Source organism: Aegilops tauschii, chromosome 2 (assembly GCF_002575655.3).
Source record: "Aegilops tauschii subsp. strangulata cultivar AL8/78 chromosome 2, Aet v6.0, whole genome shotgun sequence".
Taxonomy (NCBI): Eukaryota; Viridiplantae; Streptophyta; class Magnoliopsida; order Poales; family Poaceae; genus Aegilops; species Aegilops tauschii.
Window position 1 is genome coordinate 81,782,352 of NC_053036.3, and position 72,089 is coordinate 81,854,440.

Consider the following 72,089-nt stretch of genomic DNA (forward strand, 5'->3'; position numbering starts at 1 on the left):
GCTCCGGCGGGGCTCGGGGGGTGCGGCGAGGGGCGGCGGGGCTCGGGGCGACGTCGGGGCGGCGGGACGGGGCTTCGGCGGCGGCGTACGGGCTCCGGGGCGGCGGCGTCTTCGGCGGCGGCGTCGGGCGCTCCTGGCGGCGGGGACGGGTGCGGGTCGGGGCGGCGGGGTGAGGTGAGAGGGCGGCAGGGCCGGGGTATATAAGGAGGGGGTGCTGCCTTGGGGGAGGGGGCGACGGCGGCGGCGTCGTGGCCGTGCGGGAGTCGGGCGGCGGCTCCGTCTCCAGGTGGGAGACGACAGCGGCTGGGCTGGGCCGCGCGGGGAGCTGGGCCGTCGGCTGGGCTTCGGCCCAGTCGGCGCGCTCGGGCGTTTTTTTATTTTCCACCGAACTAAATAAAATCGTAGAAAAATAAATAAAAATCCAAAAATGCCAAAACAAATTTTCACTGTCTAATTAAAATAATTAGAACGAGATGAACATTTTCTTGGCCCAAAAATGCAGTTTTGAAAACGTGCAATTTTTTTAATGCAATTAAAATTGCAAATAAAATCCGAATAAATTCAAATATTTGATTTTAATATTTTTCCTCCAATATTTCAATTATTTTGGAGAAGTCATATTTTCTCCTCTCATTTATTTTAATATGAAATATTTTTTGGAGAGAAAAATAATTAAAACCAAAAATCCTCGTTTTATTAATTGATAAAAATCAAATATGAAAACCGGGAAAAATCCCCAACTCTCTCCGAGGGTCCTTGAGTTGCTTAGGATTTTCGAGGATTTGCCAAAATGCAATAAAATATTCTATGCAATGATGATCTAATGTATAACATTCCAAATTGAAAATTTGGGATGTTACAAACCTACCCCATTAAGATGAATCTCGCCCTCGAGATTCGGGTTGGCTAGAAAATAGGTGAGAGTGGTTCTTCCGTAGATCTTCCTCTCGCTCCCAGGTGGCTTCATCTTCAGTGTGGTGACTCCACTGAACTTTGCAGAACTTGATAACCTTGCTGCGGGTGACTCGGCTGGCATACTCAAGAATCTTAACTGGTTTCTCCTCATAGGTCAAGTCACTTTCCAACTGAATCGCTTCCAGCGGCACTGTATCTCTCAGTGGTATCTCAGCCATCTCTGCGTGGCACTTCTTCAACTGGGAAACGTGAAATACATCATGAACTCCTGACAATCCTTCAGGCAATTCCAGCTTGTAAGCAACTTCTCCCATACGCTCCAAAACTCTGTATGGTCCGACAAAACGTGGCGCTAACTTTCCTTGAACTCCAAACCGCTTCACTCCTCGAAGTGGTGATACTCGAAGATAAACTCTGTCTCCGACTTCGTGAACTGTCTCCTTACGTTTAGAATTCGCATAACTCTTCTGCCTGGACTGGGCTACCTTTAGCCTATCGCGAATCAACTTCACTTTCTGTTCTGATTCCTTAATCAAGTCTGGTCCAAACAACTGGCGGTCTCCAACTTCGTCCCATAACAATGGTGTCCTACACCTCCTTCCGTACAAAGCTTCGAAAGGGGCCATCTTCAAACTGGTTTGATAACTGTTGTTGTAGGAAAACTCTGCATATGGCAAATTGTCATCCCAACTAGATCCATAATCTAGCGCACAAGCTCTCAGCATATCTTCCAAAATTCGATTGACTCTCTCGGTCTATGGGTGAAAAGCTGTACTGAATTCTAGCCTGGTTCCCAAAGTTTCATGTAACTGATTCCAAAACTTCGAGGTAAACTGGGTTCCTCTATCTGATACAATGGTCCTCGGAACTCCATGCAAATATATGATTCTGGTCATGTATATCTTTGCCAACTTAGCACTGGTGTAAGTGGTCTTCACTGGGATGAAATGAGCTACTTTCGTCAAACGATCGACTACAACCCATATTGAGTCATAGCCTGAACGAGTCCTGGGATATCCCGTGATAAAATCCATGCCTAGTTTATCCCACTTCCATTCGGGTATCGGCAATGGCTGTAGCAATCCTGCTGGCTTCTGATGCTTTGCCTTTACTCTCTGACATACATCACAAACTGCTACATACTCCGCAATATCCTTCTTCATTCCGGTCCACCAGAAAGTATCCTTCAAATCCAAATACATCTTGGTATTTCCTGGGTGAATCGAATACGGCGAATCATGGGCCTCTTGCAAGATCAACTTCCTGATCTCCGGATCATTAGGCACATGAACGCGGTCCTCAAACCATAAGGTATCGTGCTCATCCTCACGAAATCCCTTGGCTTTTCCTTTACTCATCGTTTTCTTTATTTCTGCAATCTCCTTGTCTATCTTTTGAGCTTCCCTGATCTTTTCCATCAAGGTAGACGGAATCTCCAACATTGCTACGTAACCTCTCGGTACTATCTCCAAACATAGCTCGTGAAGATCCTCGGTTAATACTTTCGGTAACTCTCCGGTCATGAGTGTGTTGACATGGCTCTTGCGGCTCAACGCGTCAGCTACTACGTTAGCCTTTCCGGGGTGATAATGAAATCTCATATCATAATCCTTGATGAGTTCCAACCATCTCCTTTGTCTGAGATTCAACTCCTTTTGCGTGAAAATGTACTTCAAACTCTTGTGATCCGTGTACACCTCACAGTGATTTCCGATGAGAAAATGTCTCCATGTCTTCAACGCATGCACTACGGCTGCTAACTCCAGATCATGCATGGCATAATTCTTCTCATGGGGTTGAAGTTGCCGTGAAGCATATGAAACAACTCTTCCTTCCTGCATAAGCACTGCTCCAAGTCCTCGACGAGAATCGTCGCAATAAACTTCATAATCCTTGCGTTGGTTTGGCAGAATCAACACTGGTGATGTAACCAAATGTTTCTTCAACTCCTGAAAACTAGTTTCACAATCCTCAGTCCAATTGAACTTGGTGTCCTTCTTTAACAGCTCTGTCATGGGCTTTGCAATCTTCGAGAAATTCTCAATGAACCTCCGGTAGTATCCTGCGAGTCCAAGAAAACTCCGGATCTCTCCAACTGACGTGGGTGATTCCCAGCTTGTTACTGTGTCAACTTTGGCGGGGTCTACTGCTATTCCTTCTCCAGATATAACATGTCCAAGGAATCCAACTTCCTTCAGCCAAAACTCACATTTTCTGAACTTGGCGTATAACTGATGTTCTCTGAGCTTCTCAAGTACCAAACGCAAATGCTCCTTATGCTCCTCTTAGTTCTTTGAGTAGACCAAAATATCATCAATGAACACCACGACGAACTTATCCAAAAACTCCATAAACACTTTGTTCATCAGGTTCATGAAATAGGCAGGTGCGTTAGTCAGACCAAACGACATAACAATATACGCATATAGCCCATACTTGGTGGTAAAAGCCGTCTTAGGTATATCCTGCTCTCGAATCTTTAACTGATGGTATCCTGATCGTAGATCGATCTTGGAAAATACCTTAGCTCCTTGTAAGCGGTCAAACAAATCATTGATCATCGGCAGTTGGTACTTGTTCTTGATGGTCACTTCATTCAATCCACGATAATCAACAACCATCCTCAACGATCCATCTTTCTTCTCCACTAGAAGTACTGGTGATCCCCAAGGTGACGAACTTGGGCGAATATAGCCTTTATCCAGTAACTCCTTAATCTGCTTCTTAATCTCCTCCAAATCTTTTGCGGGCATCCTGTACGGTCTCTTAGATACTGGTCCTGTGCCTGGCAAAAGTTCAATCAGAAACTCAATGTCTCTATCCGGTGGCATGCCTGGCAACTCTTCTGGAAATACGTCAGGGAAATCCTTCACCACTGGTACTTCCTCCTGTACAACTCCTGATAAGGAATTCACCTGAGTCCTTCGGCATATGCCGGGATACATACTTAATCCTTCTTCCTTCTGGGGTGGTAGGCAAAATCGTCTTACTGGCGCACTCAATGTTCCCTCCATACTTTGATAACCAATCCATGCCTAATATCACATCCAATCCTTGCGATTCCAGTACTATTAGGTCCGAGGGAAACACGTAGTTACCAATCCTTAATGGTAACCGATCACACCATAAACTAGCCATATACTCTGCTCCTGGCGAGGTTACTAACATGGGTGACCTAAGGGCTTGGGTTGGCAGTTTATACTTATCCACAAATCCCCTTGATATGTATGAATGCGATGCACCAGTATCAAAAGGAACGAGTGCAGTAAATGACTTAACCAAAAACTTACCTATTACTGCATCTGGCTGAGCTTCTACCTCCTCCACGCTAACGTGGTTCACATGTCCTTTGTTGAAAGGGTTCGGCTTCTTCCCAGAGCTTCCATTGCCATTTCCATTCTGGGCTTCAGGGCATTCAGTTGCATAATGTCCAGTCTTCTGGCACTTAAAGCAAGTGACTTGGCTCAGGTCTCTCTTAGCTGGGGTTGAAGGGTTATTACGGTTCTGCCCATTGCTTCCTCCATTCCCATTACCATTCTTGGGTCCACTATGGTTGTGTGAACTACCTCCTCCATGGGTATGCTGAAACTATCCTCCCGATTTCGGGGTAAAACGTGGCTTCTGCTGAGCTCCAGAATTGTACTTCCCTTGTCCATACTTCCTCTTACAGTTTTCAATCTGCTGCTGCTTCCCTTCAATCAGGAGAGCTTTGTCTACCAACTCCTGGTAGTTGTTGAAGGTTGCTACCATCAACTGGATGCTCAGCTCATTATTCAGTCCTTCCAGAAACTTCTCCTGCTTGGCTGCATCTGTAGCAACGTCATCTGGAGCATAACGTGCTAACTTACTAAAGTCCTCCACATACTGGCCTACGGTGCGTCCTCCTTGGCGTAGGTTGCGAAACTCACGCTTCTTCATAGCCATAGCTCCTGCTGAAACATGGGCAGTACGGAAAGCTTGCTGAAATTGGTCCCATGTGACAGTGTCAATAGGGTGTGTGGCTGTGTAATTCTCCCACCATGATGCTACGGGTCCATCAAGCTGATGTGCGGCAAATCGCACTCTCTCCGCATCTGTGCATCCTGCAGTGGTCAACTCCCTTCCAACTTTGCGGAGCCAATCATCTGCAACAATCGGCTCGGTGCTGCTGGAAAACACCGGCGGATTTAGCCTCAAGAAACGGGCTAAGTGATCAACAGGTAGTGGTGGTGGGTTGTTGTTGTTGTTGTTGCCTTGGTTCTGTACTAACGCTTGCATCAGGGCATTCTGCTGCTGAATCAACTGAGTGATCTCTGGTGGGAAAACAAATCCAGTGTCGCGTCTTGGAGGCATCTGATAGGTTTAGAAAAGATGAGAATTTAGAATAGAATGAGGTCTAGAGAGGAAACACTACCCATATGCTCATGAGACAAACACAATCAATATCACTCAATCAATTCAAACAAGGCATACAATTGATCTAACTATCGTTACAAAAGTGCTCGGATTATACTATATACATGGGGAAATACTAGTACTGATATGGTGGTCTACTAGAAATTTTGATCGGTCGAAGACTCCATGATATCTTCTCCAGCTTCATCAACAAAGTCATCTTCACTGGGGTCCGAGTCGGTGCCGTCGATGATGATGTAGTTATCCGGGCAAGTAGAATCGTCATCTTCTCCTCCAGGAGCTGGGTCTCCCATGAATACTCCGATCTTCTGTATCAGGTCGTCGTTCTTTTCCAACAACGTGGCGATCTCCTCCTCATATCCATCGCGCGTAGACTTGAGTTCTTCCTCCAACTCCGTGACCTTGGTCAATGCCTTTTTCAGTTCTATCATCTCTGCGCACATCTAGTTCTCCTGGCGACGAATGTGTTGGTTTTGCTCCTGGATGAAAGCTGCAATTGATCCATCCTTCTTGGTGCCGATCATCTCCCATTGCTCATCTCGGCGTCCACAAATCTGATAAATAGTATCCTTAAGCTCCTTGCGGTAGACTTCTCCAATGCGTCCATAGAGATGTGGGTTGCCATGCTCTTCCCTAAACTCCAGGTTGGTGCATCAAAGGAAAAACTCTATAGGCTCAGTGACTAGCGTAAACGTCCTTCCTGGAACTTGAACTTGAATCTTCCAGCGCTCCTCTTCTGGTAGTGTGGCGTTGTAGGTTCCGGTGAAGCTTGGTATTCCGATGTTCAGGTACTTAGTGACTTCCTTCAAGTGTCATCCAAAATGTGTCTCTTCATCCGGTTGCATGAACTTGTTTCTTGCATCCGCCATTCCTAAAAGAGTAGAAAGTGGAGAGGAGTCAGAAATGAGAAGAGAGTAGTGTTCTAGGGTTTAAGCTTAGTGGTCGTGTCCTATAGTCAGCGTGTGCTCTGATACCACCTTTGTAGCGACCAGACCTCAAACAGTCTGTGCTGCTGTGCACCAGTGTCATCCCTGGATCAGTAATGCTGACACGCACAGTACAAATGGAGGATTTATAACAGAGTAGCAATCACACACTTATTACAATGAGTATCTCAAAAGAGGATAAATATGATAAATATGGCTTAAGGCCATCTAAATACGATAACATCGGAAGACTTGGAAGATAAGTGAGTCCATCAACTCCAACGGCATCACTGAGTATAAGACCACGACCTAAGGCACCTTACTCGTCGTCTGAAAAGTCTGCAACATGAAACGTTGCAGCCCGAAACGGGCCAGCACATGGAATATGCTGGCAAAATAACACATAGAGAGTAATGAACAGAATGATGCTATCACTACATGCATATTTGGCTGGTAGAAGGCTCTATGGTTACAGTTTTGCAAAAAAGCCAAATTTTCCCTATTGTAAAGGAATAAATTTTCTTTAACTATCATGGTGGTTGTTAAACATTGAGAATGGTTGACAGCATTCTCAATCCCAATTAAGTATCATCATTAACCCAACAAAATTAATTAAAGTAACATGATGAGATTCACATGATAATCCAAGTACTAGATACTCAAGATGTCCATAACCGGGGACACGGCTAACCATGATTAGTTTGTACACTCTACAGAGGTTTGTGCACTTTTCCCCACAAGACTCGATCTCCTCCGTTGGGATTCTCGCACTTCATGGTGTTTGAGAAACGGATGACCGAGACACAGTCTTTCAGAAGCGTTAACTCTCTACTCCGGGTAGACAGTACCACCTACAACCCCTACATCTGCTAGTCTACCTCTTCAAGAGCTCACACAACTTAATCAACTATGCTAGAGCCATAATAGCTTGTGGCTGCACACGGAAGTTTCTAGCATGAATAATCTTATGATCCCTTTAAGCCTGGGTGGCGGTCCAAAAGAAACAGGCAATCCTGGAATACCCAGGTACCTCAATCCACCCAGATGTGAGTTTTAGTTTCCACCTTAAGTTTAACCATATATTAACAATCTCACATCTGTCATGGTAACACTCAAAACCAATCCACGTCCACTAGCATAGCATAGCAATATGAGCAAACGTAGAAGTAACTCCCAAGGGTTTGATAATAAAACAGGTAATAGGTACTACCTCAACTACTTCCCAATACCCACAATTTAATTAGATCCTAACCATGCAATGTTTGAGGATTGATCTAATGAATAAAACTGGGTAGTAAAGAGGTATGATCAAAGTGTTACTTGCCTTGCTGATGATCCGTGAAACTTAGAGATTCGAAGTAGCAAGCGGCGCACTCCGGGTACTCTATCGCAAACAAACAAGAAAACAATGAGCACTCATCAAATGCACAGGTAAAACTCAAATAAAAGATGTAACCAGAAAGTTCAACTTAAGAACTCCGGTTTGCAAAAAGAATCAAATCAAACGGAGCAACGAAAGTCAAACGACGGAAGAAACAAGTTTCGTGTACTAATCTGGATCTAGGTCAAATTTTACAGTAGCAAAAACTTGTTTGAGTAGGTTAAACAGAAAGAGAATTTCGAGACGAAACTCTAGGCGCTTGAATCGCCTGATTCCGATAAACGAGCGAAAAGTTAAACTAAAACGAAAATCTGATTAGAAATCGGGATCTGGAATAATCGCGGAAAAACCGACGAAAAAGAAAACTGACGAACAGTTAAACGAACGGACCTTCGTTAACTGCGACTAACCGACGAACACATTCGTTAAAACAAATGGATCGGTGAATGTTGACTAATTAATTAAACCAAAAAAATAAACCGATCTATAAAAAAATAAACCTAGGGTTTCGAAAAAAAACTAAGGCGGTTTTTGAAAAAAACCGGACGGTCGGCGGCGGCTGCGGCTACCTGGTCGGGGCAACTCCGGCGGGGCTCGGGACGGGCTCCGGCGGGGCTCGGGACGGGCTCCGGCGGGGCTCGGGACGGGCTCCGGCGGGGCTCGGGGGGGTGCGACGAGGGGCGGCGGGGCTCGGGGCGACGTCGGGGCGGCGAGACGGGGCTTCGGCGGCGGCGTACGGGCTCCGGGGCGGCGGAGTCTTCGGCGGCGGCGTACGGGCTCCGGGGCGGCGGAGTCTTCGGCGGCGGCATCGGGCGCTCCTGGCGGCGGGGACGGGTGCGGGTCGGGGCGGCGGGGTGAGGTGAGAGGGCGGCGGGGCCGGGGTATATAAGGAGGGGGGTGCTGCCTTGGGGGAGGGGGCGACGGCGGCGGCGTCGTGGCCATGCGGGAGTCGGGCGGCGGCTCCGTCTCCAGGTGGGAGACGACATCGGCTGGGCTGGGCCGCGCGGGGAGCTGGGCCGTCGGCCGGGCTTCGGCCTAGTCGGCGCGCTCGGGCGTTTTTTATATATATTCCACCAAACTAAAAAAAGTAGAAAAATAAATAAAAATCCAAAAATGCCAAAACAAATTTCACCGTCTAATTAAAATAATTAGAACGAGATGAACATTTTCTTGGCCCAAAAATGCAGTTTTGAAAACGTGCAATTTTTTAATGCACTTAAAATCAAATATTTGATTTTAATATTTTTCCTCCAATATTTCAATTATTTTGGAGAAGTCATATTTTCCCCTCTCATTTATTTTAATATGAAATATTTTTCGGAGAGAAAAATAATTAAAACCAAAAATCCTCGTTTTATTATTTGATAAAAATCAAATATGAAAACCGGGAAAAATCCCCAACTCTCTCCGAGGGTCCTTGAGTTGCTTAGGATTTTCGAGGATTTTCCAAAATGCAATAAAATATGCTATGCAATGATGATCTAATGTATAACATTCCAAATTGAAAATTTGGGATGTTACAGAGATACCGACGATCGAATCTCGAGCAAGTAACATACCGATGACAAAGGAAACAACGTATGTTGTTATGCGGTTTGACCGATAAAGATCTTCGTAGAATATGTAGGAGCCAATATGAGCATCCAGGTTCCGCTATTGGTTATTGACCGGAGACGTGTCTCGGTCATGTCTACATAGTTTTCGAACCCGTAGGGTCCGCACGCTTAAAGTTAGATGACGATCGGTATTATGATTTTTGTGTTTTGATGTACCGAAGGTAGTTCGGAGTCCCGGATATGATCACGGACATGACGAGGAGTCTCGAAATGGTTGAGAGATAAAGATTGATATATTGGACGACTATGTTCGGACACCGGAATGGTTTCGGGGAGTTTCGGACACATACCGGAGTACCGGGGGGTTACCGGAACCCCCCGGGGAGACTAATGGGCCTATTGGGCCCTAGTGGAGAAGAGGAGGGGCGGCCAAGGGCAGCCACGCGCCCCCTTCCCCCCAGTCTGAATTGGACAAGGAGGGGGGCGGCGGCGCCCCCCATCCTTTCCCCCCTCTCTCCTTCCCTCTCCTCTCCTACTCCCACTTGGAAGGGGGGAGTCCTACTCCCGGTGGGAGTAGGACTCCTCATCGGGTGCGCCTAGGGTGGCCGGCCCCCTCCCCCTCCTCCACTCCTTTATATATGGGGAGGGGGCACCCCTTGGAGACACAACAATTGATCTCTTGATCTCTTAGCCGTGTGCGGTGCCACCCTCCACCATATTCCACCTCGATAATATCGTAGCGGTGCTTAGGCGAAGCCCTGCGTTGGTAGCATCATCATCACCGTCACCACGCCGTCATGCTGACAGAACTCTCCGTCAAAGCTCGGCTGGATCGGAGTTCGAGGGACGTCATCGAGCTGAAGGTGTGCTGAACTCGGTGGTGCCGTACGTTCGGTACTCGGATCGGTCGGATCGTGAAGACGTACGACTACATCAACCGCGTTGTGCTAATGCTTCCGCTTTCGGTCTACGAGGGTACGTGGACACACTCTCCCCTCTCGTTGCTATGCATCACCATGATCCTGTGTGTGCGTAGGAATTTTTTTGAAATTACTACGTTCCCCAACAAGGAGGTCCAGTTCAAACCGCTTGATGACAATCTGTGCACACCCTAGTTCTCATGCTTGGGAGATTGGGAGAGAGAAACACGCGATGGTCCATGGAACTTTCGGGGAGACGCTGATACGTCTCCGTCGTATCTACTTTTCCAAACACTTTTGCCCTTGTTTTGGACTCTAACTTGCATGATTTGAATGGAACTAACCCGGACTGATGCTGTTTTCAGCAGAATTGTCATGGTGTTATTTATGTGCAGAAACAAAAGTTCTCGGAATGACCTGAAACTTCACAGAACGTCTATTTGGAAATAATAAAAAATCCTTGCAAAAGATGAAGACCAGGGGGCCCACACCCTAGCCACGAGGGTGGGGGGCGCGCCCCCCTACCTCGTGGGCCCTCTGGAGCTCCTCCGACCTCAACTCCAACTCTATATATTTGCTTTCGGGGAGAAAAAAACAGAGAGAAGGATTCATCGCGTTTTACGATACGGAGCCGCCGCCAAACCCTAAAACCTCTCGGGAGGGCTGATCTGGAGTCCGTTCGGGGCTCCGGAGAGGGGGATTCGTCGCCGTCGTCATCATCAACCATCCTCCATCACCAATTTCATGATGCTCACCGCCGTGCGTGAGGAATTCCATCGTAGGCTTGCTGGACGGTGATGGGTTGGATGAGATCTATCATGTAATCGAGTTAGTTTTGTTAGGGTTTGATCCCTAGTATCCACTATGTTCTGAGATTGATGTTGCTATGACTTTGCTATGCTTAATGCTTGTCACTAGGGCCCGAGTGCCATGATTTCAGATCTGAACCTATTATGTTTTCGTGAATATATGTGAGTTCTTGATCCTATCTTGCAAGTCTATTGTCACCTACTATGTGTTATGATCCGGCAACCCCGAAGTGACAATAATTGGGACCACTCCCGGTGATGACCATAGTTTGAGGAGTTCATGTATTCACTATGTGCTAATGCTTTGTTCCGGTACTCTATTAAAAGGAGGCCTTAATATCCCTTAGTTTCCGCTAGGACCCCGCTGCCACGGGAGGGTAGGACAAAAGATGTCATGCAAGTTCTTTTCCATAAGCACGTATGACTATATTCGGAATACATGCCTACATTACATTGATGAATTGGAGCTAGTTCTGGGTCACCCTATGTTATGACTGTTACATGATGAACCACATCCGGCATAATTCTCCATCACCGATCCAATGCCTACGAGCTTTTCATATATTGTTCTTCGCTTATTTACTTTTCCGTTGCTACTGTTACAATCACTACAAACACCAAAAATATTACTTTTGCTACCGTTACCTTTGTTACCGTTACCACTACTATCATATTACTTTGCTACTAAATACTTTGCTGCAGATATTAAGTTATCCAGGTGTGGTTGAATTGACAACTCAACTGCTAATACTTGAGAATATTCTTTGGCTCCCCTTGTGTCGAATCAATAAATTTGGGTTGAATACTCTACCCTCGAAAACTGTTGCGATCCCCTATACTTGTGGGTTATCAAGACTATTTTCTGGTGCCGTTGCCGGGGAGCATAGCTCTATTCTTTGAGTCACTTGGGATTTATATCTGCTGGTCACTATGAAGAACTTGAAAGACGCTAAGACAACAATTTATCCCTCAACTTCGAGGGGAGGTAAGGAACTGCCATCTAGCTCTGCACTTGATTCACCTTCTGTTTTGAGTAAGCTTGCGACACCTAAACCTGCTTCTGCTATTCGTTCTGATATGTCGCATGTTATTGATGATGCCACTTCTGCTATGCATGATACTTATGATGAAACTACTTCTATGCTTGATACTATTGTGCCACTTGGTGAATTTCTTGATGAACAAATTGCTAGGGTTAAAGAGAAAGAAATTATTGAAACTGATTATATTGCTGAAAGTGATGATGAAGACTTGCCTGTTATTCCTGAGGGTTATGTTTTTGATAAAGAAGCTTCTTTAGCTATTTTAGCTTGCAAAGATAGATATGAACTCAAGAGATTATTAGCTAAATGGAAGCAGCAATCTCTTAATGATAGAATGAAACCTGACCCTGCTTTTGCTACTTCAACTATCTGTGTTACCGATAAGGATTATGAATTCTCTGTTGATCCTGATGTAATTACTTTGGTTGAATCTGATCCTTTTCATGGCTATGAATCTGGAACTGTTGTGGCACATATTACTAAATTAAATGATATAGCCACCCTGTTCACTAATGATGAGAGATCTCGCTATCTTTATATCCTTAAAATATTTTCGTTCTCATTAAAGGGTGATGCTAAGATATGGTTTTATTCTCTTGATCCTGGTTGCATGCGTAGTCCCCAGGATATGATTTATTACTTCTCTGCTAAATATTTCCCTGCTCATAAGAAACAAGCTGCTTTGAAGGAAATATACAACTTTGTGCATATTGAAAAAGAGAGTCTCCCACAAGCTTGGGGAAGGCTTCTCAAGTTACTTAATGCTTTGCCTGATCATCCTCTCAAGAAAAATGAAATACTTGATATCTTTTATAATGGACTAACCAATGCTTCCAGAGATTACCTAGATAGTTGTGCTGGTTCTGTTTTCAGGGAAAGAACACCGGATGAAGCTGAAATTCTATGGAATAATATGTTGACAAATGAAAATAATTGGACACTTCCCGAGCCAGCTCCTGAGCCAATTCCTAAACCAACTCCGAAGAAGAGAGGTGTTCTATTTCTCAGTCCTGAAGATATGCAAGAGGCAAAGAAATCTATGAAAGAAAAGGGTATTAAAGCTGAAGATGTTAAGAATTTACCTCCTATTGAAGAAATACATGGTCTTAATTTACCGCCTGTTGAAGAAACATATGATCTTAATCCTTCACCTATTGAAGAAACACATGGTTTTGATAACCCGACACAAGTAGTAAAGGTTAATTCTCTCTATAGATTTGATGAAGGTGATATTCCTCACTATAAGTCTGCTAGACAATGCTTAGAAGAGTTTGATAATTTTATTGTCAAACAAGAAACCTTCAATGCTTATTTTGGTAGACAATTGAAATACAATTCTGATACGCTTGAACACTTGGGTGATTATTTGTCTAGAGTTAAAGGTGAACTTAAACTCGTTAGTAAACATGCTTCTATGGTTACCACTCAAGTAGAACATGTACTTAAAGCTCAAAATGATTTGCTCAATGAAATGAATAGTAAGAAAAATGATTATGCTGTTAGAGTGGCTACTAGAACTGGTAGAATGACTCAGGAACCTTTGTATCTTGAAGGCCACCCTAGGAGAATTGAACAAGATTCTCAGAGAAATAATATTGATGCACCTAGTCCTTCTAAAAAGAAGAAAAAGAAAAATGATAGGACTTTGCATGCTCCTAGTGAATCTATTACTGAACCACCTGAGAATCCAAATGATATCTCTATTTCTGATGCTGAAATATAATCTCGTAATGAACATGAACCTAGTGAAAATGTTAATAATGATGTTCATGATGATGCTCAACCTAGTAATGATAATGATATAGAAGTTGAACCTGCTGTTGATCTTGATAACCCACAATCAAAGAATCAATGTTATGATAAGAGAGACTTTGTTGCTAGGAAACATGGTAAAGAAAGAGAACCATGGGTTCAAAAACCCATGCCTTTTCCTCCCAAACCATCCAAGAAGAAGGATGATGAGGATTTTGAGCGCTTTGCTGAAATGATTAGACCTATCTTTTTGCGTATGCGATTAACTGATATGCTCAAAATGAATCCTTATGCTAAGTATATGAAAGATATTGTTCCAAACAAAAGAAAAATATCGGAAGCTGAGATTTCCACCATGCTTGCTAATTATACTTTTAAGGGTGGAATACCTAAGAAACTTGGAGATCCAGGAGTACCTACTATACCATGCTCCATTAAAAGAAACTATGTTAAAACTGCTTTATGTGATCTTGGAGCCGGTGTTAGTGTTATGCCTCTCTCTCTTTATATCGTAGACTTGATTTGAATAAGTTGACACCTACTGAAATATCTTTGCAAATGGCTGACAAATCAACTGCTATACCTGTCGGTATTTGTGCGGATGTGCCTGTTGTGGTTGCAAACATTACTATTTTAGCGGACTTTGTTATTCTTGATATTCCCGAGGACGATAGTATGTCTATTATTCTTGAAAGACCCTTTTTGAACACTACAGGGGCTGTTATTGATTGCAACAAAGGCAATGTCACTTTTCATGTTAACGGTAATGAGCATACGGTACACTTTCCGAGGAAACAACCTCAAGTTCATAGTATCAATTCTATTGGAAAAATTCCATCGATTATAATTGGAGGTTTTGAATTTCCTCTTCCTACTGTCAAGAAGAAATATGTTATTCTTATTATTGGGGATGTGCATATCCCCGTTGAGGTAACATAGTGTTATTCGAAATTTCTCCGGTTTCATGTTATTCCGAAGTTTGTTAACAAGGCCTGATCAACCTTGTTAGTGGATTCCTTTTGATGAGCATGAGATGGATGAAACTAGAAGACACAACCTTTTGTACCCTATTTCTACTTTCTGTTATTTAGTTGAAATAAAGTAAAAATAGTATTTTTCTGTCTGTTTTCTGATCTATCTGTGCAATATAAAAATACCCCGAAAATGAAAGTTCTCCAAATGCCCTAAAAATGGAATATGATTTTTTCTGGAATATTTGAGAATATCTGGTACTGAGAACACAGCAGGAGGGGCAAGCAACTAGCCACGAGGGTGGAGGGCGCGCCCTACCCCCTGGGAGCGCCCCCTGCCTCGTGGGCCCACGGTGGCCCTCCTCCACTTATTCCTGCACCCATACACTCCTTCCTCCCACGAACACCAATATCCAGCTCAAGCACGAGTTCTAGCTCATTTTGTTGCGATTTTCGATCTCCTTGCTCAAAGCACCTCTCACAAAACTGCTTGGGGAGATTGTTCCTTGGTATGTGACTCCTCCATTGGTCCAATTAGTTTTTGTTCTAGTGCTCTATTCATTGCAAATTTGTGCTGCCTAGGTGACCATGTTCTTGAGCTTGCATGTCAAATTTATATGGTTCGAAGTAGTTCTAATGCATGATATAGTCTCTAGGCACTTGTAGGAGTAGTTGCTATCAATTTTATTGAGTTTGGTTTACTTTTTTTTGAAGTTACTAAAAATTTCAGAAATTTTTCAGAGGAAGAAATATGGTTAGGAAAATGTTCCAAGGTGGTTCTTCAAGGAAGGAAGGACCCAGGCTTGCAATGCGTGATGCTGACGAGGAGCCACCAAGGGACGCTCCAGTGCGGCCCTGTGAATGGCCTTCAGAAAATTTTATTGATCGAGCGGGAATCAAGGAAGAATTTAACGCATATTTGCGTAACGCTGACCTTGTGAGCTTCGAGGCAGACAAATGCCGCCAGTACCACTATCTCACTAGTTCCTTTGTGAGGAGGCAAAAGGAAGACATTTTATCACCAGAGAGGAGGCAGGTGAGTACGAGAGGAGGGCGGAGGCAGCTCGCCGCCACGCTGCAGCTCAGGAGGCCATAATCGCTGCATCTCAGTACGACCCCAGCTACAACTATGGATATTCGCCAGGCCATCCTTGGCAATGAACCAACTTAGGCCAAAAGCCTAAGCTTGGGGGAGTACATATTTCCCACCGACATTACATTTATGTTCACACACACTCATTGCTAGATGTCGGTGCTCATACTCTTTCACTGTAATATCCATGCTAGTTTATTTTTCTTTTCCCTGCTTTCATCTTGTGTGTTTAATAAACCTTAAGAAAAACCAAAAAAAATTAGTTATAACTTTTAGTTAGTTTACTTTTCTTGCTGTAGTAGTAATAATTAAAAAGAAAACCCAAAAAGCTTTCCCGTTCTTCTTTTGCTTGTTGGGAGCTTTCCCGTGTAAATAGTTTTATTTCTTTTCTTTTCTTTGGGGGTCGATAGGAGAAGACCATAATTAAATTGTTGAAGTGGCTCTTATATGCATTATTGTTGAGTTAACCAAGAGCCCATATCGCCGTGTCTTCTCCTGTTTATTGAATGCTCGCAGATTCCAGCTTAGTCCAATGCACGTGCACTCTTATTTTTATTCACATCGTTCGGTCGTGCAAGTGAAGGGCAATTATGACGATATATGATGGACTGACTGAGATGAGAAAAGCTGGTATGAACTCGACCTCTCTTGTTTTTGTAAATATGATGAGTTCATCGTTCCTGATTCAGCTTATTATGAATAAACATGTTTGCAATGACAATTAGAGATCATAGTTGCTCGTGCCATGCTTGATTAGCTATGAGTTATAATGGTTTACCTTGCGTGCCAACATGTTATTAAAATGGTTGTGATGTGGTATGATGGGGTGGTATCCTCCTTTGAATGATTTAAGTGACTTGACTTGGCACATGTTCACACATGTAGTTGAAACAAATCAACATAGCCTTCACGATATTTATGTTCATGGTGGATTATATCCTACTCATGCTTGTGCTCAATGTTCATTAATTTTAATGCATGTTCATGACTGTTGTCGCTCTCTAGTTGGTCGCTTCCCAGACTTTTGCTAGCCTTCACTTGTACTAAGCGGGAATACTGCTTGTGCATCCAATCCCTTAAACCCCAAAGTTATTCCATATGAGTCCACTATACCTTCCTATATGCGGTATTTACCTGCCGTTCCAAGTAAATTTGTATGTGCCAAACTCTAAACCTTCAAATGAACATTCTGTTTTGTATGTTTGAATATCTCATGTATCAACTAGGGCTGCCCTTATCTTCCATGTTAGGCGGGTTATTCTCAAGAGGAGTGGACTCCGCTCCTCACTCACGAGAAAATGGCTGGTCACCGGGATGCCAAGTCCCATGCTTTATGCAAACTAAACCAAAATAATTGCAAACAAAACTCCCCCTGGGACTGTTGCTAGTTGGAGGCACTCGTTGTTTCGAGCAAGCCATGGATTGATGCTTGTTGGTGGAGGGGGAGTATAAACTTTACCATTCTGTTTGGGAGCCGCCTATAATGTGTGTAGCATGGAAGATATCGCCATCTCTTGGTTGTTATGTTGACAATGAAAGTATGCCGCTCAAAATATTATTTATCTCTATTTCAAAACCGAGCTCTGGCACCTCTACAAATCCATGCTTCCCTCTGTGAAGGGCCTATCTATTTACTTTTATGTTGAGTCATCACCCTCTTATTAAAGAGCACTAGCTGGAGAGCGCAGCTGTCATTTGCATCCATTACTATTAATTTATATTGGGTATGACTATGATTGGATCTTTTTTACCATGAATTACAATGTCTAGTCAGTCCTTGATCTTTAAAGGTGCTCTGCATTTATGTTTTGCGGTCTCAGAAAGGGCTAGCGAGATACCATCTTGTTATATCATATCATGATTGTTTTGAGAAAGTGTTGTCATCCGAGATTTATTATTATGGCTCGTTAGTTGATTATGCTATTGATATGAGTAAACATGAGACCTAAGAGTTATTGTGAATGTGGTTAGTCATAATCTTTGCTCAAAACTTGAATGTTGGCTTTACATATTTACAACAACAAGAGCAAACAGAGTTTGTAAAAGTTTTTTCTTTTTCACTTTCAGTTTATCAACTGAATTGCTTGAGGACAAGCAAAGGTTTAAGCTTGGGGGAGTTGATACGTCTCCATCGTATCTACTTTTCCAAACACTTTTGCCCTTGTTTTGGACTCTAACTTGCATGATTTGAATGGAACTAACCCGGACTGACGCTGTTTTCAGCAGAATTGTCATGGTGTTATTTATGTGCAGAAACAAAAGTTCTCGGAATGACTTGAAACTTCACGGAACGTCTATTTGGAAATAATAAAAAATCCTTGCCAAAGATGAAGACCAGGGGGCCCACACCCTAGCCACGAGGGTGGGGGCGCGCCCCCTACCTCGTGGCCCCCCTGGAGCTCCTCCGACCTCAACTCCAACTCTATATATTTTCTTTCGGGGAGAAAAAAATCAGAGAGAAGGATTCATCGCGTTTTACGATACGGAGCCACCGCCAAGCCCTAAAACCTCTCGGGAGGGCTGATCTGGAGTCCGTTCGGGGCTCCGGAGAGGGGGATTCATCGCCATCGTCATCATCAACCATCCTCCATCACCAATTTCATGATGCTCACCGCCGTGCGTGAGTAATTTCATGATGCTTTGTTCCGGTACTCTATTAAAAGGAGGCCTTAATATCCCTTAGTTTTCGCTAGGACCCCGCTGTCACGGGAGGGTAGGACAAAAGATGTCATGCAAGTTCTTTTCCATAAGCACGTATGACTATATTCAGAATACATGCCTACATTACATTGATGAATTGGAGCTAGTTCTGTGTCACCCTATGTTATGACTGTTACATGATGAACCGCATCCGGCATAATTCTCCATCACCGATCCAATGCCTACGAGCTTTTCATATATTGTTCTTCGCTTATTTACTTTTCCGTTGCTACTGTTACAATCACTACAAACACAAAAATATTACTTTTGCTACCGTTACCTTTGTTACCGTTACCACTACTATCATATTACTTTGGTACTAAATACTTTGCTGCAGATATTAAGTTGTCCAGGTGTGGTTGAATTGACAACTCAACTGCTAATACTTGAGAATATTCTTTGGCTCCCCTTGTGTCGAATCAATAAATTTGGGTTGAATACTCTACCCTCGAAAACTGTTGCGATCCCCTATACTTGTGGGTTATCAGACGCCGTTATTCTGAAACCATATGACGGATTGGCAAAACCGTCAACAGTTCAACTTGATACTATCGAGATCTGGCTGCAGATACATGGTGTCCCGCCATTGTATGCTCATCTGGTCCCATCCCTTGCTCAAAAAGCTGGAGAAGTCTTATATGCAGAACCCCAATCGCATGACTTTGTGGGGAATTTCCATCGGGTTTGGGTCCGGATAGATGTCAACAAGCCTTTGAAGAATGCAGTTTCTATGATAAGGGATGGAAAGCGCCAAATATATAGGGTGAAATATGAGAAGCTTCCAGACTGGTGCACGGTGTGTGGCATGTTAGGTCACCTATTTAAGGAACATGGCAATGGCATTCACCCTCCGTCAGCCCTGGTGTTCAAGGATCTTCGAGCCAGCTGGGCTATGCGCACCGGTCGGGGTCCGGGGGAAGGCCGGAGCCAGAGAGGTGGACGTAGAGGTGGTCGATCAGGGGGCCGCTCGAGCGGGCGCTCCGATGGGGGCCGAGGCGACATGACAGACACTCATGGCGCATACCATGGTCATGCGGACCCGAGCAAGGTGGCTAGTGATGCAGATATGGATGAAGGGAGTAGGAAGAGGAACGCGGGAACCGAGCTGGGGCCTAAAAAGACCATGTCTCAACATAACTCTGAAACTGCAAAGAAAAACATGAACTCACTTGCAATTGTTCTGGTGGGCTCGACGGATGCCAGTCCACCATCGCAAAGGGACCTGAAGAGAACCAAGAAGACGGGCGAGGAATCCGGGGGTGTAATATCAACAGTGAAGAATTTGGCGGGCTCCTTCGAGGAGCACCGCTGTGCCCAATGAGTACACTCTGTTGGAACTGTCGGGTCGTGGGCAAAGCCGCGACAGTTCGAGAGGTTCGCGAGTTCGCGAACAAACTTGCCCCTACCCTCTTATGTATTGTTGAAACTCAGTTAGAAAGCACGAGGGTAGAAGCGCTAGCAGGAACTTTTGGTTATGATAATAGTTTTGCGATCGATAGTCGTGGTAGAAGTGGAGGTATTGGCATTTTTTGGAACAATGAAATACAATTGGAAATTCTTGGTTATTCGGACTACCATATTGATTGCTCGGTTCTGGAGGCAGGCCATGATCCTTGGAGAGCGACAGTGGTATATGGTGAGGCGCAAACACACCTGAGATATAAAGCGTGGGATACACTGAAAAATATCAGCACTTTGAGTAGCCTCCCTTGGCTCTGCATTGGTGATTTCGACGAAGTTCTGCGTTCCGATGAGCACGAGGGGGTTGGAGAAAGGAGCAACGCACAGATTCAGATTTTTCATGATGCGGTTGACGTCTGCATGTTGCTAGATGTAGGCTATACGGGCCGATTCTGGACCTTTGAGAAGAAAGTAAGGGGAGGATCCTACACTAGGGTCCGGCTGGATCGCGCCCTGGCCAATGCTGAGTGGCGAGCAAGGTTTCCTCTTGCTGATTTGACACACCTCACGGCAGCATCTTCTGACCACTGTCCCATTCTGATGCGATTGAACAGAGAGCAACCACGTAGCCGGCAGCCAAAAGCTTTCCGGTATGAGATAATGTGGGAAGGTCATGAAGCATGGAGCGACACTATTAACTCAGCATGGACAGGCGGGGGAATCAGCAACTGAGTGGAGGACTTACGGGCTAAATTGCAAGCAATATCTCATGACTTGGGGCGATGGAACAATGAGACCTTTGGAAACGTGCGGAAAGAGATTAAAAGGCTGAAAACGGAGCTGGAGAAGCTTCGGGCTGACCCAAGCCGAACGGCCCCCTCCCATGTAGAGCTCAAGATAAACGAAAATTTAGTCGAACTCTATCATCGGGAGGAGATTTTATGGAGGCAACGGTCCAGGATAGAGTGGCTAACGTCGGGCGATAAAAACACGAGGTTTTTCCACCTGAGAGCAAGCATACGGAGAAAGAAGAATATGATAAAGGCCCTTCAAAACTCTCTTGGCGTCTTGACTGATGATCCAGAGGGACTCAAAGCATTGGTACATGAATTTTATAAAACCTTGTACACATCAGAGGGTGTGAACAATATGGAAGCGGTCCTCAATTGTGTACCAAGCAAAGTCACCGACGAGATGAACGAGTTACTCACTACACCTTACAAAGGAGAAGAAGTTAAGGCAACCCTTTTTCAGATGTTCCCCACCAAAGCACCAGGACCCGACGGTTTCCCAGCTCATTTCTATCAGCATCATTGGGATCTTTGCGGTGCCGAGGTGACAGAGGCGGTCCTCGGGATAATTCATGGAGAGGATAGTCCGGAAAGCATCAATGATACGGTCCTGGTTCTTATTCCTAAGGTAATGAACCCTTCCATGCTAACTCAATTCCGACCAATCAGTTTATGTAATGTGTTATATAGTATTGCGTCCAAGGTGATTGCGAACAGACTGAAGCAGATTCTTCCGGACATTATCTCAGAGGAGTAATCTGCCTTTGTGCCAGGCAGAAATATTATAGACAATATCATCAGTGCATACGAGTGCCTTCACTTTATGAAACGCAGCAAGGCCAAGGTTAATAGCTTCTGTGCCCTAAAACTCGATATGATGAAGGCACACGATAGACTTGAGTGGGATTATTTACATGCGATGATGATTAAGCTTGGCTTTGCTCCATCCTGGGTACAGATAGTTATGAACATGGTGTGTTCAGTTTCTTTCTCAGTACTCTTTAATGGTGAGAGACTTGACACTTTTTACCCATCCAGAGGTATTCCGCAGGGAGATCCGATATCCCCATATCTCTTTTTAATCGCAGCAGAGGGCCTTTCGTGCCTACTGAAATCCAGTTCCTCGTCATCTCAGCTAGAAGGGATCAAGGTGGCAGCCACGGCGCCAGTCGTGAACCATCTCCTTTTTGCCGATGATAGCCTGCTGATGTTTAAATCGAGTGTTGAAGGGGTTGTTGCAGTATCAAACTTGTTGGAACGTTACTGTATGGCATCAGGACAGCGGATAAATCATGAGAAATCTTCTATCTTCTTTAGCAGAGGTTGCCCACAGGTCATGAGAGATAGCATCAAGAACACTTTGAACGTACAGAATGAATCTGTCAGTGACAGGTACTTGGGGATGCCTACTGATGTTGGGCATTCAAAGAATGGCACTTTCAGATATCTGAGAGACCAGGTGTGGGAGAAAATTAGAGGGTGGATGGAAAAGCTTTTGTCAGCAGCAGGAAAGGAAGTGCTCATCAAGTCGGTCGCGCAGTCAATACCGGTTTTTTCTATGTCATGTTTCCGCCTCCCAAGAGGCTTATGTGAGAATGTCACATCCCTGATCAGACAATTTTGGTGGGGAAGCAAGCAAGGAAAGCGCAAGCCAAATTGGGTTGCTTGGGACGAGATGACGAAGCCAAAACATCTAGGTGGGCTCGGCTTAAGGGATTTGAAGATTTTCAATCTCGCCCTACTGTCGAAACAGGCATGGAGGATGCTTCAAAACCCCACATTGCTGAGCGCCCGCATCCTCAAGGGGGTCTATTTCCCAGACAACTCTTTGTTTGAAGCACAACTGGGCAGTCATCCATCAAAAATTTGGCGGGCTATCTTGGATGGCCGAGATATAATGGTGCAGGGACTAGTGAGGAGAATAGGAAACGGGGAAACCACGGACATATGGCAGGACAACTGGCTACCTCGCCCATTAATGAAAAGACCGATTACATCTCTGGTCCAACACCCACCTCACAAAGTGTCGGAACTTATCAACCACACTGCTTGCTCTTGGGATGAACAGCTTGTTCTGGCAACCTTCATTCCAATTGATGCGGAGTCGATCTTACAGATTCCTCTCTGCACTAGACATGTTGAGGATTTTTGGGCTTGGAGTGAGGATAGAAGGGGCATCTTCTTAGTACGAACTGCTTACCGTATGATTCAGCAGAAGAAACTAAGTAGAGAAGCATGGTTGTATGAGCAAGGGGGGTCATCTCATTCGCATGCAGATAGTGAGGGATGGACGAAACTCTGGGGGATCAGTGTACCCTCGAAGCTGAAGATTTTCTTATGGAGATTGGCGAAGAACACCACGCCGACCGCGGCACTTTTGCATCACCGAAATATGGCGGACACACCAGCGTGTTGCCTTTGTGGAGCCGAAGATACTTGGAGGCATGCTTTGTTAAACTGTACGGTCTCCCGAAGCACGTGGGCGATGTCTTCCGAAAATATCATCGATGTGTTGAGCAGGAATGACGAAGCTGATGCAAAGAGAGGGGTCTTTTCCATGCACCAGGCTCTATCGCATGAGGATTTTACTACTCTCGTGGTCACACTGTGGGCATTGTGGGGTGCTCGCCGCAAGGCGATCCATGAGCAAATTTATCAGAGTCCTTTTTCAGTCCATGCTTTTGTTCAGTCTTACATCAATGAGCTCAAGGCTATTCAATCAGTTACCTCAAGGCAGACTGGCAATCCCGTTCCTCGGCCAACGGGTTGGATCACCCCATTGGCAGGGCTGACAAAGATTAATGTTGATGCTGCAGTGGGGAGGGGAAGAAAACATGGAGCTGTTGCGGCCATATCGAGAGACTCTACTGGCTAGTTTTTGGGAGCATCGGCTATGGTCTTCGGAGGCATTTCAGATCCCACGAGTCTCGAATGCATGGCGATCAGGGAGGCGCTAGCCCTCGCTGATGATCTGAATGTGGCAAACATACAAGTGGCGTCGGACTCGAAGGTGGTGGTTGACGACATCCGAGAGAATAACCCAACAGCGTATGGTGCGATCATACATGAAATAATAGAGCATAGATCAACTTTACACTTGTGTAATTTTTTTCATGAATTTAGGAGCTCGAATATCGAGGCTCACAAGCTCGCGAAGCATGCGTTATCCCTTCCGGCTGGCCGACATGTTTGGTTGGGTCAGCCGGACGGACTCTCTTTCGTCCATGTAAACATTGTGACGTCATAAATAAAAGTTTTGGAGTTTGTCTAAAAAACCCAAAATTCCAGTCGTTATAACCCATCAGAACCTGCTCATGTTCATGTAAAAGAAGAAGAAGAAATAAGACGTGAACTCACTTATGATGGTAGACCACCACATCCCACGCGGTGGCATATGTCCGTCCTGGCAATTGCTAGTAATTATTATGAAGCTAATCGCAAACAAAATGATAATAGAGAGATGAAGTGGAAGAAACCAGACCTCATGTTCATAAAGGTAAATGTTGATGCGGCCTATTTTGCATATGAAAGTGCAGGTGCTTCGGCAGCTGTAATTAGAGATGATAAAGGGAACTTTTTAGCAGCACAATGCAAATATATACCTCATGTTGCAGATGCAATGATGGCTGAAGCAATGGCGATGCGTGATGGTCTAGTGTTTGCAAACTCCCTAGGGTTTCCTCGTGTGGAGGCGGAATCAGATTCCTTAAACGTCATAAACTTTTGTGATGGCCAATCTAGATGGTGGGATACTGCAACAGCAATTTTCGTGGAATGTGTGGATGTTTCTTCTTTAATAGGGAAGGTTGTCTTCAAGCATTGTTTCCGTTCTTCTAATCAAGCGGCGCATGTGCTAGCTAACTTTTTTTATTGTAATAAGACCTCTTTAAACTGACAGACGAGCTTCCGGGTTGTCTGATCTCTTCGCTTGTGGACGATGTAATGCCTATATTAAATCAATAAAGCTAGTTTCTTAAAAGAAAAAGAAGAAGAAAAAAGAGACCCTGCCCATGTTTGAGTGCCGATCTTTTACAGCGTGATGATATTTACTCTGGAACCATAACTCGTCTTTCCACAAAGGCGCGTTGATTCAATTCAACCATGGCGATCAAGAGACGCGCCGATGCCCCGGCAACTCCTCCTCGGTCGCCGACGGCAAAGCGGGCTCTCCTCGACTCGCCGCCGCCGCCGCCTTACCTCCCTTCCGACGTCATCCTCGCCATCCTGTCATGGCTGCCGCCCAAGTCCGTGCTCCGCTTCACGTCCGTCTGCAAGTCCTGGCAGGCCATGCTATCCGACCCAGGTTTCATCACCGCCCACCTCGAGCGCTCCAAGACGATCCGCCCGTCGCTGCTCATGGTGCCCTGCGTGTACGACCCCAACGACATCAAGAGGAACAATGAGGACAGCGCCTTCGACATGTCCTTCTACAGGTACCGCGCCGGCGGCGCCGAGGAGCTGGTGCACCGGGAGGAGCTGCCCGGAGGGATCGCCCTGTGGAGCAGCCCCCTGCACTGCGACGGCCTCATCCTTATCCACCATGAGAGAGGAGGAGCTGGTGGTCTGCAACCCGGCGACGAGGGAGTTCCTCGCCCTGCCGGAACGGAAGCAGAAGCACTGCGTGTACACGTTCCCGAGGGCGGGGCTCGGGTTCGACCCCCGCAGCAAGAAGTACAAGGTGGCGAGGTTCTTCTACCAGCCGCTCGCCGACGGCGACGGCCTGGCCTGCAGGTTCGAGGTGCTCACCCTCGGCGCCGACAGCGCATGGAGGCAGACGGCGGATCCGCCGCACTGGATCTGCGGACGAACTCCGGCCCACGCCAACGGTCACATCTACTGGACATGCGACGGCACGCCAGCCCGCCCGGATCCGCCCGACCTGTTCCTCCGGTTCAGCCTGGCCGACGAGGAGTTCGGCCTGGTCCCGTTCCCGCCGTCTGGTCTCCGGCCCGCCCGCCTCGCGGAGCTGGGGGGCGAGCTGTGCTGCGTCTGCTTCGGCTACACCAACCGGGAGCTCGAGGTCTGGAGCTTGGGCTTCGACGGCGGGGCTGACGGGAAGCCCGAGTGGAGGTGGAGTCGACGCTGGGCTACGGCGATCGGCCCTGATCTGGTCACGGAGCTGGCCGAGTACAGGGCTCTGAGGCCTCCCAGAGTCGTTCTTCATGAGGGGGCGTGGCTTCTGACGGAGGAGCGGAACGTGCACCGGTACGACGACCGGACCGGTGAGATCGAGAAGATCTCCTCGGGCGTTCCACACGCGAGATACCATTATCCTAGGTCGGAGAAGGAAGTGGTTTTACATCTGACTAATTATGTCGAGAGTCTAGTGCGGATTAGATGACTTGACCACTTGGGCAACTTGGCCAGGTAACGTGTTCCCCTTTTCGTCCAAGATCGTTTGTGCTACTCGTTTTTGGGGTCACGTAAATAGTCGCTTCGTTTGTGCCGACTAGGAAAGCTGAGGCTTTCTTTGGTTCGTACGACAGGAATATCACGAAAATAGAAAGACCATAGAAAATGAGATGACATGCATCTTATTTTTTTATAAAGCCTGGGATGGCATTTGATGCATATACGATAGGAATTTTTTCATTGAGTTTAAAGGAAAGTAGTGACTGCACCATGTTTATTGCACCCACACAATGGATAGTAAAATACCGATCGTATGAATAGTAAAAATAGTACTCCCTCCGTTTCAAAATAGATGACCCAACTTAAAGTTAGTATAAAGTTGGGTCATCTATTTTGAAACGGAGGGAGTAGAATAGAAAACAAATAAAAATAAGAAAATGAAACTTTTGTGGCATTGATTATGAGCAAATGCTTTACAACCTTGCAAACTTTGGACACCAAATAACATTGAACGATCTCCATATGAAATGAAATACAAACTCTTGCTCTGCATCCATGTTTCAGATTTTATATCTAAGCACAAACTTTGTTTTTTTGTACAAATCTCCTCAGATGTCATTTGGCCAAAGAAATTTGTAAGCACCTAAAACATTTGCTCATAATCGAATCTGCAAAGTTTCAGATTTTTTTGATTTGTTCTGCTAAGTTTTTAATCGTGGGTGTAGCGGGGGGTGCAAAACAACCAGACTCTTGAGTCTAGGCTAATGTAATTTTTCTTTGAATGCAAATGATCGATCCCTATCCTACATAGGAATATGAATCTATTCGTACAAACCAGAGGGCTTTAAGAAAACTTTTTCTACAAAAATTCCTATGAAAATTCTTGTAAACCAAAGGAGGGCTGAATGTGTTTTCTGAAGTTTAATCGAGCATGCCTATGTGTCCCAATAACTCATTATCTCTGTATTTTTTTTCGAAGTGTCGGGTTCAATTCAAAAGAAGACAACTTTCAGTAGGTTCAGATTTGCCTCTTCTGCTGCACAACGCAAACGGCTGTCTCAGCCTCTCAGGTATGAAGTATCAGCATCAGAAAATTCAGAGCATTGGAGGAGAGTCTGACATGGATATATACGAGTCTCATACATATACCAGCATCAGAAAATGCAGAGCATTGGAGGAGCTACACCATTTACACAGTCACCAGCGACATCTCACCAAAACGGCGGCACAGTGACCAGGCCACTGGCCAGCCAGGTCTTTCAAAGCAAAGAAAAAAAAAAGAGATCTACTTTCAGCTCTACCTCATCGGTACCACTATATTGGAGAACTGCAGATAGTAGTACATTGAAGCTGTTACACGCAACTTGAAATACATGGATACAACTATACGACCATGATAAGTGCACTACATTTGTAGGATAAGTAAAACTCTCTTTTTTTTTAACATAGACATTGGCATGATCATAACAACATCTCTAGTTACTCAAGTGTGTTTACGAACACGTTGAAGAGGAGCTTCCAGCCACAGCTTGAAGTAATCTTGGCATCGGTGGCATCCTGGTTTCAACCTGTCCCTCAAGAATCTGAACCACCTCTCCCATTGTTGGCCGATCGAATTCATCATCTTGTATGCACCAACATGCAACCTTGCAAGCTAATTCAACCTCATCGAGATTGACATCACCTTGCAATTTGTGATCTACTAAACTCTCGATGTCTCCTTCAAGAAGCTTACGCGCGGCATGCACAGGGAAAAAAACACCAAGGTCGCCACCACTGGAACATGATGCATCCGAGTTTCTCCTTCCAGATATTATTTCTAGCAACACCATCCCATAGCTATAAACATCAACTTTTGCTGTGATAGCAACACCATAAATCCATTCAGGTGCAAGGTACCCTATCGTGCCTCTGGCTGTGGTCAGTACCCGACTAAAATCCCTTCCCAAAATCTTTGCCATCCCAAAATCTGCTACCTTAGGAACAAATAAAGCATCGAGAAGTATGTTTTCTGGCTTGATATCACAATGTATGATGTAATCTCGACAGCTCTCATGCATGTAAGCTAACCCTCTAGCAACTCCGAGGGCTATCTGATACCTGGTAGTCCAATTCAATATCGTGGAGTTGTCTTTAAAAAGATGGATGTCAAGCGACCGATTTGGCATGTGTTCATAAACCAGCAGTCTTTTCGGACCATGGCAGCAAAAACCAACTAGCTTGACCAAATTGATGTGTTGGATGGCTCCAACCGAGCTCACTTCGGCTCGGAATTGCTTCTCTCCTTGATAAGCACCATCAAGCATCTTCACTGCTATGGCATGCGAGTCACTTAGAAACCCCTTGAACACAGAACCAAAACTACCTTCCCCCAATTTATCTGTGAAATGTTTCGTTGCTCGTTGTAAGTCACTGTATTTAAATGCAATGATTCTACCCCCATTACTACCATAAATTTTGTGAGAAGATCTCTTCCTTTTGTTTCTCCAAATCATTAGGAGGAGGCCGAGTCCAAATAAGCCTAGAGCGGAAAGGCCCGTGCCAACCACAACTCCAACAGTCTTCCTTCTGTTATTTCTCAAACTTTGAACATCTTGAGCAGAAAGGCGAAAGTAAAGTGTTTCTCTATCTGAATTCTTTGTTGTGCCACCACATTGTAATTGTGCTATGTTGATCAATTCGTGATGCAAAATATAGCATCCTTCATTCCCGAAGGAATAAGCGGTGCAAGAGCAATTATTTAGGCAAATTTGTGCGCACTCTTGGGCGCTTGTGGCAATCCCTACTTTTCTGCCATTTTTGGGCAACCTAACACAGGGCAAAGAGGCGAACCGATCTGTCGAGTATGTTGTGTTCTTGTTAGTAATGCAGTGCAATGGAGTTTTTCTCGAGCACCCAGCGGTTCGATCTTCGAGCTCCCAATCCAGAGGGGATGTTATGGTGAAGCCATCCATGCAGATGCAGTTTGGAAGGGCGTCATCGTTGCAGATTGTGAAAGGCCCACAACCTGCGTAGACATCACACTGAGCTTTTGGTTGGCTGTAGGCCAATATCCAGTCTTGCAAGCCCTCATACCAAACGTACCCCTTGGCCTGACCAGAGGCATCAATCACATGACGAAAAACAATATTCTCGTCGGTTAAGCTCTCAACAACATACTTCTCTCGTTCATTGTCAACAAAAGTCAAATTGTAAGAAGCCCGGTTCGGGCTTCTATACCCTGGAGCCGACACAAAGGATTCCCCGTTCCACACACCGCTGGACCAATATGACATGGAAGAGTCGAGCCGTGAAAGCAAGAACTGATCTGCACCGCTGGGGTCTAACCCATCGCAGTATGCACCGCTAGCCGGGTTGATCCTGTTTTTCCACGAAACCAGACGGCGATTCATGCCGGTTAGCTTGTCTAATCCAAGCTTCGCCCCTGGTAGAAGTGTGTCTGTGGGGTGGTCAAAACTTTGCCACAAGATGTGCGACGAGTTTGAGGAGTTCCTTAGGATGAGGTTTCCATTGCTCAAGAGCATAGCAATGGTGCCGTTTATTCTGACGTTTGCTTGGGTGGACCAGAATATGGACTTGGTGGACCGGTTTTGGATGACGAGGTTGCCATCGCTGGAGACTGTGAGTTGTAGCGAGGCGGTGTTTTTGATTGGCTTCTCTCTGTTTGCAACCCAGGCGGAAGCAAATATGGGGACTGTGTTGAACCATATGCCTAGGTACCAGCTACTGGTGCTCTGGGAGGATTTGGTGTTGCTTGTTTCAAAGAAGCCAAGGGCGTACCTGCCGTTTTCGGAGACGAGCTTGTCGTTGACGGCAAGTGCTTGGCCGGGTAAGATGGTGTCCGTCGCGGCGGCGAAACTTGGAGGGGCGCTCAGGTAGAAGAAGAGTGAGGTGAAAACTATGAGGAGGAGAGGCATGATGAACAGAGGGAGCGAGCGAGCTTTGCACTGGGAATTCGGGATGGATGCTCTCCCTGTGGAGCGGTCATATATATCAAATCTGTAAGCGTCTGTGGTGAAGTCAAGCAGAGTAGATTAGAATAATCGTGTCGAGTGGTGGATATGACCAACTGCCTTGCACCCAAGGGCGCCGTAAAAATGTGGTCTAGCCTTCCTTGCCAAAAAGAAAGTGGTCTATTTTTTTTTTAAAAGTGGTCTAGTCTTGCCGTGGAATGGTTGGTGCAAAGTACAGGGAAGAAACTTCGGGGTGGGCTCGTTAGAGATTTTTTTTTTCAAAAAAAGGTTTATATATCTTCTGCCACTGCATTAATCAATGCACACAATCATTTATTAAAACGAATAGAGAACATCTCAGCAGCCAATCAATGACAAGTTATAAAACAAATAAAGCAATAGGCACAACCGGTAAAAAAAGACAACATGACTAAACACCTATCTTATTATTAAACTGTCATTCAAATTGGTTGTATGTAGCCGTGTTATTGTCTTCCATCGGTTGCACCCAAAGGTCATAAGCTCCCTCGCTTTCACATGATGTAATAATGATCACGTACGGATCCATCCAGATGCTCGGTAGATAACCTACAAAAAGATTGTAATATTTGTCTTTATTAAACATGCAATCGTTCCGACAGTTCCAAATAACCCAAAATAATGCACAAACTCCTACACTAATTCATGCCAATTAACAAACATACTGGCTATACTATTAGGTGAAGGTACCTTACATAACATGTATTATTTGTAATAACTTGGCTAGTGGGTACTTAAAAAATAAATGTTGGATCGTTTTCTCTTGGTCACAGAAACAACAACGTTTACTTACTTCTTTGCAATTGTCCTTTATTGGAATCACACCCTTATAGACAAACCACACGAAAATCTCGATCTTTAAAGTCACTTTTATTTTTTTAAGATATAAATAGACTCAGGGATTGATCCAGTATTAATCAAGTCCACATAAATAGATTTAACTGAAAAATACGCCTGAAACATAAATAGTCCATCTGAATGCATCTGGCTCATTAGATAAAGCGACCTCCATCAACCTTTGAACTAAATGCATCCACTGATTCCATCTTTCCCTAACATGTGCTCGACTGAATTGGATATTTCGGGGAACTGATCTTAATATTGTACTCACAAATAAAGACCCTATACAATATTATAAAGCGGTGATACTATAAGGCTAGAGGTGTCTCTACCAGCCAAGTACCCTCTCAGAACCTACTTGTACGCTCATTTTCAATAATAAACTTACACCTATTAAAAAAGACGACCTTAGGGCATCTCCAACGCCGACCTGTAAACCTCCAGCAACCGTCTGGACCGGGTTGTCCAGCCCGCGGAAGCCACCCAAGCAGCCATGTGTCGATCCGCAGAGCGGTCCGGATGTGATTTTTCCCCCAAACCAGAGACAAAAGTGGGGGAGGTTTGCGGGAGTCCGGACCGATCCCAAGCCCATTTTTGAACTCCCTGGCTCACCAAAAAACCCTCACCCTTCCCGCGCGTTTTCGGTTAGCGCCACTCCAGAGCGACAGCGCCCACATTCATGCCCGTCCAGAGCGGACGCGACCGCTCACTGGCGCCGGCATTGAAGCGGCGGGCCGACCGAGAGAGCGTCGCCCGCGCCTCTTACCGGTGCAGGTGACTGCCGCACGTTCAAACGATACGACGCCCCCCCGTTCGTCCGTCTGCCATCCGCATTGATGGCACGCAGTTGCCGAGGCGTCTCCTCCGGCGCCACCCATCCGTCCGTCTGCCGCCCACCACATCCTCCGCGGCACCCTCGGCGAGGCCCGTGCCCATTATATGGACATGGTGCTGGGGGAGTGGGAGGAGCAGTTCTGGGAGGTGCAGGCCGACGCCAACTACAACCACGGCCTCCTCCAGGAGCATCTGTAGGCGGAGGAGCAGGTCGCCGCCGGCAAGTCAGTCGCGCCGGACGCGGACCTGGCGGAGCAGGAGGCGCTGCTCGAGTCTTATCACTCTGCCCACGAGATCCGCCTCGCCTGCTAGCGGTACCGGCAGCGGGTGGCAGAGGCACCGGCCGCTGGCATGGAGCTGGAGGACAACGCGGGCGAGTCATTGCTTGGCGACACCGACGACGAGGAGGCCACGCCCCGGTGCCACGACCACGAAGAAGCCGGCACGTTGGCGGGCGGCGCCGGTGGCGAGGAAGAGTAGTGCACGGTAGGTCGCCGCCGCTCCGGTCCCGAGAAGGCCACCGCTCCTCCCCTCCCGTCGACGTCATGCTTGGTGGGCTCAACATCGACGGCCAATTAGTCGCTTGGCGGCGACGTCGAGGCGGACAACTTCACTTCCTGGGGCTCCGGAGGTGGAGGTCACGGAGGCGGGGCTGGAAAAGGTGAAGCTTCCGTTCTCTTGGTTCATGGCCGAAGACAGGGACCGGACACCGACGATCATTTAGATTAGCCCGCCTAGGACCGCTTTTATGTATTTGTAATGAAATCCGCCATGTTTATATAAAAATCAGGCGGTGTTTATATGAAATTCGCACTTGTTTGCACGAATTTCATCCGGTTGGTTTGAGTTGTTGAGAAAATGTATGGACTAGCGTTGAATGGCTTCCTCTCGCATCCATGTCCATGGACTGCCCCCCCCCCCCTCCGCGGACGGATGCGGGAAGTTTTTACGGGTTGTCGTTGGAGATGCCCTTAGTTCTCATAAGAACCTTCCAAAAGAGTGAATCATTTGGCTGTGCCATTACTTGTGATAAGGCCTTGGAAAATAGACACTTGCTTCGCAATAACTATATCCATACCCCTCCTCCTCAGATTATAACCGATAAAGCCATTTACTAAGAAGACACCTATTTGTAACCTTCAAGTTTTCAATACATAAACTCCCTCGGTCCTTTGGCCTACACATTATATCCCACTTAGCCATCCTATACTTCACTTTATTCTCATCACTTTGCCAAAGAACCGCGATTTATAGAAGTCCAATCTTTTTAGTACCCCTACGAGTATTTCAAAGAAAGATAACATAAACATTGATATACTCGTAAGCAGCGAATTATGAGTATGAGCCCACCCATATAAGACATAAGCTTGCCCTTCCAACAAACTTCTTCTCAAAACAATCCTCACTACATTTCCCTCGTTTGTTCATTAATTTTCGGTACTGAATTGGAATCCCTTAGATAACTAAACAGTAGTGATCCAATCTCACAACCAAAGAACTGTCTGTAGTTATTTTGTTCCTCTTTGGCGCGTCCAAAGCAAAACAATTCACTTTATGGAAGTTTATTTTAGGACTGGACTATTGTTCAAAAAGACACAAAACCAACTTCATATTTCTCGCCTTGGCCATATCATGCCCCTTGTATCGCCCACACCGGTAGAAAGGGAAATTTTTGTTCCCATTCCACACTGGCTAGAACCCGACCCAACTTTTCGTATGTTGGATTCTCCAAATTATTTTCCCATGTGTATTGCCTACCTATGAGAGCTATCTTTCTCAAGTCCAGGATTTCAATGATGACATTAAACATGAACGACCATTGACCATCAAAATTATCTATTCTTCTCTTCTTTCCTACCCGCACTCGGTCAGTCCGCCTCCATTTTCCGCTGGAGCGCGCCCATTCGTCGCTGTCGACGTCACACAAGAAACAATGTGATCCTCGTCCAGAATGATGATGATCTGATTGTACTTAATTAAAAGTTCCTAATCGTGTTGTCCTGTAGGCTGTAGCTGTTTTGCAAATTACGGCCATCTCTTTTTTTATTCAAACTTGACTATACATATAGTATATTAATGTAAACATGGTGATAAGTAGTCCCACGCGGAGAGACTCCAGGGAGTGGTTGATCAATTCATCCACAAGAACTTTTGATAGTCTCAATGAAGGAAAGAAAAAAAAAGTCTTCTAGCGACGGTATTTTTTTACGATGATATAGTAAAGCTTATGTCTTGTGTTTTTCTTCTTCACATTGTATTAGTGCAATTCTGGTGAACAATTCATCCAGAAGAGCTCCTGATGCTCTAAGAGAGAAAAGTACTTCAATGGACAGCGAATAGATGATGTAGTTGGCTTAAAAGTAGAGGAGATGCCCCTCCGCTCTCGCTATGCTTGTGCCACACGCGCGTACCTGCCACTGCCCCCACCTCTGCCGCTGCCACCCCTTGCCCCCCTCCGCCCCCGTTCAAGCCTCCCCCCCCCCCCCCCCCCAGGTCAGGGATTCATTGGTTGTCACGAACCGTGAACGATGGGTTGACGTGTGGGGGCGTAGTGATGCGCGTGTGCTGGTAGGGGGTAGGTTGGTTGCGCCGCCGCAACCGCGTCCAGTGGTTAGGTTGGGTGAGCGCACCGTCTACCACCTCAAATGGATGGACGGGCTGTGCTTCCGTTGTCCCGGCCGCAATCATTTCGTCACGGACTGCCAGGAGCTGCTCAAGTGTTGGCGCTGCTACAAGGGCTTCCATCTTACCAGCCAATGCACGGGCCCTCCATCAGCGCCCTCCTCGTTGAAGCCTTCCTTCGGTCCTTGGCTCGGTGATGGGGTTGGTCGTGGCTTGCCAGTCGGCCTTGCTTCTAGGTCATGTTCGTATGCTAAGGCTCTCTTGGAGCCATCCCTTGGAGATCGCTCAGCTCGCCCAGCGGACTGCTGCATCTTCCGTCACGCTCTTGTCGAGCAAGATCTCCTTTTCTGCAATGGTCTCGACTAGGACCGGTGGGCATCGATCCGCGGCATAGTGATCCAATGCTTGATGAAGCAATGGCGCCTTTGAAGGAAATATGCCCTAGAGGCAATAATAAAGTTGTTATTTATATTTCCTTATATCATGATAAATGTTTATTATTCATGCTAGAATTGTATTAACCGGAAACTTGATACATGTGTGAATACGTAGACAAAACAAAGTGTCCCTAGTATGCCTCTACTTGACTAGCTCGTTAATCAAAGATGATTAAGTTTCCTGACCATAGACATGTGTTGTCATTTGATGAAAGGGATCACATCATTAGAGAATGATGTTATGGACAAGACCCATCTGTTAGCTTAGCATAATGATCGTTTAGTTTTATTGCTATTCCTTTCTTCATGACTTATACATGTTCCTCTGACTATGAGATTATGCAACTCCCGAATACCGGAGGAACACCTTGTGTGCTATCAAACGTCACAACGTAACTGGGTGATTATAAAGATGCTCTACAGGTGTCTCCGATGGTGTTTGTTGAATTGGCATAGATCGAGATTAGGATTTGTCACTCCGATTGTCGGAGAGGTATTGCTACCTCTTGAGCACTGCGTTGGTTTTTCCCTTGAAGAGGAAAGGGTGATGCAGTAAAGTGGCGTAAGTATTTCCCTCAGTTTTGAGAACCAAGGTATCAATCCAGTAGGAGACCACGCTCAAGTCCCTCGCACCTACACAAACAAATAAGAACCTCGCAACCAACGCGATAAAGAGGTTGTCAATCCCTTCACGGTCACTTACGAGAGTGAGATCTAATAGATATGATAAGATAATATTTTTGGTATTTTTATGATAAAGAGAAATAAAGATGCAAAATAAAATAAAAGGTAATGGAAATAGCTAAGTGTTGGAAGATTAATATGATGGAGAATAGACCCGGGGTCCATAGGTTTCACTAGTGGCTTCTCTCAAGAGCATAAGTATTATGGTGGGTGAACAAATTATTGTCGAGCAATTGATAGAATTGAGCATAGTTATGAGAATATCTAGGTATGATCATGTATATAGGCATCACGTCCGTGACAAGTAGACCGACTCCTGCCTGCATCCACTACTATTACTCCACACATCGACCGCTATCCAGCATGCATCTAGAGTATTAAGTTCATAAGAACGGGGTAACGCTTTAAGCAAGAAAACATGATGTAGAGGGATAAACTCATGCAATATGATATAAACCCCATCTTGTTATCCTCGATGGCAACAATACAATACGTGCCTTGCTGCCCCTGCTGTCACTGGGAAAGGACACCGCAAGATTGAACCCAAAGCTAAGCACTTCTCCCATTGCAAGAAAGATCAATCTAGTAGGCCAAACCAAACTGATAATTCGAAGAGACTTGCAAAGATAACCAATCATACATAGAAGAATTCAGAGAAGATTCAAATATTGTTCATAGATAATCTTGATCATAAACCCACAATTCATCGGTCCCGACAAACACACCGCAAAAGAAGATTACATCGAATAGATCTCCACGAGAATCGTGGAGAACTTTGTATTGAGATCCAAAGAGAGAGAAGAAGCCATCTAGCTAATAACTATGGATCCGAAGGTCTGAGGTAAACTACTCACACATCATCGGAGAGGCTATGGTGTTGATGTAGAAGCCCTCCATGATCAATGCCCCCTCCGGCAGGACGCCGGAAAAGGCCCCAAGATGGGATCTTACGGGTACAGAAGGTTGCGGCGGTGGAATTAGGTTTTCGTGGATGCTTCTGATGGTTTGGGGGCACGTAGGTATATATAGGAGGAAGAAGTACGTCGGTGGAGCAACGTGGGCCCCACGAGGGTGGAGGGCGTGCCTGGGGGGTAGGCGCGCCCCCCTGCCTCGTGCCTCATGCTCTCCTGGTTGATTTCTTGACGTATACTCCAAGTCCTCTGGATCATGTTTGTTCCGAAAATCACGTTCCCGAAGGTTTCATTCCGTTTGGACTCCGTTTGATATTCTTTTTCTGCGAAACACTGAAATAGGCAAAAAGCAGCAATTTGGGCTGGGCCTCCGGTTAATAGGTTAGTCCCAAAAATAATATAAAAGTGTATAATAAAGCCCATTAAACATCCAAAACAGAATATAATATAGCATGGAACAATAAAAAATTATAGATACGTTGGAGACGTATCAAGCACCCCCAAGCTTAATTCCTGCTCGTCCTCGAGTAGGTAAATGATAAAAACAAATTTTTTGATGTGGAATGCTACTTGGCATAATTTTCAATGTAATTCTCTTAATTGTGGTATGAATGTTCAGATCTGAAAGATTCAAGACAAAAGTTTAATATTGACATAAAAATAATAATACTTCAAGCATACTAACTAAGCAATTATGTCTTCTCAAAATAACATGGCCAAAGAAAGTTATCCCTACAAAATCATATAGTCTGGCTATGCTCTATCTTCATCACACAAAGTATTTAATCATGCACAACCCCGATGACAAGCCAAGAAATTGTTTCATACTTTTGGTGTTCTCAAACTTTTGCAATCTTCACGCAATACATGAGCATGAGCCATGGACATAGCACTATATGTGGAATAGAATGGTGGTTGTGGAGAAGACAAAAAGGGAGAAGATAGTCTCACATCAACTAGGCGTATCAACGGGCTATGGAGATGCCCATCAATAGATATCAATGTGAGTGAGTAGGGATTGCCATGCAACGGATGCACTAGAGCTATAAGTATATGAAAGCTCAACAAAAGAAACTAAGTGGGTGTGCATCCAACTCGCTTGCTCACGAAGACCTAGGGAATTTTGAGGAAGCCCGTCATTGGAATATACAAGCCAAGTTCTATAATTAAAATTTCCCACTAGTATATGAAAGTGACAAGATAAGAGACTCTCTATCATGAAGATCATGGTGCTACTTTGAAGCACAAGTGTGGTAAAAGGATAGTACCATTGTCACTTCTCTCTTTTTCTCTCATTTTTTTTCATTGGCCTTTTCTCTTTTTTTGGCCTTTCTCTCTTTTTTTATTTAGTCCGGAGTCTCATCCCGACTTATGGGGGACTCATAGTCTCCATCATCCTTTCCACACTTGGGAAAATGCTCTAATAATGATGATCATCACACTTTTATTTACTTACAACTCAAGATTTACAACTCAATACTTAGAACAATAATATGACTCTATGTGAATGCCTCCGGCGGAGTACCGGGATATGCAATGAACCAAGAGTGACATGTATGAAAGAATTATGAACGGTGTCTTTGCCACAAATACGATGTCAACTACATGATCATGCAAAGCAATATGACAATGATGAAGCGTGTCATAGCAAACGGAACGGTGGTAAGTTGCATGGCAATATATCTCGGAATGGCTATGGAAATGCCATGATAGGTAGATATGGTGGCTGTTTTGAGGAAGGTATATGGTGGGTTTATGATACCGACGAAAAGTGCGCGGTATTAGAGAGGCTAGCAATGGTGGAAGGATGAGAGTGCGTATAATCCATGGACTCAACATTAGTCATAAAGAACTCATATACTTGTTGCAAAAATCTACAAGTTATCAAAGCAAAGTATTACGCGCATGCTCCTAGGGGGATAGATTGGTAGGAAAAGACCATCGCTCGTCCCCGACCGCCACTCATAAGGAAGACAGTCAATAAATAAATCATGCTCCGACTTCATCACATAACGGTTCACCATACGTGCATGCTACGGGAATCACAAACTTTAACACAAGTATTTCTCAAATTCAAAACTACTCAACTAGCATGACTCTAATATTACCATCTTCATATCTCAAAACAATTATCAAGTATCAAACTTCTCATAGTATTCAACACACTCATAAGAATTTTTTTACTAATCTTGAATGCCTATCATAATTAAAGCAAATTACCACGCTGTTTTGTAGGACTCTCAAAATAATATAAGTGAATCATGAGAGAACAATAGTTTCTATAAAACATAACCACCGCCGTGCTCTAAAAGATATAAGTGAAGCAGTAGAGCAAAAACTATATAGCTCAAAGGATATAAGTGAAGCACATAGAGTATTCTAACAAATTCCGAATCAAGTGTGTCTCTCTCAAAAGGTGTGTACAGCAAGGATGATTGTGGAAAACTAACAAATAAAGACTCAAATCATACAAGACGCTCCAAGCAAAACACATATCATGTGGTGAATAAAAATATAGCTCCAAGTAAATTTACCGATGGATGAGGACGAAAGAGGGGATGCCTTCCGGGGCATCCCCAAGCTTTGGCTTTTTGGTGTCCTTAGATTATCTTGGGGTTCCATGGGCATCCCCAAGCTTAGGCTCTTGCCACTCCTTGTTCCATAATCCATCAAATCTTTTACCCAAAATTTGAAAACTTCACAACACAAAACTTAGCAGAAAATCTCGTGAGCTCCGTTAGCGAAAGAAAACAAAACACCACTTCAAGGTACTGTAATGAACTAATTATTTATTTATATTGGTGTTAAACCTACTGTATTCCAACTTCTCTATGGTTTATAAACTATTTTACTAGCCATAGATTCATCAAAATAAGCAAACAACACACGAAAAACAGAATCTGTCAAAAAACAGAACAGTCTGTAGTAATCTGTAACTAACGCAAACTTCTAGAACTCAAAAAATTCTACCAAAATAGGACGAACTAGAAAATTTGTTTATTGATCTTCTGCAATTGGAATCAATATTTTATCACGTTCTGGTAATTTTTAAGAATTGTTTCGTGAACAGAAAGTTTCTGGAATTTTCAGCAAGATCAAATAACTATCATCCAAGAAGATCCTATAGGTTTAACTTGGCACAAGCACTAATTAAAACATAAAAAAAATCTAACCAGAGGCTAGATCAAATATTTATTCCTAAACATAAGCAAAAAGCAAAAAAAGCTAAAAATAAAATTGGGTTGCCTCCCAACAAGCGCTATCGTTTAACGCCCCTAGCTAGGCATAATAGCAAGGATAGATCTAGGTATTGCCATCTTTGGTAGGCAATCCATAAGTGGCTCTCATAATAGATTCATAAGGTAATTTAATTTTATTTCTAGGGAAGTGTTCCATGCCTTTCCTTAACGGAAATTGGAATCTAATATTCCCTTCCTTCATATCAATAATTGCACCAATCGTTCTAAGGAAAGGTCTTCCAAGAATAATAGGACATGAAGGATTGCAATCTATATCAAGAACAATAAAATCTACGGGCACATAATTCCTATTTGAAACAATAATAACATCATTAATTCTTCCCATAGGTTTTTTAATAGTGGAATCCGCAAGGTGTAAATTTAAAGAGCAATCATCAAATTCGCGGAAACCTAACAAATCACACAAAGTTTTTGGAATCGTGGAAACACTAGCACACAAATCACACAAAGCATAGCATTCATGATCTTTAATTTTAATTTTAATAGTAGGTTCCCACTCATCATAAGGTTTTCTAGGGATAGAAACTTCCAACTCAAGTTTTTCTTCATAAGATTGCATTAAAGCATCAACGATATGTTTGGTAAAAGCTTTATGTTGACTATAAGCATGAGGAGAATTTAGCACGGATTGCAACAAGGAAATACAATCTATCAAAGAGCAATTATCATAATTAAATTCCTTGAAATCCAAAATAGCGGGTTCATTGATATCTAAAGTTTTAACTTCTTCAATCCCACTTTTACAAATTTTAGCATCAAGATCTAAAAACTCCGAATTTTTGGAACGCCTTCTAGGTAAAGGTGGATCATATTCAGTTCCGTCATTATCAAGATTCATATTGCAAAGCAAAGATTCAATAGGAGACACATCAATAACTTTTAGATCTTCATCTTTATTCTCATAAAAATTAGAAGAACACGCTTTCACAAAGCAATCTTTCTTAGCACGCATCCTAGCGGTTCTTTCTTTGCACTCATCAATGGAAATTCTCATGGCTTTGAGAGACTCATTGATATCATGCTTCGGTGGGATAGATCTAAGTTTCAAAGAATCAACATCAAGAGAAATTCTATCAATGTTCCTTTCCAATTCATCAATCTTAGGCAATTTTTCTTCAAGCAAAGCATTAAAATTCTTTTGCGAATTCATAAACTCCTTAACACTAGTCTCAAATTCAGAGGGCATCTTATTAAAATTTCCATCAGAGTTGTTGTAGGAATTACCATAATCATTAGAGGAATTACTAGGATACGGCCTAGGATTAAAGTTTCCTCTATACGCGTTGTTACCAAAATTATTCCTACCAACAAAATTCACATCCGTAGATTCATTATTATTCTCAATCAAAGTAGACAAAGGCATATCATTAGGATCAGAAGAAACACTCTTAGTAGCAAATAATTTCATAAGTTCATCCATCTTCCCACTCAAAACATTAGTTTCTTCTATCGCATGCACTTTTTTATTAGTGGATCTTTCGGTGTGCCATTGAGAATAATTAACCATAATATTATCTAGGAGTTTAGTAGCTTATCCTAAAGTTATTTCCATAAAAGTGCCTCCTGCGGCCGAACCTAAAAGATTTCTAGAAGCAAAATTCAATCCGGCATAAAAGTTTTGTATAATCATCCAAAGATTCAGACCATGTGTAGGGCAATTACGTATCATTAATTTCATCATGTCCCAAGATTGTGCAACATGTTCATGATCAAGTTGCTTAAAATTCATGATATCGTTCTAAGAGAGATGATTTTAGCGGGAGGAAAATACTTAGAGATAAAAGCATCCTTGCATTTATTCCATGAATCAATACTATTTTTGGGCAAAGACGAAAACCAAGCTTTAGCATGATCTCTAAGCGAAAAAGGAAATAGCTTCAATTTAACAATATCATTGTCCACATCTTTCTTCTTTTGCATATCAGACAAATCAACAAAGCTATTTAGATGGGTAGCGGCATCTTCACTAGGAAGGCCGGCGAATTGATCTTTCATGACAAGGTTCAACAAAGCAGCATTAATTTCACAAGATTCAGTATCGGTAAGAGGAGCAATCGGAGTGCTAAGAAAATCATTGTTGTTGGTATTGGTAAAGTCACACAATTTAGTATTTTCTTGAGCCATAGTGACAAGCAAGCAATCCAACACACGAGCAAACGAGAAGCGAGCGAGAAAGAGGCAAACGGAAAAGAGAGGGTGAATAAAACGCCAAGGGTGAAGTGGGGGAGAGGAAAACGAGAGGCAAATGGCAAATAATGTAATGCGAGGGATAAGGGTTTGTGATGGGTACTTGGTATGTTGACTTTTGCGTAGACTCCCCGGCAACGGCGCCAGAAATCCTTCTTGCTACCTCTTGAGCACTGCGTTGGTTTTTCCCTTGAAGAGGAAAGGGTGATGCAGTAAAGTAGCGTAAGTATTTCCCTTAGTTTTGAGAACCAAGGTATCAATCCAGTAGGAGACCACGCTCAAGTCCCTCGCACCTACACAAACAAATAAGAACCTCGCAACCAACGCGATAAAGGGGTTGTCAATCCCTTCACGGGCACTTACGAGAGTGAGATCTGATAGATATGATAAGATAATATTTTTGGTATTTTTATGATAAAGAGAAATAAAGATGCAAAATAAAATAAAAGGTAATGGAAATAGCTAAGTGTTGGAAGATTAATATGATGGAGAATAGACCCAGGGGCCATAGGTTTTTTCACTAGTGGCTTCTCTCAAGAGCATAAGTATTATGGTGGGTGAACAAATTACTGTCGAGCAATTGATAGAATTGAGCATAGTTATGAGAATATCTAGGTATGATCATGTATATAGGCATCACGTCCGTGACAAGTAGACCGACTCCTGCCTGCATCTACTACTATTACTCCACACATCGACCGCTATCCAGCATTCATCTAGGGTATTAAGTTCATAAGAACGGAGTAACGCTTTAAGAAAGATGACATGATGTAGAGGGATAAACTCATGCAATATGATATAAACCCCATCTTGTTATCCTCGATGGCAACAATACAATATGTGCCTTGCTGCCCATGCTGTCACTGGGAAAGGACACCGCATGATTGAACCCAAAGCTAAGCACTTCTCCCATTGCAAGAAAGATCAATCTAGTAGGCCAAACCAAACTGATAATTCGAAGAGACTTGCAAAGATAACCAATCATACATAAAAGAACTCAGAGAAGATTCAAATATTGTTCATAGATAATCTTGATCATAAACCCACAATTCATCGGTCCCGACAAACACACCGCAAAGGAAGTTTACATCGAATAGATCTCCATGAGAATCGTGGAGAACTTTGTATTGAGATCCAAAGAGAGAGAAGATGCCATCTAGCTAATAACTATGGACCCAAAGGTCTGAGGAAAACTACCCACACATCATCGGAGAGGCTATGGTGTTGATGTAGAAGCCCTCTGTGATCAATGCCCCCTCCGGCAGGACGCCGGAAAAGGCCCCAAGATGGGATCTCACGGGTACAGAAGGTTGCGGCGGTGGAATTAGGTTTTCGTGGATGCTTCTGCTGGTTTGGGGGCACGTAGGTATATATAGGAGGAATAAGTACGTCGGTGGAGCAACGTGGGCCCCATGAGGGTGGAGGGCGCGCCTGGGGGGGGGGGGGGTAGGCGCGCCCCCCTGCCTCGTGCTCTCCTGGTTGATTTCTTGACGTAGACTCCAAGTCCTCTGGATCACGTTTGTTCCGAAAATCACGTTCCCGAAGGTTTCATTCCGTTTGGACTCCGTTTGATATTCTTTTTCTGTGAAACACTGAAATAGGCAAAAAAAACAGCAATTTGGGCTGGGCCTCCGGTTAATAGGTTAGTCCCAAAAATAATATAAATACGTTGGAGACAACCATAAGGCTTCTGCCAGTTGCCGATAACTATAATATAGAATATAAATACGTTGGAGACAACCATAAGGCTTCTGCAAAATAATATAATAAAGCCCATTAAACATCCAAAACAGAATATAATATAGCATGGAACAATCAAAAATTATAGATACGTTGGAGACGTATCAGGTATCTCTGGGCCCTCTCGGTAATGCACATCACTATAAGCCTTGCAAGCAATGTGACTAATGAGTTAGTTGCGGGATGATGCATTATGGAACGAGTAAAGAGACTTGCCGGTAATGAGATTGAACTAGTTATTGAGATACCAACGACCGAATCTTGGGCAAGTAACATACCGATGATAAAGGGAACAATGTATGTTGTTATGCGGTTTGACCGGTAAAGATCTTCGTAGAATATGTAGGAGCCAATATGAGGATCCAGGTTCCGCTATTGGTTATTGACCGGAGATGTGTCTCGGTCATGTCTGCATAGTTCTCGAACCCGTAGGGTCCGCACGCTTAACGTTCGATGACGATTTGTATTATGAGTTATGTGATTTGATGTACCGAAGGTTGTTCGGAGTCCCGGATGAGATCACGGACATGACGAAGAGTCTCGAAATGGTCGATACATAAAGATTGATATATTGGAAGGTTATATTCGGATACCGGAAGGGTTCCAAAGTGTATCGAGTATTTTTCGAAGTACCGAGGTTGCCGGAACCCCCCGGGGAGTCTATGGGCCTTATTGGGCCCTAGTGGAGAAAGAGGGCAGCAAGCAAGGTGTGGGGCGCGCCCCCTAGGTCCAAACCAAATTGGTTTAGGGTTTGGGGGGACGGCCCCCTCTTTCCTTCTCCCCTCCTCCTCTTTCCTCCTTCTCCTAGTAGGAATAGGAAAGGGGGGGGGGCTAACCTACCTGGAGTAGGATTGCCCCCCTTGGCGCGCGCCTCCTCCTATGCCGGCCTCCTCCTCTCTCCCTCCTTTATATACGTGGGGAGGGGGCACCCCAAAGGTACACCAAAGTTTCTCTTAGCCGTGTGCGGTGCCCCCCTCCACAGAAACACACCTCGGTCATATCGTCATAATGTTTAGGAGAAGCCCTGCGCCGGTAACTTCATCATCACCGTCGCCACACCGTCGTGCTGACGGAACTCTCCCTCGGCCTCAACTAGATCAAGAGTACGAGGGACGTCATCGAGCTGAACGTGTGTTGAACACGGAGGTGCCGTATGTTCGGTGCTAGGATAGGTCGAATCGTGAAGACGTACGACTACATCAACCGCGTTGATATAATGCTTCCGCTTTCGGTCTACGAGGGTACGTGGACACACTCTCCCCGCTCGTTGCTATGCATCACCTAGATGGATCTTGCGTGTGCGTAGGATTTTTTTTGAAATTAATGTGTTCCCCAACAGTGGCATCCGAGCCAAGTTTATGCGTAGATGTTGTATGCACGAGTAGAACACAAAGGAGTTGTGGGCGTGGGTATATACATATTGCTTGCCGTTACTAGTTGTTACTTGGTTCAACTGTATTGTGAGATGAAGCGACCTGGACCGACATTACGTGTACGCTTACGCGAGACTGGTTTCACCATTACGAGCACTCACTGCTTAAAGGTGACTGGCAGCTGTCTGTCTCTCTTGCTTTAGTTGAACTGGTTTCAATGAAGAGGGTTCTTTCTGGAGATCAAAAAGCAATCACTATACCACGTTGTGGTTTTGATGCGTAGGTAAGAACGGTTCTTGCTAAGCCCGTAGCAGCCACGTAAAACTTGCAACAACAAAGTAGAGGACGTCTAACTTGTTTTTCCAGGGCTTGTTGTGATGTGATATGGTCAAGGCATGATGAGATATAAGTTGTTGTATGAGATGATCATGTTTTGTTGAAGTTATCGGCAACTGGCAGAAGCCTTATGGTTGTCTCTTTATTGCATAAGATGCAAGCGCTAAATAATTGCTTTACTTTATCGCTATGCGATAACAATTGTTGCAATAGCAATAGTTGGCGAGACGACCATGTGATGACAAGTTGATAGAGGTCAAGATGATGGAGATCATGGTGTCATGCCGGTGACGATAGAGATCATGACGGTACTTTGGAGATGGAGATCAAAGGCACAAGATGATCATGGCCATATCATGTCACATATTTTGATTGCATGTGATGTTTATCTTTTATGCATCTTATTTTGCTTAGTACGGCGGTAGCATTATAAGATGATCCCTTACTTAAATTTCAAGGTATAAGTGTTCTCCCTGAGTATGCACCGTTGCGACAGTTCGTCGTGCCGAGACACCACGTGATGATCGGGTGTGATAAGCTCTACGTTGAAATACAACGGGTGCAAGACAGTTTTGCATGTGCGGAATACTCGGGTTAAACTTGACGAGCCTAGCATATGCAGATATGGCCTCGGAACACTGGAGACCGAAAGGTCGAACGTGAATCATATAGTAGATATGATCAACATAGTGATGTTCACCATTGAAAACTACTCCATCTCACGTGATGATCGGACATGGTTTAGTTGATATGGATCACGTGATCATTTAGATGACTAGAGGGATGTCTATCTAAGTGGGAGTTCTTAAGTAATATGATTAATTGAACTTTAATTTATCATGAACTTAGTCCTGATAGTATTTGCAAATTATGTTGTAGATCAATATCTCGCGATGTAGCTCCCTGTTTTATTCTTGATATGTTCCTAGAGAAATATAAGTTGAAAGATGATAGTAGCAATGATGCAGACTTGGTCCGTGATCTGAGGATTTTCCTCATTGCTGCACAGAAAAATATGTCCTTGATGCACCGCTAGGTGACAGAACTATTGCAGGAGCAGATGCAGACGTTGTGAACGTTTTGACAAGCTCGGTATGATGACTACTTGATAGTTTATTGCACCATGCTTTACGGCTTAGAACCGGGACTTCAAAAATGTTTTGAATGCCACAGAGCATATAAGATGTTCCAAGAGTTGAAATTGGTATTTCATACTCATGCCTGTGTCGAGAGGTATGAGACCTCTGACAGTACTTTGCCTGCAAATTGGAGGAGAATAGTTCTGTCAGTGAACATATACTCAGAATGTCTGGGTACCACAACCACTTGACTCAACTGGGAGTTAATCTTCCTGATGATAGTGTCATTGACAGAGTTCTTCAATCACTGCCACCAAGCTACAAAGGCTTCGTGATGAACTACAATATGCAAGGGATGGATAAGACAATTCCCGAGCTCTTCGCGATGCTAAAGGCTGCGGAGGTAGAAATCAAGAAGGAGCATCAAGTGTTGATGGTCAACAAGACCACCAGTTTCAAGAAAAAGGGTAAAGGGAAGAAGGGTAACTTCAAGAAGAACGGCAAGCAAGTTGCTGCTCAAGTGAAGAAGCCCAAGTCTAGACCTAAGCCTGAGACTGAGTGCTTCTACTGCAAAGGGACTGGTCACTGGAAGCGGAACTGCCCCAAGTATTTGGCAGATAAGAAGGATGGCAAGGTGAACAAAGGTATATGTGATATACATGTTACTGATGTGTACCTTACTAATGCTCACAGTAGTGCCTGGATATTTGATACTGGTTTTGTTGCTAATATTTGCAACTCGAAACAGGGACTACGGATTAAGCGAAGATTGGCTAAGGACGAGGTGACGATGCGCGTGGGAAATGGTTCCAAAGTCGATGTGATCGCCGTCAGCACGCTACCTCTACATCTACCTTCGGGGTTAGTTTCAGACTTGAATAATGGTTGATGCGAGACGGTTATTCATTTAAATCTGAGAATAATGGTTGTTCTATTTATATGAGTAATATCTTTTATGGTCATGCACCCTTGAAGAGTGGTCTATTTTTGTTGAATCTCGATAGTAGTGACACACATATTCAGAATATTGAAGCCAAAAGATGCAGAATTGATAATGATAGTGCAACTTATTTGTGGCACTACCGTTTGGGTCATATTGGTGTAAAGCGCATCAAGAAACTCCATGCTGATGGGCTTTTAGAATCACTTGATTATAAATCACTTGATGCTTGCGAACAATGCCTCATGGGCAAGATGACTAAGACTCTGTTCTCCGGAACAATGGAGCGAGCCACTGACTTATTGGAAATAATACATACTGATGTATACGGTCTGATGAAGTGTTGAGGCTCGCGGCAGGTATCGTTATTTTCTGACCTTCACAGATGATTTGAGCAGATATGGGTATATATACTTGATGAAACATAAGTCTGAAACATTTGAAAAGTTCAAAGAATTTCAGAGTGAAGTGGGAAATCATCGTAACAAGAAAATAAAGTTTCTACGATCTGATCGTGGAGGAGAATATTTGAGTTACGAGTTTGGTCTGCATTTGAAACAATGCGGAATAGTTTCACAACTCACGCCACCCAGAACACCACAGCGTAATGGTGTGTCCAAACGTCGTAACCGCACTTTATTAGATATGGTGCGATCTATGACGTCTCTTACTGATCTACCGCTATCATTTTGGGGTTATGCTTTAGAGATGGCTGCATTCACGTTAAATAGGGCACATCTAAATCCGTTGAGACGACACCTTATGAACTGTGGTTTGGCAAGAAACCCAAGTTGTCGTTTCTTAAAGTTTGGCGCTGCGATGCTTATGTGAAAAAGCTCCAACCTGATAAGCTCGAACCCAAATCGAAGAAATGTGTCTTCATAGGATACCCAAAAGTGACTGTTGGGTACACCTTCTATCACATATCCGAAGGCAAGATATTCGTTGCAAAGAATGGATCCTTTCAAGAGAAGGAGTTTCACTCGAAAGAAGTGAGTGGGAGGAAAGTAGAACTTGATGAGGTAACTGTACCTGCTCCCTTATTGGAAAGTAGTTCATCACAGAAATCAGTTCTTGTGAATCCTACACCAATTAGTGAGGAAGCTAATGATGATGATCATATAACTTCAGACCAAGTTACTACCGAACCGCGTAGGTCAACCAGAGTAAGATCCACACCAGAGTGGTACGATAATCCAGTTCTGGAGGTCATGTTACTTGACCATGACGAATCTACGAACTATGAGGAAGCGATGATGAGCCCAGATTCCGTGAAATGGCTTGAGGCCATGAAATCTGAGATGGGATCCATGTATGAGAACAAAGTGTGGACTTTGGTTGACTTGCCCGATGATCGGCATGCCATAGAGAATAAATGGATCTTCAAGAGGAAGACGGACGGTGATAGTAGTGTTACTATCTACAAAGCTGGAATTTTCGCAAAAATGTTTTCGACAAGTTCAAGGTGTCGACTACGATGAGATTTTCTCACTTGTATCGATGCTTAAAAGTCTGTCCGAATCATGTTAGCAATTGTCGCATTTTATGAAATTTGGCAAATGGATGTCAAACCTGCATTCCTTAATGGATTTCTTAAAGAAGAGTTGTATGTGATGCAACAGAAGGTTTTGTCTATCCTAAAGGTGCTAACAAAGTGTGCAAAGCTCCAGCGATCCATCTATGGACTGGTGCAAGCATCTCGGAGTTGGAATATACGCTTTGATGAGTTGATCAAAGCATAGAGTTTTATACAGACTTGCGGTGAAGCCTGTATTTACAAGAAAGTGAGTGGGAGCACTACAACATTTTTTATAAGTATATGTGAATGACATATTGTTGATTGGAAATAATGTAGAATTTTCTGGAAAGCATAAAAGAGTGTTTGAAAGGAGTTTTTCAAAGAAAGACCTCGGTGAAGCTGCTTACATATTGAGCATCAAGATCTATAGAGATAGATCAAGACGCTTGATAATTTTTTTCAATGAGTACATACCTTGACAAGTTTTTGAAGTAGTTCAAAATGGAACAGTCAAAGAAGGAGTTCTTGCCTGTGTTGCAAGATGTGAAGTTGAGTAAAGACTCAAAACCCGACCACGTCAGAAAATAGAAAGAGAATGAAAAGTCATTCCCTATGCCTCAGTCATAGGTTCTATAAAGTATGCTATGCTGTGTACCAGACCTATTATGTACCTCACCATAAGTTTGGCAAGAGGATACAATAGTGATCCAGGAGTGGATCACTGGACAGCGGTCAAAATTATCCTTAGTGGAATAAGGAAATGTTTCTCAGTTATGGAGGTGATAAAGAGTTCGTCATAAAGAGTTATGTCGATGCAAGCTTTGACACCGATCTGGATGACTCTGAGTCTCGATCTGGATACATATTGAAAGTGGGAGCATTTAGCTAGAGTAGCTCCGTGCAGAGCATTGTAGACATAGAAATTTGCAAAAATACATACGGATCTGAATGTGGCAGACCCATTGACTAAACCTCTCTCACAAGCAAAACATGATGACACCTTAGTACTCTTTGGGTGTTAATCACATGGCGATGTGAACTAGATTATTGACTCTAGTAAACCCTTTGGGTATTGGTCACATGACGATGTGAACTATTGGTGTTAAATCACATGGCGATGTGAACTAGATTATTGACTCTAGTGCAAGTGGGAGACTGAAGGAAATATGCCCTAGAGGCAATAATAAAGTTGTTATTTATATTTCCTTATATCATGATAAATGTTTATTATTCATGCTAGAATTGTATTAACCGGAAACTTGATACATGTGTGAATACATAGACAAAACAAAGTGTCCCTAGTATGCCTCTACTTGACTAGCTCGTTAATCAAAGATGGTTAAGTTTCCTGACCATAGACATGTGTTGTTGATACGTCTCCAATGTATCTATAATTTTTTATTGCTCCATGCCATAATATATTCTGTTTTGGATGTTTAATGGGCTTTATTACACACTTTTATATTATTTTTAGGACTAACCTATTAACCCAAGGCCCAGTGCAAATTGCTGTTTTTTTTGCCTATTTCAGTGTTTCGCAGAAAAGGAATATCAAATGGAGTCCAAACGGAATGAAACCTTCGGGAGCGTGATTTTTGGAACAAGCATGATCCAGAGGACTTGGAGTGGACGTCAAGAAATCAACGAGGAAGCCACGAGGCAGGGAGGCGCGCCCCCACCCTCGTGGGCCCCTCGTGGCTCCACCGGCCAACTTCTTCCTCATATATATACCTACGTACCCTGAAACCATCTAGGAGCACCACGAAACCCTATTTCCACCGCCGCAAACTTCTGTACCCGTGAGATCCCATCTTGGTGCTTTTTCCGGCGCTCCGCCGGAGGGGGCATCGATCACGGAGGGCTTCTACATCAACACCATAGCCTCTCCGATGATGTGTGAGTAGTTTACCTCAGACCTTCGGGTCCATAGTTATTAGCTAGATGGCTTCTTCTCTCTCTTTGGATCTCAATACAAAGTTCTCCTCGATCTTCTTGGAGATCTATTCAATGTAACTCTTTTTGCGGTGTGTTTGTCGAGATCCGATGAATTGTGGGTTTATGATCAAGATTATCTATGAACAATATTTGAATCTCCTATGAATTCTTTTATGTATGATTGGTTATCTTTGCAAGTCTCTTCGAATTATCAGTTTGGTTTGGCCTACTAGATTGGTCTTTCTTGCAATGGGAGAAGTGCTTAACTTTGGGTTCAATCATGCGGTGCTCGATCCCAGTGACAGTAGGGGAAACGACACGTATTGTATTGTTGCCATCGAGGATAAAAAGATGGGGTTTATATCATATTGCTTGAGTTTATGCCTCTACATCATGTCATCTTGTCTAATGCGTTACTCTGTTCTTATGAACTTAATACTCTGGATGCATGCTGGATAGCGGTCGATGTGTGGAGTAATAGTAGTAGATGCAGGCAGGAGTCGGTCTACTTGTTGCGGACGTGATGCCTATATACATGATCATGCCTAGATATTCTCATAACTATGCTCAATTCTATCAACTGCTCGACAATAATTTGTTCACCCACCGTAATACTTATGCTATCTTGAGAGATGCCACTAGTGAAACCTATGGCCCCCGGGTCTATTCTCTATCATATAAGTTTCCGATCTACTTTTATTTTGCAATCTTTCTTTTAATCTTTATTATAAAAATACAAAAAATATTATCTTATCATGTCTATCAGATCTCACTTTTGCAGGTGGCTGTGAAGGGATTGACAACCCCTTTATTGCGTTGGTTGCAAGGTTCTTATTTGTTTGTGTAGGTACGAGGGACTTGCGCGTGGTCTCCTACTGGATTGATACCTTGGTTCTCAAAAACTGAGGGAAATACTTACGCTACTTTGCTGCATCACCCTTTACTCTTCAAGGGAAAACCAACGCAGTGCTCAAGAGGTAGCAAGAAGGATTTCTGGCGCCATTGCCGGGGAGCCTACGCACAAGTCAAGACATACCAAGTACCGATCACAAACTCTTATCCCTCACATTACATTATTTGCCATTTGCCTCTCATTTTCCTCTCCCCCACTTCACCCTTGCCTTTTTCTTCTCCCTCTTCTCCGTTCGATCTTGTGTTACCATGTTCCTTGTTTTTGCTTGCATCGTCGCTTAAAGTTTATGGATCCACTTAAAGTGTTCTACTTGGATCATCTTCGATCTATATGTGCTTGTGCTGAAACCCCAACTAGCCTAGTTTATGGGAAATCTTTAGATGAGCATGCTCATTTTGTGTGTCACTGTTTATCTGAAAAGGGGAAACTCTTATGGGATCAAAGAAATAGATTGATGTGTTATGCTTGGAATCTTTGTGAAATTTATGATTTTCTCTAAGACCCCTAAAAAACACCTTCCCTACCTATGTGAGTTTAATGATAATGAAATCTTATCTTCTTATGCAAAGGGTGTTTATGGTTACTACGATATCGAACAAATTGAAGAATTTTTTGCTTTTAAGGGTGCTTATGAAGTTGCTTCTTTGATTGAAAAGTATGATATTACTCTCTACGAATCTGAAAATTTTGACATACTTAAATATTGCTATGAAAATTATGCTCATGATGTCTATGCCAAAGAATTTATTGAAAGAATGACCGTTGCTTCTGAAGAAAATAATGATATGCATGAATCTATAGATAATTGTGATTCCAATGATTTGATTGAAATATCCCTTGATGAACATGATGCTTGCTATTCTTGTGGCCATGATGCCAATATTTATGAAGATGAATTTGCTATAGTTCCTTATGTTAAACATGAGATTGTTGCTATTGCGCCCATACTTGATAGTTCCTTTGATGAAAAGCATGATTGCAATGATGTTATTATAAATTCTGTTGATGTCAATTGTGTTAATGATATGCAAAACCTCAAGCTTGGGGATGCTAGTTTTGCTATGACTACTATTTGTTGAAATGATCATGATTGGGGTGATTCTTCTTATGATCTTGGAAATTTATTTAAGTCCCATGATGAATATGAGATTGATAATAGTGTTTGCAATAATATTGAAAGTGGGTTTGGAAGAGTGTCAACTTTAGATCCCACATATTAGGAGAATGTTCAATCTTATGGTATTTTTGATAAAAGTGGGTTTGGAGAGGTCATGACTTTAGTTAATGATAATCCCACTATTTTGGAAGAGTGTTAACTTCGCATGCATGTGGATCATGTTGAGAATATGTCATGTGATAGCTATGTTGTTGAATTTGCTTATGATCCTACATGTAATTATTATGAGAGAGGAAAATATGGTTGTAGAAATTTTCATGTTACTAAATTACCTCTCGTTATGTTGAGATTGCTATTGTTTCTTTCCGCTTGCTTGCATATGCTAATTTTTGTTTGCCATGATAATTTGTTTGCTTATAAAATGCTTATGCATAGGAAGTATGTTAGACTTAGTTGTGTTTGTCACATATTTTATGATGCTCTCTTTGTGTTTCAATTATTATCATCCTTGTGAGCATCAATAAAAATTATGCCTAGCTAGGGGCGTTAAACGATAGCGCTTGTTGGGAGGCAATCCAATTTTATTTTTGTTTCTTGCTTTTTGGTTCTGTTTAGTAATAAATCTTTGATCTAGACTCTGGTTAGATTTGTTTTTGTGTTTTAGTTAGTGTTTGTGCCAAGTAAAACCTATAGGATCTTCTTGGATGATAGTTACTTGATCTTGCTGAAAAAGTCAGAAACTTTCTGCTCACGAAAACAATTTTAATTTTTAACCAGAGAGCGATAAAATACTGATTCCAATTGCAGTAGACCAATAAACAAATTATGTAGGTCTTCCTATTTTGGTAGATTTTTATGAGTTACAGAAGTTTGCGTTAGATACAGATTACTACAGACTGTTCTGTTTTTGACAGATTCTGTTTTTCGTGTGCTGTTTGCTTATTTTGATGAATCTATGGCTATTAATGGAGCTTATGAACCATAGAGAAGTTGGAATAAAGTAGGTTTAACACCAATACAAATAAATAATGAGTTCATTACAGTACCTTAAAGTGGTGTTTTGTTTTCTTTCGCTAACGGGGCTCATGAGGTTTTCTGTTGAGTTTTGTGTTGTGACGTTTTCAAGTTTTGGGTAAAGATTTGATGGATTATGGAACAAGGAGTGGCAAGAGCCTAAGCTTGGGGATGCCCAAGGCACCCCAAGGTCAAATCCAAGGACAACCAAAAAGCCTAAGCTTGGGGATGCCCCGGAAGGCATCCCCTCTTTTGTCTTCATCCATCGGTAACTTTACTTGATGCTATATTTTTATTCACCACATGATATGTGTTTTGCTTGGAGCGTCGTGTATGATTTGAGTCTTTTCTTTTTAGTTTAACACAATCATCCTTGCTTTACACACCTTTTGGGAGAGACACACATTAATCGGAATTTATTAGAATACTCTATGTGCTTCACTTATATCTTTTGAGCTAAACAATTTTTGCTCTAGTGCTTCACTTATATCTTTTAGAGCATGGAGGTGGTTCTATTTTATAGAAATATTGATCTCTCATGCTTCACTTATATTATTTTGAGAGTCCTTTAGAACAGCATGGTAATTTGCTTTGGTTATAAATTTAGTCCTAATATGATAGGCATCCAAGATTAGTATAATAAAAACTTTCATATAAGTGCGTTGAATACTAAGAGAAGTTTGATACTTGATGATTGTTTTGAGATATGGAGATAGTGATATTAAAGTTGTGCTAGTTGAGTAGTTGTGAATTTGAGAAATACTTGTGTTGAAGTTTGCAAGTCCCGTAGCATGCACGTATGGTAAACGTTGTGTGACAAATTTGAAGCATGAGGTGTTTCTTTGATTGTCATCCTTATGTGTGGAGGTCGGGATCGCGCGATGGTTAACTCCTACCAACCCTTCCCCTAGGAGCATGCACGTAATGCTTGGTTTTTGATTACTTGTAGATTTTTGCAATAAGTATGTGAGTTCTTTATGACTAATGTTGAGTCCATGGATTATACGCACTCTCAACCTTCCACCATTGCTAGCCTCTTTGGTACTGTGCATTGCCCTTTCTCACCTTGAGAGTTGGTGCAAACTTCGCCGTTGCATCCAAACCCCGTGATATGATACGCTCTATCACACATAAACCTCCTTATATCTTCCTCAAAACAGCCACCATACCTACCTATTATGGCATTTCCATAGCCATTCCGAGATATATTGCCATGCAACTTTCCACCGTTCTGTTTATTATGACACGCTTCATCATTGTCATATTGCCTTGCATGATCATGTAGTTGACATCGTATTTGTGGCAAAGCCACCATGCATAATATTTCATACATGTCACTCTTGATTCATTGCCCATCCCGGTACACCGCGGGAGGCATTCATATAGAGTCATACTTTGTTCTAGTATCGAGTTGTAATCATTGAGTTGTAAATGAATAGAAGTGTGATGATCATTATTAATAGAGCATTGTCCCAAAAAAAGAGAAAGGCAAAAAAAAGAAGGCCCAAAAAAAGGGACAATGTTACTACCTTTTTCCACACTTGTGCTTCAAAGTAGCACCATGATCTTTATGATAGAGAGTCTCTAGTTTTTTCACTTCATATACTAGTGGGAATTTTTCATTATAGAACTTGGCTTGTATATTCCAACAACGGGCTTCCTCAAATGCCCTAGGTCTTCGTGAGCAAGCAAGTTGGATGCACACCCACTTAGTTTCTTTTGTTGAGCTTTCATACATTTATAGCTCTAGTACATCCGTTGCATGGCAATCCCTACTCCTCGCATTGACATCAATTGATGGGCATCTCCCTAGCCCTTTGATTAGCCGCGTCAATGTGAGACTTTCTCCCTTTTTGTCTTCTCCACACAACCCCCATCATCATATTCTATTCCACCCATAGTGCTATATCCATGGCTCACGCTCATGTATTGCGTGAAAGTTGAAAAAAGTTTGAGATTACTAAAGTATGAAACAATTGCTTGGCTTGTCATCAAGGTTGTGCAAGATGAGAGCATTCTTGTGTGACGAAAATGAAGCATGGCCAAACTATATTATTTTCTAGGGATGAGCTTTCTTTGTCTATGTTATTTTGAGAAGACATAATTGCTTAGTTAGTATGCTTGAAGTATTATTACTTTTATGTCAATATTAAACTTTTATCTTGAATCTTTCGGATCTGAACATTCATGCCACAATAAAGAAAATTACATTGAAGAATATGCTAGGTAGCATTCCACATCAAAAATTCTGTTTTTATCATTTACCTACTCGAGGACGAGTAGGAATTAAGCTTGGGGATGCTTGATATGTCTCCAACGTATCTATAATTTTTTATTGCTCCATGCTATTATATATTCTGTTTTGGATGTTTAATGGGCTTTATTATACACTTTTATATTATTTTTGGGACTAACCTATTAACCTAAGGCCCAGTGCAAATTGCTATTTTTTTTGCCTATTTCAGTGTTTCGCAGAAAAGGAATATCAAACGGAGTCCAAACGGAATGAAACCTTCGGCAGCGTGATTTTTGGAACAAACGTGATCCAGAGGACTTGGAGTGGACACCAATAAATCAACGAGGAAGCCACAAGGCAGGGAGGCGCGCCTGCCCCCCTGGGCGCGCCCCCCACCCTCATGGCCCCCTCGTGGCTCCACCGACCTACTTCTTCCTCCTATATATACCTACGTACCTGAAAGGATCGATATAGTTGACTAGAGGGGGGTGAATAGGCAACTAACAATTTTTAGCTTTTCTTTACCAATTTAAACTTTGCATCAAAGTAGGTTGTCTAGATATGCAACTAGGTGAGCAACCTATATGATGCAACAACAATAAGCATACATGCAAGCAAGAGATAAGGCACAAATAAACTTGCACAAGTAAAGGCACGGATAACCAAGAGTGGAGTCGGTGAAGACGAGGATGTGTTACCGAAGTTCCTTCCCTTTGAGAGGAAGTACGTCTCCGTTGGAGCGGTGTGGAGGCACAATGTTCCCCAAGAAGCCACTAGGGCCACCGTATTCTCCTCACACCCTCACACAATGCGAGATGCCGTGATTCCACTATTGGTGCCCTTGAAGGCGGCGACCGAACCTTTACAAACAAGGTTGGGCAATCTCCACAACTTAATTGGAGGCTCCCAACGACACCACGAAGCTTCACCACAATGGACTATGGCTCCACGGTGACCTCAATCGTCTAGGGTGCTCAACACCCAAGAGTAACAAGATCCACAAGGGATTAGTGGGGGGATTCAAATATCTCTTGGTGGAAGTGTAGATCGGGTCCTCCTCAACTAATCCCTAGAGAATCAACAAGTTGGATTGGCTAGGGAAGGAGATCGGGCGAAAATGGAGCTTAGAGCAACAATGGAGCTTGGAGGTGGAAGAGGTAGTCAACTAGAGGAGGAAGACACCCCTTATATAGTGGAAGAACAAATCCAACCGTTATCCACCAACTCAGCCTGCGCAGTGCGGTACTACCGCACCTGAGACGCGGTACTACCGCAGGGGCACGCGGTACTACCGCACCTGAGGCGCGGTACTACCACAGGGGTACGCGGTACTACCGCAGAGCCCCGCGGTACTACCGCCCACGCAGCAGAGACCAGAACAGCCACACATGCACTAAGGCAGAGGGCGGTAGTACTGCTGGCGCGGTACTACTGCTCCCCCTTGCGGTACTACCGCAAGGTAGGGGCTGTCCAAGGATGGGAAGGCATGGATATAAAAAATTACATCCGTGGCTACTTCCGCAGAGTTGGAGTCGATGCAAAAACCCGACGCGATAGTACCGTAAGCCAGCCGCGGTACTACCGCGCGAGGTGCGGATGTAAAAAATTACATCCGCCCCTTACAGCCGCGTAGTTGCGGAACTAAGCAGGGACCACGGTACTACCGCTTACCAGAAGAGGTACTACTGTGGGGCCTTGCGGTACTACCGCACCAGCGGGCGGTACTACCGCAAGGTCCTGCGGTACTACCGCTCTGACGAGCAGTACTACCGCACTTCCTAGTTCGGCAGACAAGAGCTATAATTGCATAGACAAGGAAAATTTAGGATGCTCCAAAGGCAAGAGGAAAGGAGGTGCAAGGGACGATGTGTACGTGATGAATCCACCCAATCTTTCCAAAGCGGACCCCCTCTTAATAGTATGGCTTCCCTACGACTCAATACCACCGAAAAGAACTGAAGAGAAACGCCGTCTTCTATAGCCTTTGAGGGGAACCCAATCATCTTGTGCCTAGTCAATATATCTGAAATATTTGATGCACATGATTAGTCCGCAAAAGCATTGTCATCAATCACCAAAACCAACTAAGGGACAAAAATGCCCTTACAATCTCCCCCTTTTTGGTGGATTGATGACAACACGGGATTTGCATGAGGGTATAACGCAAAGAGGAAGGGCAAACCCCAAGTCTCTAAAATATAGACGGGCTCCCCCTTGATATGTGCTATCTCGATGAGTGCTTTGGACTGCATGGCACACATACTAGGATCAACACTCCCCCTATATTTTATAGACAAGGAAAATCTTGCAATTAGGCTAAAACTAAGCAAGATAGACAGGAGCAAAATGTAATAAGCACAAGATAGAATAATCTCACTACGGTACGATAGAGTGCATATGTCTTACACCATATGATAGAAGGTCTCACGAGCACAAACCAAAGCAAACCAAAGCAAACGAAACAAACAAAGTTCAACTGACCCAAACACGACATAACTCGCAGCAAATCCTACACTCTCTCCCCCTTTGGCATCGAGACGCCAAAAAGGCAGAGAGGACACCTACAACAATAGTGGTGGCTCAAGCGGAGTAGTCACTGGCACGCTCCTCGTCGGACTCTGCAGCTGGGACGGACTCCTCCTCAGACTCGGTCCACCGATAGCCCTGCTTGTGCAGCCATTCTGCCTCTGGGGTGATGTTCACCTCTGACCCGCTAGATATGTTCTCGCCAAAAGTCCTGAAAATCCGCTTGTCGCGGCGGCGAGTCTCCTTGGAAGCCACATGGGTCTGGTACTGCCCCTTGGCTTGCATACAGAACAACATCTTCATCTTGTTCTTCAGTCGCTTAGCCCAAGAAGGCTCAGAGGTGGGAGGGATGTAACCCTCAGAGCTGTCCTCGTCTGCTGCCTCCTCCTCATCCTCATCTGCATCCATGTCCATGGCAGCCGCAGTATCAGCACGAGAGGTAGTGTTGGCCCACTGAGACTTGATACGGAGGTTGATGGGCTCATGCCGGATCCAACCAGGGGCCTCAAACTCATCCTGAGGGTAGACCCGCTCCCAAGTAGCCGAGATCAACTGAAACAAATAAGGTCCATAGATGGGGACCTTGCGGTTGTAGACCGCAAACCGAAGTTCAATCCACATGATATGTGAGACATCAAGTGGCTGTGTCTGAGAGTTGCGAGCATCTTCACACAAGAGCATCATATCCACCAGATAGGCATGCACCTTGTCCTTGTCCCCAATGCGTGGGAAGAGAGTGTTGCGGAAGATCCGGTGCATGATGTCAAGAAAGGAGTTGATTACCCAAGTTGACTTGCCATTGGAGAGCTTCTTCTCCATAAGGTAGGGCATGAGCTTGTTCTTGTTGGCAGACTCGGGATTGGCATGAGGGCGAACACCTTGGGGTGTGGTGAGCCCCTCATCCGGAACCCCAAGCAGGGTCATGAATTCCTTCCAGGTAGCAGTCAGATGTCGGCCATTGGTCATCCAAGTCATGGTCCTTTCCTCATTGGGATGAAAATGCATGGAGGCAAAGAACTGGGCAAGGATCTTAGGATCATAGTCTTTGTGGAATGAGATGATATGCTCAATGCCAAATTGCTCCACGAGGTCCAAAGCCTCACCAAAGTATTCCCGGTGTGCCTCTTTGCACATGTGATGCATGTTGATCCACTTCACCTCCACATGGGTATTTTGCTTGGCCTTGATGACATCCAGATAAATGAGATTCTGCTGCTTGGTCCAGAATAGATCATTCCCTCGAAAGTTAGCACGAGGGTTTCCATACGGATTGACCTTCCTCCGAGCGATGAACTCAGCAAGCGGTATCTCATCCATGCCCTTGGCGGGTTCCTTCTCTTTAGTGGCAGAGGTCTTGGTTCTGCGTTGGGGGCATTGGAGCCCTCTGCTACCTCTGTGTTGCGCATACGCTTGGATCCCGTGTCACGGCTTGGATTGGAGCGGCGAGCCGGAGCACCTGAGCCACCACCTAAACACACACCACAAAACAAACACGCACGAAACGCGAGAAGGATTAATGCAAAGACCACAGCAAAGCAGGAGAAAAAAATAGACTTGGCACGTAAGAAGTGCCACAAGAGGGATTTGAGACAACGGTAGTAACGCGTGTTGTGCCACGTGCGGTAGTACCGCTCCAAGGAGCGGTATACCGGACGTGCGGTAGTACCGCGCCCGCAGGGCGGTAGTACCGGACGTGCGGTAGTACCGCGCCAGTAGGGTGGTAGTACCGGACGTGCGGTAGTACCGCACCTGAGGAGCGGTAGTACCGCACGGTTCCAGATCCGAAATAGCCATGGAGATCTGAGCACAACCGTGTCAACACATGGTACTACGGTCGATCAAATCCATCACGGGACAACTATAGCAAGTACCAACACTACACAAAACTACTCTCCTACATCCTACTCTTGCATAGATTTGTCCTAAAATCTCAAGAACAACTTGCATCTCCCCAAAACATAAAAGCAACAAGACGAACAAGAAGACGAGAGGGATTGGGGAGAAACCTTGTTCCATGGCAAGAGGGAGTGGGGGGGGGAACGATCCCACCGGTCGGAATCCGAGGAGAGCGGCCGGAGACGGAGATCCGGCGAGGGCCTCCGACGCCGTTCTTGAGCGAGCGAGAGAGAGAGACGAAGTGGGGAGAGAGACGAATGGGTATGGGGGAGTTAGAACTCCCCCTGCCCGTGTTTAACCCCCACGCGCCCTTGACCGCACGGTAGTACCGCACGTCATCGCGGTAATACCGCCCGGGCGGAAGTACCGCACCGAGGCCGTAGTACCGCTCCCCCAGGCGGCAGTAAAAAATTACTGCCGCGCTGGGTGCGGAAGTACTGCTCACTCCTCTCGCGGTAGTACCGCACGTCATCGCGGTAGTACCGCCCGGGCGGAAGTACCTCACCGAGGCTGTAGTACCGCTCCCCCATGCGACAGTAAAAAATTACTGCCGCGCTGGGTGCGGAAGTACCGGGCGCCCCCCTTGCGGTAGTACCGTGGCAGGCCGCAGTAGTACCGTGGGCTCAAAAAAAAGTTTCAACCAAAGATAACTCCTAAGCACGGAACCTTCAAGAGAGAGACCACAATAAGGAACTAATACACTGGACACCACAAGCACGAGCGCGGCACGAAGAAGGAGAGGCAAGAACCAACACAGACCAAAAACGAGACACAGGCTCTCCAAGGAGAGGGCGGTGGCCGGAGCCACCTATGTTTGAGTCAATTGGTATGGCACCGCGAAGAATTATCCTTGGGCCCATGACCAAAACTCGTCTTTGAAGCACAAGTACCATCAAAAATGGCAGCAGATGACGTGCGGTGTGCAAGGGGTCAAGCAACATTGCTCAAATCAATGATATTTAGCTCATGCCTTAACTCGCGAAATCTTGCTTCATCCAAAGGCTTCGTGAAAATATCTGCAAGGTTATCATGGGTGTTGACGTAGTTGAGCTCGATCTCCCCTCGCCTAATGTGATCTCGGATGAAGTGATACCGAATCTCAATATGCTTCGTCTTGAAGTGTTGCACGGGGTTGAGAGAAATCTTGATGGCACTTTCATTATCACACCAAAGAGGCACTTTGTCACAAATGACACCATAATCCTTTAAAGTTTGCCTCATCCATAAGAGTTGTGCACAACAACTCCCGGCCGCCACATACTCCACTTCGGTGGACGAGAGAGACACACAACTTTGCTTTTTAGAAGACCAACTTACCAAAGAGCAACCAAGGAATTGGCACCCTCCGGAAGTGGACTTCCTATCCACTTTGTCTCCCGCCAAATCGGAGTCCGAATATCCTACAAGCTTGAAGTTTGCTCCTCTTGGGTACCATAAGCCAAAGTTTGGGGTATGAGCCAAATATCGAAAGATTCGCTTGACCGCCACAAAGTGGCTTTCCTTAGGTGCGGCTTGAAACCGTGCACAAATTCCCACACTCAACATGATATCCGGTCTAGATGCACAAAGATAAAGCAAGGAACCAATCATGGAGCGATATACCTTTTGATCCACCGCTTTACCATTGGGATCGATGTCAAGTTGGCACTTGGTGGGCATTGGAGTGGACGCCGGCTTGACATCACTTAGTTTGAATCTCTTGAGCATGTCTTGAGTGTATTTGGCTTGGTTGATGAAGGTTCCTTCTCTTCTTTGCTTTACTTCGAAACCGAGAAAGAACTTCAACTCTCCCATGGAAGACATCTTGAACTTTGAGGTCATGAGTGCGGCAAATTCCTCATTGAAAGCTTTGTTAGGGGAACCAAAGATAATGTCATCAACATATAGTTGGCATACAAACAACTCCCCTTTGACCTTCTTAGTAAAAAGAGTGGGGTCGATTAGCCCAACTTCAAACCCACGATCTTGTAACAACTCGGTAAGGTGGTCGTACCACGCACGTGGGGCTTGTTTAAGGCCATAGAGTGCCTTATCGAGTTGATACACATGATCGGGAAAGTAGGGATCCTCGAACCCGGGGGGTTGCTTGACATAAACCAACTCATTAATGGGACCATTAAGAAAAGCACTCTTCACATCCATTTGTTGCAACTTAAAGTTGTGATGAGAAGCATAAGCAATCAACAAACGAATAGATTCAAGGCGAGCAACGGGAGAAAAGGTTTCACCGTAGTCGATACCCTCGACTTGGGAGTAGCCTTGTGCCACCAATCGTGCCTTGTTGCGAATGATGGTCCCATGAGCATCTTGCTTGTTCTTGAATATCGACTTGGTTCCAATGACATTGTGGTTCCCCGTTGGCCTCGGCACTAATCTCCACACCTTGTTGTACTCGAAGTTGTTGAGTTCTTCATGCATGGCATTAAGCCAATCCGGATCTTCGAGTGCTTCATATACCTTATGGGGTTCAACACAAGAGACAAATGCGTGATGTTCACAATAGTTTGCCAATTGTCTATGAGTGCTTACCCCCTTTTGAATGCTTCCAAGCACATTCTTCAAGAGATGACCCTTGGTGGAGAGCTTGGATGCAATCTTGGCGGCACGACGCTCCAATTCCTCCTCGGTGGTGAGTCGAGGAGTGGTCACTTGATCATCTTGAGCGCCATCTTGAGCTTGTTCTTGATCTTGAACTTGCTCGGAGGAGATAACTTGACCTTGGGCATCACTTGGTGTGTCACCACCGTCTTGAGCATGATCTTGACCTTGGTCTTGTTCATGAGGTTGAGGGTCTTCATTTTGTTCTTCGGAAGCGTGTGGGCCTTGGGTTGGTGATGGCTCCACTTGGGTGGAGCATTGTCCTTCTCCTTTGGCCACAAGGGGTTCCTCAATGGGTAGTATAAAACCAACACCCATTCTTCTTATGGCTTGAGGAGGAATTTCATCACCTACATCACAAGTGCCACTTTGCTCCGCTTGGGAGCCGTTATTCTCATCAAACTCCACGTTACATGTCTCCTCAATAAGTCTCGTAGATTTATTGAGGACACGGTAAGCATGAGAGTTTGTAGCATAACCGACAAATATGCCCTCATAAACTCTAGCCTCAAATTTAGACAACCGAACACCTTTCTTGAGAATGAAACACTTACACCCAAACACCCGAAAGTACTTGAGGTTGGGCTTGTTACCGGTGAGTATCTCATATGGAGTCTTGTTCAAGCCCTTGCGGAGGTAGAGCCGATTGGATGCATGACACGCGGTGTTGATGGCTTCGGCCCAAAAGTTGTATGGAGACTTGAACTCCGCCATCATAGTCCTTGCCGCATCCATCAACGTCCGGTTCTTCCTCTCCGCAACACCTTTTTGTTGAGGGGTGTAAGGAGCGGAATATTGATGCTTGATCCCCTCATCACTAAGAAACTCATCCAAGGTGTAGTTCTTGAACTCGGTGCCGTTGTCACTTCTTATTGTCAAGATCTTTGTATTGTGTTGACGTTGGGCTTCATTCGCAAAGTCAATGACGGTTTGTTGGGTCTCGCTCTTCCTCTTGAAGAAATACACCCAAGTGTATCTTGAATAGTCATCCACAATCACCAAGCAATACTTCCTGCCCCCAAGACTATCAAAGGATGGAGGCCCAAAGAGATCCAAATGAAGGAGCTCCAAAGGCCTCTTCGAGTAAATGATAGTTGTGGGAGGGTGAGCCGTCTCATGTAGCTTTCCTTCGATACAAGCACTGCAAGCACGATCTTTAGCAAAACTAACATACGTTAGTCCACGGACATGGTCCCCCTTGAGAAGACTTTGCAAAGATCTCATATTGACATGGGCTAACCGGCGATGCCAAAGCCATCCCACGTCAACTTTAGCCATTAGGCATGTCGCGGTCTTAGTGGGTCGCTCCGAAAAGTTCATCACATAGAGACCGTTTTCGACATGCCCAACAAAGGCTACTTTAAGAGTCTTGCTCCACAAGAGGGCCACGGTATCAATATCAAAGAAAGTGGCAAAGCCCATGATTGCAAGTTGAAGAACGGAAAGTAAATTGTATGCAAGGGACTCAACTAGCATGACCTTCTCGATCGTGAGATCATGAGAAATGACAACTTTGCCGAGTCCCAATACCTTAGAAGACGAGGCATCACCCCACTCGACATTGGTGGGCATAGATGGAATCTTGTGCACGTCCACCACCAAGTCCTTGCTTCCGGTCATATGATTTGTAGCTCCACTATCGAGCAACCATGATCCCCCACCGGAAGCAAACACCTACAAGAGATCAATGCTTGGTTTTAGGTACCCATTTTGTAATGGGTCCTTTGATGTTAGTAACAAGGGTATCAGGAACCCAAATAGACCATTCAATATACTCATGAGGAGAACCAACAAATTTGGCATAAACATGCCCATCACTAGCATGGCATAGCACATAAGAAGGATTAAAGTCGCCGACTTTGTTGGAAGGTGTGGCATTGCCCTTCTTGACACCGCCACCCTTCGCATTGTTCTTCTTCTCCTTGGAAGCACCCTCTCCCTCCTTCACAAAAGTTTGCTTGAGAGGAGGAGGTCGTTTGGTCTTGTCATTCTTCTTCTTGTTCTTGGGCTTGGGTGCGAACCCAATCCCCTCCTTGGCCACAACTTCCTTTTGATTGCTCAAAAGGTCGTTGAGGTTCTTCTCACCTTGTATGCATGACACAAGGACTTTCTCAAGTTGCTCCTTCAACTTAGCATTCTCCTCAACAAGATGCACATGCTCACAACAAGGATTAGTAGCATTTGCATTAATTAACACCATATGAGGAAAGGTGGCTTTCTCCTTAGTTAGCTTCACTTGGAGTTGATCATGAGACTCCTTGAGGCTAGCATGAACACCCTTCAAGACTTTGTGAGCCTTGTCAAGAATGTCAAACTCCTCTTTGAGTCTAGCAAGATCAACCCCAAGCTTTGCCTTCTCGGAGTTTAGCACACGAGACACAACAAGAGCATGATCAAGATCTTTCTTTAACTTAGCATGATCATCGTTGTATGACTCCTCAAGAGCCAAACGAAGACCACGCTCTTCGTCAAGAGCATTGGAAAGATCCGAAATCTCATCGGCATAGTCACGACTATGCCCCTCCATCTTAGAGATGGTGTCTTCGTGAGCCTCGATCATGTCATTGGCTTCACCAAGTTGTTCCAAGAGAGCAACGAAGTGCTTCTTGGATTTACCCTTGAGTTTACCCATAAAGGTCTCAAACTCATTTTCCTCCACATTTGTCCCCTCATGTTCATCAATGATATCCGTCGAAGAAGGATGATTAATGATGGTAGTTTTGATGTTGGGGGTTACCTTGTTGGTGGCTTTAGCCATGAGGCACTTGGCGGCGATGTTCTCATTGGGAGAGTCGAAGAGAGACATCCGTGGAGTCATCGCAATGGCCACAGAGGCCATGCCAACCGACTCACCATCTTCATCATCGTCATCATCCTCGTTGTACTCTTCTTGTACGACTAATGCCTTGGGAGGAGTCTTCTTTGTGAAGTTGCTCTTGTTGGGGAACGACTTGGCCTTGTCCTTTCGGATGAGCTTGCCACCATTGTCTTCCCTCTTCTCAGGGCACTCCGCAACAAAGTGGCTCACATTGCCACAATTGAAGCAAGTCCTCACCCGTTGCTTGCCCTTTGCGCCACTTGAATTGTCTTGTTGAAGTTTGTCCTTGAGTTCTTCTTTCTCCAAAATTGCCTTGAAGCAAGAGCCATGTGTTCATGATAGGCATACTTCGTATCTTCGAGGTTGCCCTCCTCTTCTTCCTCTTCATCCTCTTCCTCCATACTAACCTTGGCCTTTAGAGCAAGGTTGGGCTTCTTTACTCTTTGAGAGCGAAGAACCGCATTGTCGGCGGTCTTGTCCATGATGCTCATAGCAATGAACTCATCCAACACTTCACTTGAGGACAAGGTGTGGAAGTCCGGCCTTTGACGAATGACGGAGGACATGGCTTTGTGGTAGGGCATCATTGCCTTGAGGAATTTGCGCTTGATCCAATTGTCATCCGTGTCTTTACTTCCATGATCTCGGAGAGAGACCGCGAGTTTGGTTACTCTCCGAAAAAGCTCACGAGGTTCTTCATCTTCTTTCATTGCAAACTCATCGGCTTCATCTTGCACCACTTCATAGTTGGAGCGTTGAATGCTTGCGCTTCCCCGATAGAGGGAAACAACTTGGAGCCAAGCATCTTTGGCCACAGTGTAGGGCCGGAGATGAGGAAGATCTTCGGGTGGGATTGCTTCTTGGATGATGAAGAGAGCATTCTCATTGAATTGATGATCCACAACTTCTCTAGGAGTGAAGTTACTTCGGTCATGCGGATAAAAACCTTCTTCAGTGATTCTCCAAAGGTTAGTGTTCACATGATTTAAATGATGCTTAAAACGATAGACCGAAGAATCAAAATCTACATTCTTCTCAATCTTCGGAGCCGGGCCGGCATGATTCAAATGAGTGGAAGGGAGCGGTCCACCATAGACAGGTGGAGGTTCCACATGGGCAAAGATGCCGGTGCCATTTTAACCACTAGAAGAAGGAGCTTTCTCGCTAGTAGCTTCCCCTTTGTCGGAGGTAGCATCCGTCACCTTGTTGGCGGAATCACCCACTTTCAACGGTACGGTGGAAAGTTTAAGCCCTTCTAAGTATTTATTAAACATGCTTTCAACCTCGGTAGTCATGGAGGTTTTCAATGTGTCCAACGCCACATTTAATTCCTCAGGAGAGACCGCGGTTCCCCCATCTCCCGTAGACGAGACCGGATTCACACCGGAGTGCTCCTCCACACTGTCTACGACGTCAACCATACTCTTCGGACGGCAAAGTCCTTAATAAAGAGACGAGGCTCTGAGACCAATTGAAAGGATCGATATAGTTGACTAGAGGGGGGGTGAATAGGCAACTAACAATTTTTAGCTTTTCTTTACCAATTTAAACTTTGCATCAAAGTAGGTTGTCTAGATATGCAACTAGGTGAGCAACCTATATGATGCAACAACAATAAGCATACATGCAAGCAAGAGATAAGGCACAAATAAACTTGCACAAGTAAAGGCACGAGATAACCAAGAGTGGAGTCGGTGAAGACGAGGATGTGCTACCGAAGTTCCTTCCCTTTGAGAGGAAGTACGTCTCCGTTGGAGCGGTGTGGAGGCACAATGCTCCCCAAGAAGCCACTAGGGCCACCGTATTCTCCTCACACCCTCACACAATGCGAGATGCCGTGATTCCACTATTGGTGCCCTTGAAGGCGGCGACTGAACCTTTACAAACAAGGTTGGGCAATCTCCACAACTTAATTGGAGGCTCCCAACGACACCATGAAGCTTCACCACAATGGACTATGGCTCCACGGTGAACTCAACCGTCTAGGGTGCTCAACACCCAAGAGTAACAAGATCCACAAGGGATTAGTGGGGGGACTCAAATATCTCTTGGTGGAAGTGTAGATCGGGACCTCCTCAACCAATCCCTAGAGAATCAACAAGTTTGATTGGCTAGGGAAGGAGATCGGGTGAAAATGGAGCTTAGAGCAACAATGGAGCATGGAGGTGGAAGAGGTAGTCAACTAGAGGAGGAGGACACCCCTTATATAGTGGAAGAACAAATCCAACCGTTATCCACCAACTCAGCCTGCGCAGCGCGGTACTACCGCACCTGAGACATGGTACTACCGCAGGGGCACGCGGTACTACCGCACCTGAGGCGCGGTACTACCGCAGAGCCCCGCGGTACTACCGCCCACGCAGCAGAGACCAGAACAGCCACACATGCACTAAGGCAGAGGGCGGTATTACTGCTGGCGCGGTACTACCACTCCCCCTTGCGGTACTACCGCAAGGCAGGGGCTGTCCAGGGATGGGAAGGTACGGATATAAAAAATTACATCCGTGGCTACTTCCGCAGAGTTGGAGTCGATGCAAAAACCCGACGCGGTAGTACCGTAAGCCAGCCGCGGTACTACCGCGCGAGGTGCGGATGTAAAAAATTACATCCTCCCCTTACAGCCGCGTAGTTGCGGAACTAAGCAGGGACCACAGTACTACCGCTTACCAGAAGCGGTACTACCGTGGGGCCTTGCGGTACTACCGCACCAGCGGGCGGTACTACCGCTCTGACGAGCAGTACTACCGCACTTCCTAGTTCGGCAGACAAGAGCTATAATTGCATAGACAAGGAAAACTTAGGATGCTCCAAAGGCAAGAGGAAAGGAGGTGCAAGGGACGATGTGTACGTGATGAATCCACCCAACCTTTCCAAAGCGGACCCCCTCTTAATAGTACGGCTTCCTTACGACTCAATACGACCGAAAAGAACCGAAGAGAAACGCCGTCTTCTATAGCCTTTGAGGGGAACCCAATCATCTTGTGCCTATTCAATATATCTGAAATATTTGATGCACATGATTAGTCCGCAAAAGCATTGTCATCAATCACCAAAACCAACTAAGGGATAAAAATGCTCTTACAGTACCCCGAAACCATCTAGGAGCACCATGAAACCCTATTTCCACCGCCGCAACCTTCTGTACCCGTGAGATCCCATCTTGGTGCCTTTTCCGGCGCTCCGCCGGAGGGGGCATCGATCACGGAGGGCTTCTACATCAACACCATAGCCTCTCCGATGATGTGTGAGTAGTTTACCTCAGACCTTCGGGTCCATAGTTATTAGCTAGATGGCTTCTTCTCTCTCTTTGGATCTCAATACAAAGTTCTCCTCGATCTTCTTGGAGATCTATTCAATGTAACTCTTTTTGTGGTGTGTTTGTCGAGATCCGATGAATTGTGGGTTTATGATCTAGATTATCTATGAACAATACTTGAATCTCCTCTGAATTCTTTTATGTATGATTGGTTATCTTTGCAAGTCTCTTTGAATTATCAGTTTGGTTTAGCCTACTAGATTGATCTTTCTTGCAATGGGAGAAGTGTTTAGCTTTGGGTTCAATCATGCGGTGCTCGATCCCAGTGACAGTAGGGGAAACGACACGTATTGTATTGTTGCCATCGAGGATAAAAAGATGGGGTTTATATCATATTGCTTGAGTTTATCCCTCTACATCATGTGATCTTGCCTAATGTGTTACTCTATTCTTATGAACTTAATACTCTAGATGCATGCTGGATAGCAGTCGATGTGTGGAGTAATAGTAGTAGATGCAGGCAGGAGTCGGTCTACTTGTTGCGGACGTGATGCCTATATACATGATCATGCCTAGATATTCTCATAACTATGCTCAATTCTATCAATTGCTCGACAGTAATTTGTTCACCCACCGTAATACTTATGCTGAGAAGCCACTAGTGAAACCTATGGCCCCCGGGTCTATTCTCTATCATATAAGTTTCCGATCTACTTTTATTTTGCAATCTTTACTTTTAATCTTTATTATAAACATACCAAAAATATTATCTTATCATCTCTATCAGATCTTACTTTTGCAAGTGCCCGTGAAGGGATTGACAACCCCTTTATTGCGTTGGTTGCAAGGTTCTTATTTATTTTTTAGGTACGAGGGACTTGCGCGTGGTATCCTACTGGATTGATACCTTGGTTCTCAAAAACTGAGGGAAATACTTACGCTACTTTGCTGCATCACCATTTCCTCTTCAAGGGAAAACCAAGGCAGTGCTCAAGAGGTAGCAGTTGTCATTTGATGAATGGGATCACATCATTAGAGAATGATGTGATGGACAAGACCCATCTGTTAGCTTAGCATAATGATCGTTTAGTTTTATTGCTATTGCTTTCTTCATGACTTATACATGTTCCTCTGACTATGAGATTATGCAACTCCCGAATACCGGAGGAACACCTTGTGTGCTATCAAACTTCACAACGTAACTGGGTGATTATAAAGATGCTCTACAGGTGTCTCCGATGGTGTTTGTTGAATTGGCATAGATCGAGATTAGGACTTGTCACTCCGATTGTCGGAGAGGTGTCTTTGGGCCCTCTCGGTAATGCACATCACTATATGCCTTGCAAGCAATGTGACTAATGAGTTAGTTGCGGGATGATGCATTACGGAATGAGTAAAGGGACTTGCCGGTAACGAGATTGAACTAGGTATTGAGATATCGACGATCGAATCTCGGGCAAGTAACATACCGATGACAAAGGGAACCACTACAAAAAAATACACTTCCGTGATGATACGTGTTTGTCACAGTAGGTCATGTTTTTTGTCATGCATGTACATCCATGACGATTTTATGATAGAATCAAGATAGTCATACATGTGTTGTCATATAAGTGTTCCATGACATTACCAAAATTGTCATCACGGAAGTGTCCGCTTCCATGACGATAAATGGCGCGTCATGAAAGTGCTTTCGTCAAGGGTGACCGACACATGGCATCCACCGTAACGGGTCGCCGTTAAGCTATCGGGTCCGGTTTTGGATCCGATAACCCGTTAACAGCCCGGACCAATGAGGATTTTTCACGTGTAAAATTCTCATTGGCCGGAGGAAACACGTGTTGGCTCACTGTTGGGACAGATGTCATCCACTCATTAGATAGGAGGCGCCTATGATAGGTCGACACATGGCACGGCCCAACAATGGCCCATTCCGGTGAAAAAGGTCGGCCCAGTAAAAATTAGCAGGCCGGCCCATATAAGGCCTACTTGTGTCAGGTCCATTTAAGCCCATGGCCCATACGAGATGTGCCAATTCGGCCCGTCAATGGCTCGTTAAAGATTTCACACCATTGCAGCCCATCGTCAGTTCGAGCCCGTTAACAGCCCGCTATATATTTGGGCTCAATATCGGCCCGATGTGATTTCGGCCTGTTAACGGCCCATTCAAGGGATGGGCCAATTTTCAGAATGTACATCTTTCGGCCTTTTAGCGACCCATTTAAGTGTTGGGCCAATTTCCGGCGCGGTGTGTCTTTCAGCCTGTTGACGGCCCATGAATGAGTTGGGCCATTTGTTGTCGGACCTTAGTTTTGGCCTTTTAGCGACCCATTTAAGTGTGGGCCAATTCCCGGCCCGGTGTGTCTTTCAGCATGTTGACGGCCCATAAATGATTTGGGCCATTTGTAGTCGGACCTGAGTTTTGGCCTTTTAATGACCCATGCTCTTCATGGTCCAATACCAGCCCGGTTTCTCTTTCGGCCTGCTAAAGGCCCACAACACAGTTGGGCCATTTACAGTACGACCTAACTTTCGGCCTCTTCGCGGCCCATGCTCTTCATGGTCCAGTACGAGCCCGCTGTCTCTTTCGGCCTGCTAAAGTCCCACAGTATAGTTGGGCCATATGTAGCCCAACCTTAGTAACGGCCTGTTAACGGCCCGTGAAATCAAATGGGCCCACCTGTTGCCCGCTTCGATGTCGGACTGTTGACGACCTGGCAGGTAAGAGGGCCGACCATTAACTTTTGGCCTGGTAACGGCCCATTAAATTAATGGGTCCACTAATGTTCGTACATGTCTTTAGGCCCAATTAGATAATTTGAGCCCATTATGCACAGGACCAAAACCGATCAAGCAAAGGTACGACATACAGGGAAAAACGTTGCACATCCAGCATATATTACAGGAAATTACATCCACTGGGCAATCAAAGATTGATGCCAGTGCAAATAAATGAACAGAACCTAACGATCTACAACGTCACAATCTGCAACCTCAGCGGGATGACACCCATAAGCATGT

General features: G+C 44.5%; 2 protein-coding genes across 2 annotated transcripts; one reads left to right on the top strand and one right to left on the bottom strand.

The window, feature by feature from the left end:
* Positions 1-24,754: 24,754 nt before the first annotated feature.
* On the top strand, positions 24,755-25,994 carry LOC141040764 (F-box only protein 8-like). The gene is made up of 2 exons (XM_073506881.1): positions 24,755-25,114; positions 25,203-25,994. The coding sequence occupies exons 1-2, from the start codon at positions 24,755-24,757 to the stop codon at positions 25,992-25,994; spliced, it is 1,152 nt and encodes a 383-aa protein (XP_073362982.1).
* Positions 25,995-27,129: 1,135 nt separating this feature from the next.
* LOC141041543 (G-type lectin S-receptor-like serine/threonine-protein kinase At2g19130) lies at positions 27,130-30,833 on the bottom strand. The gene has a single exon (XM_073508027.1). The coding sequence runs from the start codon at positions 29,920-29,922 to the stop codon at positions 27,499-27,501; it is 2,424 nt and encodes an 807-aa protein (XP_073364128.1). The 5' UTR covers positions 29,923-30,833; the 3' UTR covers positions 27,130-27,498.
* Between the last annotated feature and the right edge of the window lie 41,256 nt (positions 30,834-72,089).

Coding starts and splice junctions, on each gene's coding strand:
- LOC141041543 (XM_073508027.1), bottom strand. CDS start 29,922: ATGCCTCTCCTCCTCATAGTTTTCACCTCACTCTTCTTCTACCTGAGC.
- LOC141040764 (XM_073506881.1), top strand. CDS start 24,755: ATGGCGATCAAGAGACGCGCCGATGCCCCGGCAACTCCTCCTCGGTCG. Junction 25,115..25,202: donor CCGGCGGCGCCGAGGAGCTG/GTGCACCGGGAG, acceptor ACCATGAGAGAG/GAGGAGCTGGTGGTCTGCAA.